A 72089-nucleotide genomic window follows, 5' to 3' on the forward strand; every position below is an offset into this window, starting at 1 on the left:
GAGAGAGATCTAGGGATAGAACGAAGCGAGAGAAAGAAAACAGAGAGAGAAGCAAGATCTGGGAATGTTCAGATGAAGGAGAGAGAGGGCGGTGGGGTTTGGTAGTGAGAAACGAGGGAAGCACCGCCTGGATAGGCGGTGGTGTTGAGTGGCGATGATCAAGGAAGAGAGATTTGAAGAGAGAGGAACTGAAGAGAGAGTGAGGGTCGGCGGCATGTGGAGGAATACGTTTGGGTAGGGGAGTTGGGCCAATGAGGAGTGGAGGAAGATCGGTGAGCTGGGTCGGCGGAATGGGTTATAGAGATTGGCGAGTTGGGTCGGCGAAAGGGCTGGATCAGAGCTAGGGAGGCGAACTGGGTCGACGGAAGGGCTGGATCGGAGCTGGGGAGGCGAGCTAGGTTTATGGTGGATGGGCTTGTGCAGATCGGCGATGGAGGAAAAGAGAGAAACTCAGAGGGAAGATGGAGAAGAAAACGTGAGGAGGGAGACAGTTGGGATGAAATGAAAGAAAAGGAAGAAAAAAATAAGGAAAAAAAATCATTAAAATAATCAGAGTAGTGTGAATGTGCAAATAAAATTTTTTTAGGTATGTTATTAGGTTCAAAATTGTGTGAATGGAGAGACAACAAATACCACTTTCTGATCTTGTTTTTCTTGCTTTTTTGTTCTAATTTTTGTTTTTATAGGAAAGAGACATAAAATATAATGAAAAAGACACATTTACCCCTATTTTTAACGGTGAAAAGAGAGAGGTGGGTAACAGGGGTCTAACGGAGGCCACCTCAGGTGGGTTAAGTGACAAAATTCAAACCACGGGTGGGCACTGTTAAAACGGGCCAAACCACAGGTGGGTTAACTGCAGTTTCCCCTATATTTAATTAAACAATTAGTCCTCAACCTTTCCTCTGCTCATGGCCACTCCACGTGTAGGGTTTAGATCCAACTACATAGACATTCCCCCATGCCTTGGTTGGTGGAATGTACAATACAATACGTATCATGTATTGTACGATATTGAAAACTATGTTGTAATTTAAAAACTTATATATATATATATATATATATTTAATTACACAATTAGTCCTCAACCTTTACCCATGTTTCAAAATGGTCCATATCCTTTAATATGTTTCAATTTAGTCCTTATACTTTAAGTTTAAGTCAAAAAAATTAAATTTTAGGGATTTGATGGAAATAAAGGAGGGATGAAATTGGTTATTTCATATACTTTGTTTAGTTACTTTATGTCTTTTTAGACTTTGAAGATAGAGAAAATCAAAGTAATTGTTAATGATAGGGATCATTTTGATAAAAACTCAAAAGAATAGGAAATAAAATGAAACACTTTCGAATATAAAAAATAAAAATAAAGTTTGAGAACTAAACGGTGCAATTAAAAGTAAAAATAAAAAACTGACTGAAGGACTCTTCAAGCGAATATAGCCATCAATGTACCAAATTACAAATCACTTTCGTGCATGGTTGTTAAAATCCAGATTTGGATCTTACGATCCTGCGATTTTATGATTTCACTTGTCCAAAACGATCCAGATCTTTCAAGGATCTTTGTGATTGTTTAGGATTGGTAGGATCGTATGATTCTGACGATTCCAAATGATCTTGATTTCTTGTAATATTCTTTAACTTAACAAAAAGCTCAATTGGATCCAAATAAAAAATAACATCCCAATATACCAAGTTTTACTATTCTAACATAGAGAGATAAAGTGTCAGTTAGACTTAAATAAAAAATAACATCCCAATAAAGTGTCACTTTTTGAGATTTTTGGCTTCTTTAAATTATACTTACAAATGGATGTAGTAATATATGTTAATTACATCAAATAGATGCAAATTTTTAGTTTTTTATGAATGAATGTATTATATAATTTATGTGATTATTTAACATACCAATGTGTATTTTTTGTTTTAATTTTTCTCAAATAATGTAGGATCTTATGAATCACGATCCGATTCTACGATCCATGATCCCACCTACCTTTCACAATCCTATATAAGATCCCAATTTTAACGACCTTGCTTCCATGGCATATATCAAAGGCACTTTCTCAAAAGATGTCTTGTTATTTTTTCTACGTTATTGTTGTTTAACAATTCACCTTAGTATATTGTGTTAGAATTCAACTCTTTGACCCAAAAAAAAAAAAAAAAAAAAAAAAAAAAAAGAAAAACGAGAAGCTAGATACACAATCCATCGATCTTAGGATAATTTTTTTTTTTTTGTTTTTTTTGTTTTTTTTTTTTGTTTTTTTTTTTTTTTTTTGTTGGGTAGTGTTAACAAGTGCCCTCTGGACATTTATAAATAAAATGTTTTAAAAAAGTTTTGATACAATTTTCATGAAAAGTATAAAAATGAGTAAAAAAAATAAATTTTTTTTTTCATTAAAAAGTTTCTAAAAATATTTTTTAAACTAATACCTTTAGACACTAGTTAACTTCACAATCCACCCCCCCCCCTCCTTTTTTTTGGGTTTCCGGATAACAATAATATAAATGAGATTATATATCACTGCGCCAATCTGAATTTTGCAGCACCTATGAAGTGGGGAGGATATGGTTAGCCATACATGCAAGCATTACTCCTCTTTTATCTTTTTCTGCATCCCCTTATTTATTTTATTCTTTTCTTCTACCTCCTCCAAATCTTGAATAACTAACCCAATTTTTTGGTTGGATAACGAGGAAAACCAAACTAATATTACCTTTTTTTTTTAAGTTGTTCTAAAAAAAATTGAGTTGGGTTGACTTGTCTATGAGTGAGCCCCATTAAAATCAAACTCTTCGCAGCCATTGCGGGTCACACAATGGTTTCCGCCTGAGGAATAGTTAAGCTTAGGAAGGCTTTTCTAGTTCAGCCGTTGAGCGAAAAGCATCCCTCACCCAACAAATTTCATGGAGTGTAAATTGGAATATAATATAGCATATGTAAAATTTGATTATGAAATTTTTTTACTATTTTCATTTGTGTTTTACTCTATGAATTCTCACATGCAACTCTTTATGAATCTGAATCTGAATCAATGAATCTATGACTTTTCGAAGGGCCCCCCCTTAAAATTTATGTCTTGAATGAGATTGTCATCAGTCATGCTCTTAAAAAAAAAGTTGCCGTCTAATATCCTAAAAGATATCATTAGTCATATACAATTAATTTAAGGGGCATGCATGTATGATACCTGCGGTGGAATACTTTGGGGTTTGAGCAACCACACTAATGGTTACTTAGATATAAAAAGGTAGACGGGAGTTTAAATTTGATGTATTTTAGTTTTCTCAATTAAATTCAACAATGATAGTATAATTAAAAGTGGACATTAACATGTGACACTCAAATTTTAAGTTTCTCAATTAAATTCAACAATAATAATACTATATTTAGGGGTGGACACTAATATCTGACACTTGAACTTTAAGTTTCTCAATTAAATTTAACAATGATCCTATATTTAGGAGTGGACATTAACATATGACACTCGAATTTTAGGTTTCTCAATTAAATTCAACAATGATACTATATTTAGGGGTGAACATTATATTAATATGTGACATTAACATGTAACACTTGAATTTTAGATTTCTCAACGAAATTCAACAATGATACTATATTTAGGAGTGGACATTAACATGTGACGCTCAATATAACCACTCAAGTCAACTTGGCCCGACCTGTAACTTCACAATCGGTTTTGCTGACTACGCCAGTTCGCATGGATTCCATAGAATCAAACTTAGTCCTCACCATGTGGATATATCGGGAGGTTAGGGGGGTGGGGTGGGTGGGGAGTTAAAATGACTATCCAATAACCATGCATCATCTATTATTAATTCTTCACAAGAAAATTCCTAGTCATCGAAAAATCTAAATCTAGCTATGGGAGGCAGCAATCTTCACTTAAGATAATTGCCTCTTTTCTGCCCTTGTCATTAGCCTCTACTCCTTATCATCAACATGCCACACCCACAAATTCGATTAAGGCTATGTTCAGGTTGACATAAAATGTTTTCCAAGTGTAAAATATTTTTAAGCGAAAATATATTTTTAGAAAGGAAAAACTTTCAGGTGTTTAGTTGCATTCTTAAAAAATGCTTTGAAATATATTTTCAAATGTTTGGTTGTGTTCCTAAAAATGCCCTAAAAAACACATTTTCTACTAGTTTCATTTTTCCAGCCGCCAAAGAAAATCTTAGAAGTCAATAGACACACCAAAGGAAACAAAAGATCAAAACAAAATCATTCATCAAATATGGTAAAATTGAGAGAGAGAGAGAGAGAGAGAGAGAGAGAGAGAGACGGATGTGACAATCTAGAGGTGGCAACAATGAGTTTCAGGCAAAGACGATGAGATTGGGTCATGGGTGGTTCGATTTTGGTACCTGCTAGCTTGATTTGGACAAATTGAGCTTTAGGGCTTCGTAGCTAGGTCCAAGGGAAAAAGAAAGAAAAAGGGAGAACGAGGGCAGCGTTAATCAATGGACGCTCAATGGTCAGGATGAGGTTAAGGGTAGCATTCGATAGTGAAGATGACGATGAGAGTGGCATCTACATGAACAAGAGCTCTCTGTTTATGTAGCTTAAGGGTGTAAAATGAATGTTGGGAAAACAAAATTGTAAAATATTTTACAGTCCACCAGATCTTATTTTATGGTCAACTAAATATTGATTTCAGTTTGACCATATTTTCTTGTCCACCCATACACCTTTAAGGGTGTAAAACATTTTACGTAAAAGAATGAGTGGTTAGTAGAGTCCAAAGAGTTAGTGAGTAGAAAATTTTAAATTATATTTAAAAAAGAGGACCACAGTACTTAGAGTAGAGAATTTGCATAAAACACTATGCATACCTTTGTGGAACAATTTTAACATCAAAGTTTCTTCTCCACATCTAAAGAATTTGCTCAAGGACATTTGTAGAACGGATCTCATACCCCAACAAAGATAAGCACCAGTTCAGTAAAGACTTTAAAGAAATGCATGAAAAGAGCACAAAATAATTAAAGGAAACCATCATGAAAGCTAATCAGAATATATGACAAGAAGAGTACATCTTAATGAATGAATACACAATTTACCACAACTAAGCACCAGCAATATGAAGCACTCTCCCTCCAAGATGATATGTGATGCATGAAGTTGAATTAAATCTCTATAAAATTATAAACTCACAATACTCATTCCCCAAAACTAATGGTAGACCCTTTCACCATCAAGCTTATATCATAAATTCATTGAGATTCATGTAACACAACAAACAAACTATGGGATAGAAGTGATCATGAAAGTGACACCAAGCACTAAATAGAAATTTAAAAATAATGAGCACTCTTAGTACTTGTAGGGTTTGGAAAAACATGACAGTGTATAATTTTAGAGAAATTTTGTTTTACCTAAGGATTCATAGTTTCATTCCCATTATTTTTGTACCATGGAGAGTCCCCATCAAGCATTGCCACCCTGAATATATTAAAGGCATCATATTAATATCATATAACAATGCATTGCAAAAAGTTGTGTTTTGCTAAATAACATTTGTTTGCTACCTGAGAAGGATTTGAATCACGCATCTGTGGGCTAAGTTGGCCGAACATTTCTCTCATATGCATTAACACTTCGGCCATTCGCTGCTGGTGTTTTGCTTTTGCTTGGGAGAGTTGTTCTTGATGCCTTGCTTCTGATTGAGAGAGTTGTTCTTGATACTTTGCTTCTAATTGGGCTAGTGATTGTGCGAGTTGCTCTTCATGCCTCACCTCAGATTGAGCTAGTTGCTCCCTAAGGGAAGTCTCTAACTCCGAAATCCTTTGGGTCGTTTCGCTTGACGATGGTGGAGTCAATGTAAACTGTGAAAGGTTTGTGGCACTTCTTCCTAATGGGGTTTGTCCAAAACCCACCCCACGTACACGTCCAAAGCGCTCTGGACCCATCACTCGAGCATACGCACCATCTTTGGACCAGAGGATTCCACTACCAAGCTCTCCTTGTAGTCGCATGCCGTCTTCATTCAAAAGTTCTCTCATCCTAGCATGTTTTCCCACAAGAATCAAATAACATATTACACACCATAAACAACACAAACACAAAAATACACTAAAATTCTATTCAAATTGTGCTTACAATGTTTTCCTCTGCTTGGGGAGTAACAGTAGCCCCATCTTTGGTAGAGTATACTTTCTCATACACATCTGCGTGCTCGACTGGCACCCCTTTAGATTTCGCCTACATCATGAACATAATCCATACAATAAACACAATTGCTCTCATAATTGTCATGTTGTTTATTATTTGCATTGACTAAGGTGTTCATGAATTCTAAGTTTATAACTACCATCAGCAAGAAAGTTAAAAATTATTTTCAACATTCAGTGTGATTTAGAAGCATAAAATTAGCTTATGCGATACATGAAGAAAGTAAATTAGGTAGTAATTATATATCAAAGTAAATTAGGTAGTAATTATACATCAAAGTAAATTATAGGAAAATGCTAACGAATACTCTTAGGGCAATGATTAATAATCCATTTATAGAAAGTTTTTATGAAAAATGAAAAAAAAAAAAACCAATTAATGTTTTGACAACTTTTTCCATTTCCTATAAAAATAGTGTCAAAATTTTCCTAAAATAGATTGTTACCTATTGCCCTAAGAATAATTATGAGTATTTTTACACGTCATAAGTTCAATGAAATTACATGTCATCATGTTTCACATGGTATCTCAACTCTCAAGTACACTTGGACTCATGTTTCACATAGTTATATTCCAAAACACACACCAAAATAAATAAATAATTAAAAGATAGTTTATTGAGAAGATCAATTTAAAAGCTTCCTTCTCAAACAAAAAAATAAAAAAAAAATTCAAAAGCTGGCAAAATTATCATTGAGATCCAAGTGGCATGTCAACGCCAGATTTGGACCTTCTTTTTTCTGTTTTTTGTTTTTTGCTGAATTTATAGATTTTGACCAATTATGATACTGCTTTTATTTTTTTTGCTTCGAATTATGATACCACTTTGCTTGAGATGTATAGGAGCTGAGGTGATTTTGAGAATGAACGAAAACTAGTTGTAATTAATAAGAAAGTCAATATGGGATTTGGAATTTTGGATTATTGGAATTCTCATTCTTGAGGCTTCTCAAAATGGAAATTCCGATGAAAGTTTTAGGCTTTTGAGAGTATTAAAGGAAGTTAATATTGAAGAAGAAAGATGCTTTTTTTTTTTTTTTAAAGAAAAAAAAGAAAGACGCTGCTTAACTTTACAACGACATCGGATAAAGAGATTTGTTACGTTAAAGCCATGTTTTTTTCTTTTTTCTTTTTCTTTTTTGGCTAATTAAAGCCATGTGATGAGATAAGGCAATTAAGTTCAGTAAAGATATTGGTCCCTGCCCCAGCGTCTTTGCGACAATGTCTTTTCACATTTGCTTTACAATATGAAATAAAAACGACGAGTTAGAACTTAGAACATAGCAACAAAGCGCATCTTGAATTGTCAATGGTTTTTGTTTTAGCAAATTCTTGAGAGTTGAGAGTTGAGACACACACAATGAAACTTTGCCACCATTTAACGCATTCCCATGCCAATGAAACTTTGCCACAAGCCTTAGATGCACCCATCCTATATTGGATTGAGATCGGGTGCAATACAAAGGAAATAGATGAATTGCACCCGCTGGTAACTCAGACCCCAAAAGAAAATGAGTTAGGTGGTATACAGTTGTTTATAATTTTTGTCAACAAATAAGTCAGTAACGGTGGAGTACAAGCCTAATCTTATAATATTGCCTAATCTTACAACAATATTATATAGATTGAAGATAGGTTTTCAATATCATAGTTGATTATAAATATAAAAAAAAGACTTTCTCATTTGATTGTAGTCATATTTTCTTATTTCAAAGATTGTAAGAATATAATAAACAAGTTGCAATTTAAATTCTCAATATTAGAAATTGATTCATCTAGTCCGGTCCCAACTTATAAGAGTTTATAAACTAAAGCCTCAAATCCTTGAATATATAAGATGCCATTATAGTTGAACTAAGCTGATCAAAATGACCCATTTAGGCCATTGTAATGGATTAACAGCAATTTACTTTACACAAACTAAAGGCTAAAGGTGTGAGCACAAGCACATAGGATAGGAAGGCTTTCATAAGGAGTCGACATGCATTACTATCATAGTCCATCGATTTGAACCTAACTATTTGCCACGTTCTTCCGTGATTATTCATTTTGTGATGCTTAGGGCCTCTTTAGTTAGATGAAAAAAAAATTAAAAAACACTATTTTTTTTTTTTTAATTTTCAGTTTTTATTAGGTCCTACTACTAAAAAAATTGATTTAGTTTTAACATTTGTATTCATTTTTCATTTTCAGTATTTTAAAAGTTAAATTTGAAAACAAAAGTTTGAAAACGCATTATGTACATGTCGATGGAGTCCTTTCTTCCCTCACAAAAGGATGTGGGTCTCATTTGGGACCCATAAGTGGAGCCCACACCTCTTAATAGAGGATTGGCAAACTGCGTATTAGTGTATTGTTTGCATCGTATCATAAAAATGTATATATAAAATAATGCATAGACATGTATATGTAGCAAATTATTTATGTACTGTCTGATACATATCTTTATTATATAATAATAACTATGATTGCAAAAAGCAATTATTGTATATGATAACTAAAATTCTTGGATCCAAAAAATCCAAATAACTTCAATGGCAGGAGAAGCAAGAGCAATTAATTTGATCGTATAATAACAACTTGTAGCATTACTAAAAACATTAGTATGACATAGAAAAAAAAAAACAAACAAACAAACAAAAAATATAATTTTAAAAAAGTATTCTCCAAACATGCGATGCAGTAGCAATATAAACTACTCGGCTTTAGCAACAACCACAGGAATGGCAACAAGTGCAGTAGCCTTCTGCAATGTAAGTCCAAATTTGTCTTTTATGTCAATATCTTCTGGTGCCATTCGGTCAGGAAGCTTCCAATTAAAGTGGTGAATGAGAGAAGCTAGGAACAAGCTCAGCATTCTTACAGCAAGATCTAAACCTGGGCAAATCCGCCTCCCAGAACCAAATGGCATAAAAGAGAGGTTTGTGCCTCTGAAATCCACTTTAGAGTCGATGAACCTTTCTGGTTTAAATTGTGTTGGCTTGTCCCAGTACATGGGATCTCGTGCTAACGCCCATGCATTTACAATCACTTGGGTGTGTTTAGGAATGGTGTATCCACAAACTTCCACATCAATACGGGAACGAGGAAGAAGAAGAGGTGCTATTGGATGAAGCCGCATTGTTTCTTTAAGCACAGCTTGAAGATAAGGAAGTTGTGGGATGTCTTTTTCTTGTATGCTTTCTCCTATTCCAATTGTTTCAGTAAGTTCTTGTTTTGCCTTGGCCATTATGTCAGGATTGCGAAGAAGCTCAGTCATTGCCCATTCAATTGTAGCGCTAGTTGTATCAGTTCCTCCAATGAAAAAGTCCTGAAAATTTATGAAGATGTATTAGCCAAAGATTCAATATAATAGAGGTCTTATATGAAATTATGGAGTTCTTTTATATATATATATATATATATTCGATAATTAGGAGTGAGAAGATTTAAATTACAGATAAATCTGTTAATGTATCAACCAGTAAAGTTACATGATTTTGACAAGTTTTGATATTACTTAAGCTAATTAGGTTTGCAAAACCATAGTCTTATTTTTACATCTAATATATCAGTTCTTCTAAAACCGCAACATTTTACTCAAATTTTGCTATATCTTGATATGTGCGATACTGATTAGTAAATCATCATTTTTTTATATGAATTAACTATTTTTTCTCCTCGACTTACACCCACACGAACACATTATTTTTGTATATTTCCAATACTTACAAAGTTTGAAGACAATAAAAAATCTATAATTAGATCATCAATTAAATATTTAACCTTCAAGTTTTTTTAGTTAAAAATTATAAATCAAATATGAGTTTATGGATCAAATAGTAAATAAAGTCGGATTGTCGTGAAATTTGATATGTGTGTTAACAATATAGATAAAATATAATCTAATGATGAGATTTTCAAATTATTTACTCTATAAAAAGTTATTAGGTGGTGTAATATTTCTTAAAAGTATACCAAGTATAACTTAAACTCATCTTATTATATATGAGCTGGGTTCAAGTTATACTTAGTGTAATTCAAAACAATATTACACCATCTAATAATTTATTATTAATTTTATATTTTGAAAATTTGATTGTTAAATTACAAATTTTATATGTTCTTAATATGCATGCTAATTGGATGTAATTGACCAAGCCACCCATAAACTTATCTTTTATGATTTATTTTAAAATACAAAAATTTGAATTTAAACAATTAGTTGATGACATAGTTATTGATCTCTGATTATCTTTAAATTTAATAAGTATAGAGAATATACGAAGATAATGTAATCCGACGATAAGTTTATTAAAATTCACATCTAATTAAAAAATATTAAATGATATAGTATCACTTAAAGTTATTTTAAGTATAATTTGAACCCAACCTATATATATATATATATATATATATATAAAAAGAGAGAGAGAGAGAGAGAGAGAACCGTCAAGAAAACTTTGATATTCAGACGGTTAAATTCCTCATGGCCCTGTTCTTTGCTGAGGTCAAGGAGGACATCTAAAAAGTCATCACACCTCGGTGATCCAGATGCTCTAAATTCCAAACGTTGATCAATCATGCTGTCAATCAAACCATGCAGTCGATCGTAAGGAACCTTCGTACTCCGCCTTATACCTTGTAGATCAAATGGCCTTAGCAAAGGAAAAAATCTGAAAGATTAGGCTTCCCTCCAAGCTCCATTATACTCCAAATGAGCTCCTTTAGTTCTTGAATAGCATTCGATTTTGGATCAAATATGTCGACCGAAAATATTGTATTCGATAGTGAATTCAATGTGGTTCCAAACACCAACGTCCCAATACTTATGGCCTCCCCAGCTTCACTAGCTTCAACCACACGCCTAACCATACCGTCCACACTGCAACTGTCCACTGCTTGATGTCGCGAGCCTTGCAGTGCATCGAGTCTGTGCGTTGTGAAAATCTGACTTTTGAATATTTTTCTTAGGTTTCTCCATTTTTCATTGCCTGGTAACCATACCACTGACAAGTCGTAGTTAGTCTGTGCAGTCGCAAAATCTGGGCTTGGTCTCCCTAGAAAAGCTTGATCATTCTTTTGGAGGATTTCCCTTGCCATTTCTGCAGATGAAGCAACCACAGTTACGTTGAAACCGAGTCTCACAGTCATGAGGGGACCGTACGTCTCAGCCAACTTGGTTATGGACTCGTGGGGTCTGTCACCTAGTGTAAGGAGGCTTCCGATGATGGGTAGGCCAGTTGGTCCCGGAGGAAGCTGAACCCTCTTCTTGAAAAGCCAATCTTTGATGTGAAGAAGGGCTTGCGTGAATATCAAGAGGAATAGAGAGTAAAGAAGAAAACTAAGTGGCTCCATTAGTGAACTTTGAGCTATGGTGAGTTTGTACTTGATAGGTTCTCACAATTGTTTCCTATTTTATAACCATAAGAGGAAGCCAGGCTGGCTAGCTTCTACCAGTAGGCCAACTACGCAGGCCAAAAATTCTCCTAGATAGGGTCGTCAGCTATATTTATTTATTTGAAAAAATAAAAGTAATTTTGTCTTTTTCAAAAAATTTGGAACCATAATCTTTTCCTTTTTAAAAAAGGGTGGAAATTTAGAACCATGATCTTTTTTTTTTTCTTTTTTTCTTTTTTAAGTCAAAAGATGCTCATTAGGTATCATTTTTCATTTTTGAATATCGTTGCAATGGGATCGAAAAGGACACTGAAAAAGAAAATGCTGCCAAGACAAACTTTAGGTAGTCGTAAGTCATACATAACACATGCTAGTTGAGAGAGGGATCGAAAAGGACACTGAAAAAGAAAAAGCTGCCAAGACAAACTTTAGGTAGTCGTAAGTCATAACACATGCTAGTTGAGAGAGACGTAAGTCATAACACATGCTAGTTGAGAGAGATGCCAGTCATAAGTCAGAATTAACACATGCTAGTTAACGTGGCTCTGACTCGACGGCGCCACCTTAAGGCCAAGTGGTCCAGGACCACTCTAACCTAAAATTTTTATTTTTATTTTTATTTATATAATAATTTAAAAAAATTTATTTGTCTGTCCTTAAAAAAAATTTGAGAACATTCTCAGTTTTTTTTATGCCAATAAAATTAAATTTTGCTCCATAATTTGTTCTACATTCAGTGAATAAATGATTGCTTGGTTATGTAAATTGATAGAGATGTAGCTTGTAGCATTGATAATGAGACTATTATGTACCAATTTCAAAATATGAAAACTCGTAGAAAGTAATTGTAAACTTTATATATTTGTGTGTTTTTTTATTGTTGTTATTGTCAATATATGAATTTCTCTTTTTATTATTTTTTTAGGGATTATTTCTCTTTTTATTAGATTAATTTATACTTCTTAGAGAACACCTTGAGAAAAATTCAAGAAACCGCCACTCGGCTCTAAAGGGAAATAAACAATTTAACACATTTAAATATTCATCATCAGTTAGAGTAGCTGAAGGAATCAATGAGCAATATGGGACTAAATGTACGTTTGGGTAGCTTATTTTTTGCCAGCTTATTTTACTATTTAGCTTATTTTTACTACTATTTATGAGCTATATTACACTTTTTGGTACTATTCATGGGTCCCATTATACTTGTGGAGTGACCACTGCACCAAAGGTGTACGGTGGTATAAATCTATATTCTATATATAAATCTAAAAGCTGAAGCGTAGTATTTATTGTTACTACGCTCCAGTTAAGCCACATCAGCTTCTATGTTATTATCTTTTTTATTTTCAATTTTCCTATATTTTTTTTGACATTACTCATTCACTCTTTTTTTTTTTTTTTTTAATATTTATACTTTCTCAAACTTTTTTCCTTCCCTTACCTTTACATCTCACTTAAACGCAAGCATTACAAAAAAAAAAAAAATGGACAATGTATAGGATGCCTCATGTGATTGGTGGTGTCAAGTGTATGGGCGTGAAAGAAAGAAGATAAAATACAATCATAGCAACCACCAAACCAAAGGCTTTGCTGAAACTTGCATTCTACGGGTCTAATCAATACGCTTTTGCTAAAACTTGCATACTAAATGGAACTCAAGAAGATTTTCAAGTATGGAAGATTGAGAACTGATATGATGACTAGCAAATTATCAATCTCTTACTCACTTTAATTTCCATGAATCAAAGTTCATGCTGACAGCAATATGCACAAAATGTTGTCGGACCCAGTGCAGCGAGCTTGATCATTAGGAAAAAAAAAAAAGGCACAATAGTTTCGTAAGTTTCAAGTGAGGCCCAAACTCCCCCACAACCAACCAGACTCTCTCGGACCCAAGTCAAGAAAAGAAAAACAACAGGGAAAAAACTAAGAGAATGTTTGGTTTTGCCTTTTAAAATCCGTTTTGCTGAATGGGATGGGAAGTGGGAACCGCACCGAAAGGCTTTTGAATGATTCGTTTGTCAAGACACAACTAAAAAACTAATGGGGTCGGGTGATGCTTATCCTGAAATTACAATGCTAACTCCAAAAGTGAGAAGAATGACTTTGTGATGTTTTCAACTTCAACTTAATATTTTCTAAAGGGGACAATGTCAAACTTATATATAAAACCAATTGAGCTTGGAATCCTTGCTAGAGCTTCTACCATCTCTCTCTCTCTCTTGCATACGCATTCGCCCATTAACCCAAGGATGAGAGGTATGCTAACTCCAGACTAAGGGAGTGTTTGGACATCGCTTATTTTACTGAAAGTTAAAAACTAAAAACATTGTAGCAAATTAATTTTTAAATGTGTGAATAGTGTCGTGAGACCCATTTTTAATGAAAGTTATGTTTAAAAAAAAGCATCAAAAAATGTTTTTTGTTTTGTTTAAACAAAAAAAAAAAAAGTTTTGTTTAATAAATAGTGCACGGGACTCACTGGAAAAGCACCACGGCCACAAAATGTGCTTCTCAAAAAAAAAAAAAAAAAAAAAAAAAAAGCAAACGTTATAATCTGAATCCAAACAGGTACTAATAGACCACGCAATCCCATTGAAGTCAATTTCATCATATTTTCAATCACTTTAATGCCCTACTTGATTATAAGCTTACGTTACTAAGCTATCTCTCTCTCCTCCTGATGTCGCGAAAGCCTAAAGAAAAGCACACGATGCTCTCTTGATGTAACAGAAACTAAACTGTTAGTTCCTAGGTAGTAAACCTCGAGTTCACGAGGGGTTCCTTGAATCCACAAGGTGATAGGTCTGGAATCCACCAGAGAATACAATAGACACAAGTCTGAATTTTTATTCATAATAAACTATGAAAAACGTTTACAGAATTATGACCATTTTTAAGGGCTCCGTAAAACTTGACAGACAAGAAAATATAATCTAAAATAACTCCTAATTGATACCTAACCATAATAGGAATCAACTTTGACCTAAAAAAGCATTAAATGCACTAAAAATAAGGAAATAAATCACCTAAACCTAAAATAACGTTTTTTACATAAAAATACCAAAAATAATAAATTACAATAATTAAATAGTAAATTGTGTCCTACATCAGACCCCTCCACTTGAAATAAACTCGTCCTCGAGTTCATTTTTGAAATCTGAAATCTCCCATGCCAAGAGAACAAATACTTTGAATACTTCATCTTCTTTGTCTTCTCGCCAAACTTGAAAGTCATTAATTGGGCAACTTGAACTTCTTCTCCCTTGATCTTCATGTAATTGACAATATTCACCAAATATGAGTCAATGATCAAATCAAATCTTTAAAAAAAAACCTCAAAAAACTACCACCTTAACAAAGTCAGCAACCCAAGCATCAATCAGCATCATCCACTACTGTCCTCAAAACAACTTAAATTGAAGAAGTTGGTAAAGGTTGTAGATCGGTGAGAAAGACAGGAGTTAGAATTTTTTTTCGTTGTGTTAGGAGGTGATGTGGGACACAATTTACTATTTAATTATTATAATTTATTATTTTTGGTATTTTTATATAAAAAACGTTATTTTAAGTTTAAGTGATTTATTTCCTTGTTTTTAGTGCATTTAATGCTTTTTTAGGTCAAAGTTGATTCCTATTATGGTTAGGTATCAATTAGGAGTTATTTTAGATTATATTTTCTTGTCTGTCAAGTTTTACGGAGTCCTTAAAAATGCTCCTAATTCTATAAACGTTTTTCATAGTTTATTATAAATAAAAATTCAGACTTGTGTCTATTGTATTCTCCGATGGATTCCAGACCTATCACCTTGTGGATTCAAGGAACCCCTCGTGGACTCGAGGTTTACTACCTAGGAACTAACAGTTTAGTTTCTGTTCCATCAAGAGAGCATCGTGTGTGCTCTTCTTTAGGCTTCCGTGACATCAGTTGGTATCAGAGCTTTGACTTACCCTGGTCTGATGGCTAACCGACGAGACGGTAACCACCACCACAACAACGACGAATAGCTTAGCGAGTATTACGTGACGTACAACAAGCACTCACAAATATCTATGCTAGGATGGCGCCATTGAAGAATGGAAACAATAGGGATAACTGCAGCGGAGACATAACTCACAAGCAACCTATTGGTAAGCAAATTTCATATAGACCTTATAAGAGAATTGCAAGTTTTAATGGTTATTTTTTAAAAGAAGATTTTCTTGATTGGTTACTTGATCTAGAGGATTTATTTGACTATGAGAATATTTGCTATGAGAGAAAAGTTGGACTTGCTTTGTATAAACTTAGTAAGTACGCCTTATGTTGGTGGGAACAAGTACAATCTGATAAATCCGACAAGGTAAAGACAAAATTCGATCATGGCGAAGGATGAAAAAGATGCTTGCTATCAAATTTTATCCTTTAGATTGTGAAGAAATCTTGTCGTATACAATACAAGATTATTATTGGCCAAGAAGTTCATACTTGAATTATTTTGAAGAGCCAAATATTCCACCATTAAAGAAGAATTACATGTTGAAGAAAATATCAAGATTTTTGAGGAAATTAATGAAGGCCTTGTTATAGAAGAAGAATCTGAAATCAAGATTGTGGAGAAGATTAATGAAGACCCCATTATAGAGAAAGATCTTGAGGTTGAGATAGTAGAGACCATTAAAGAAGAAATTCTAGAGGAAGTTGTCAACGATTTCGATGAAATCAAGTTAGATGATTGCAACATTCAAACTCCTATTATTTTATTGGGAGACACTGAAACAAAGTTTATTGATTTTATTGGGGTGGAAAGATTTGATTTGATCATTGACTCTNGTTTTTTTTTTTTTTTTTCCCTAAGAAGGTGGTAGGTATCTATGATTGATTTTATCAATGGTATGTCTATTTGAGGGTAAACTTTTTTGGTCGGTTTAGTTTGTTGTAATCTCGCGGAGTAATGCTGGATTGTTGTGAATTGAGGCCCGCGGAACCTGATGAAAAGGTTGCTACTCAAGTACTCAGAATTAACAAAGCATTTGATTGGATAATGAGGAATGACATTTCTACTAAGACTATCATTTTCAGGGTAAAAAAAAAAAAAGAAGCTACTGTAAACCAACAGAAAGGTTAATGTGTATATATATATATATATATTTTTAGGCGTATATTTATGTGTTTATGTTCATTATTTGGTTTCTTATGTTCTATTTTTATTTCTTTTGGACAGGATTTAAAATTGAAAATTTTAAGAGAATTAGTGATAATAATCAAATTGCTTTTCGTGAGCAGGTAAAAAATTTATCTTGTGGCTGCAACTGTGCATGTTTTTTTTTTTTTTAATTTGCAAAGCTAAAATGCGTAAATAATCCATGTTTGTGTAGTTTATAAAGGTATTGTTTTGATATTTTCTAATTAGTTTTTTGTCTATTGGTTTTAGGAAATTTATAAGGGCCCTGAGAATCCCTTGAATCCAGAAATTGTACCAAATGGTACCCATGCCATCCTCATTGTAGGGTATGGTACTAAGGAGGGAGAGGGTTATTGGTTGATTAAAAACTCGTGAAGCTTAAATAGGGGAATTAATGGCTATGAAAAAATACTACAATCTAGCTGTGTCTTGAACAAGGCAAAAGAGAAAGTATACCCTCTTGTTCACATCCTCGTGGTAGGGTATGGTACAGAGGAAAGAGAGGATTATTGGTTGATTAAAAACCCATGGAGCTTAAATTGGAAATTAATGGCTATGGAAGAATACTTTGATTTGATCAAAAGGGAAAGTATACCCTCTTATTCAAAGGGTATCATATATATATATATATATATCATTAATATGATGAATATCACAACTTTAATATTTAACTTCTTCTAATAGTCTTTAGTATTAAACAAAGGATATTATTTAAATTTCCTTCTCATTTTTTCTCCCTTTCAAAAGAATATATCCTTGTGAGCCTTAGTTGTTTTGTGTATGTTTTCTCAGCTTATACGATATGATAGTCTTTGGTTATTTGTCTCCTCCTCTCTTAATGATTTATTAACTATTGTTTGTGTTAGAAGAACTAGATGGAAATTGTAAAGTTTCCAAAAATTCTTCTTTTTTCTCCTTTTCAATAAAATACATTCTATTGATATTTATGTTTTCTTAGTTTTTGATATATTGTTTTTAGTTATTTGCCTCCTAGTGTTTGTGTTGGAGAACTAGATTGAAAAAATGACAAGTTTCCAAATAAAAATAATGAAAAATGGCAAGAAGCTTTAGATTTGAACCTAAGTTCTACTGAAGGAGAAGCCCAAATCGATATACATATACATATATACACACTAAAAACTGAAATAAGATCTAATAAAATTTTAATTAGAATCTAATTTTGCACCACATAATCTAGCCAAACTTTTGATCAAGCTGGACCCTGAAACACAAAAGAAGTTAGTGTAGATTAAATTCTTGTAAAGCTGGTCATTACCACCTTCCAAGAAGCTTCAAGGTCGGTTATTGGGAAATGCTCCACATAAGCAATCAAACATTAGGCTTGTATGGTAATTTACCTACTTTGGGAAGTAAATCATGAGCAAACAAAGTATTTCACAAATTGAAAATGTAATGGATAGTTACTCCATCAGTAATTATATAATCAATCAATTCAGATGTAATCTCCTAAGAGATAATTACATATTTGAATCCCATTAATCAATACTCGTTTCGTGTCTTTGAATACCCAAACTACCCATGGCTTAGGCCAAATCAATATAACATGTTAGAATCACATGTGATTCCATACCATGTGTATTTATAGGGTATTCTCTAATTAACAAAGGTATTCTTATAAGTGTTATGAGTTATGAGTGCTTGTAAGTATTTATAGGGCATCTCAACATGTTTAATTTGTTGAAAGAGAATTCCCCAATAAGCAATGGCATATGCTTCCTCCTCTATGCCCGTTCAACATATTCCCCAATGCTTCCTCCAGATTATCAAACACAAAGAAAACATCGCCATCGCCAAATTCAATATGAAGGGATCCGTATGGGCCAAGGGGTATAAATCAGGGAAAAGATCCTCTCCCATTGGATTTTCCTCCTATTTTTAGCTAGATGTGAGGCATGTGACATTTATGTGATTTTTAAATGTCATGTGTCTCACATTTAAATAAAAAATTGAGGAAATTTGAGGATTCAATAGAAGGAAATTTTTTTCATAAAAAAAATATAAGGGAATCTTATCCCCCATAAGACTTTTTTTTTTTTTTTTATAAGAATAATTTTATTAAAGGACTACTTCATATACAACAGGCGCAAAGTAGATGAAAGAATTACAATAAATTATATACAAATTATATACAGAAAAGACAAGGACCCAATAAACATTGGAATGGAATTGCTAGTTGTAAAACCCCTTGCACAAGACCAGTCAAACAAAGAGCCAACAAAGGTGGTTAGTTACTGATTCCTTGTGCTCTTGACATCCTCAAAAGTACGTCTATTGGGCTCCAATGATACCCATCAAGCATAACAGAGCCAAGTTCCAAACGTTCTAAGAGTAATTACCCACACAATTCCTCCAACCAAACAAGGATCAATCACTCTTTGCGATAATATACCCACTACATCGGCTCATGTAACACATATCTACTACAATATAACCTCTCTTCATAAGATTTTCACAAGTGAGAATCTTCCCAATGCTACCATCCAAATGAAAAATGAAACCTTTTTTTTTTGGGGGGGGTGGGTGGTGCCTTCACTCTCCACGTGCCTTTCCAGGGAAGGACAGAAGTAGAACCCCTTAGCATTATACAAGGAATGAATATCAAACTCCTCACTCTTTTCAACCTCCACTTCACTTTGTCACCATCCCCTGTAATGGGAATATGAGATTCCAGAAGATGGAGAAAAGAAGTTACCAAGTCCAACTCCAAGTCATTGAAGTCCTGCAAGAATCTAAAATGCCAACTCTGCCTCTCCCCCATAGACGACCTCACCAATAAGGATGCCATTGAAGCATCCCTATCTATGAAATTATCATACAAGACTAGAAAAACCACTCTCAACGACTGGTCACCACACCAACAATCATGCCAAATGCCAAAAGCGAATCCGGTAACCAATACCAACCTCAAAGTGTATAACTGACATCCCATCCTAATGCTCTTCCATAAACCACATCCATGGATACCTGGAACCGGTTTCGTACTCTAACACCCCACTCCTCTCTGAATTTTGATATGACTACACGCCTCCATAAATGTGTTTCCTCAAATCCCAAACCACCACAACAACTTCCCCAAGAGAGCCTGATTGAATGTTGCAAGCTTCCTAATGCCCAGACCTCCATTAGCAATAGGAGTGCATACCCTATCCCACCCACCCCAACCAATGATGTTTGAACTCGTCCCCCAATCCTCCCCACAAAAATTTCTCTATGACTTCTCTATCCTATCTGCCAGACTGCCACACTCACTGGAATGGTAAAAAAGGATCAATAATACACTAGGAGACTCTAAAGGGTACTCTTCAATAGGATCAACCAGCCTCCTTTTGAAAAATATAATCTCTTCCAGCCCACTAACCGACATTCAAACTTTTCCAAAACGGGGTTCCAAATTGACATCAACTTATAGGAAGCCCCAAGGAACCTACCTAAATAAGTCATAAGCAAGCTCACTATCTTACACCCCAAAATATCCACAAGGGCATTTATCCCCATAACTCAATAAATTGGATCACAAAAATGTATTGTAAAGAGCTTAACACACATAATGAAACAAGTCTAAGAGACAAACACACAAGCCATACAACCAATCACTATCTAATTCAGTTTAAATAGTCATTCAAGTAGCATGCACGTAATAGAGACATCCAATCCTGAAAATTTTTCCTAAAATTTTTAATACAGTAACCCAGAAGGCAAAGAAGTTTCTAGGATGCGCAACATTTTGAGATGATAATAGATAAATCTGATTAATTCATCAAATAACAATAACATCAGATTAAATCAAACTAAAAAGTCACAAGAAATTGAAAAAAAAAAAAAAAAAAATTCTCATGCCGAGCTCAAAGAAATGACACCAGCAAAATCACTTGTAACCACTAAAATTTAACGAAGAGCTGGAATTATATGATTTTAACTTTCTGCTGACCCAGCACCCTGTGATTTCCTCTGAATTTGGGGTTGAGAGATTCTCAGTCATTTGAAACAAGCATCTAATCAAGGGCATAACTCAAATATCAAAACCTAGTGGCTATTTACATTATTTAAAATGTATAAATGTAACTGCGCATATGAAATTTTACCTAAACATATAAAATATCAAACATATGCTAAGAGAACAGATAGCCTTCCTCAACCATTTACTTAACGTAGTTCAGCTTTTTGCATAATAAAGACCTCTATTCAAGAATATATGTTGGTTGCCAGTTGCAAATTCCACATGTCTAATACATGGGAATGGGATTTGTGAGACATGTGAATTGTTATGTGACATACCAGCTTGGGCTGCCTCCACCTAATTGCACACATGATTTGTGCAAGTCGCAAATTCCTCTTAAAGAACCTGACCATGCTTGAGTCTAATCAAGATTAAAGGGCATTCAATTATGACATTCTCAAACACAAATATAACTTAAAGGGCCCAACTTCAAAAGCCTTATCCCAATTATGTTCAATTATCCATTGTTTGATTCACCAAATTAGGAACCCTCAATACAATTTACCTTTCTAGATAGAAAATCCCTTCAAAAATTCTATTCAATCTTAGGGATGCTCAGTACAATTGTTACGTGGTGAAAGAGAAGCAGATATACAAGGCCAGCAGCCACAGGGCTGAGCAAACAAGACATACTTAGAAAAAAATAAACAGCATAGAAGAAACTCTTATACTACAGGAACAAGATTGCTTATTCTGCAGAACAGCCTAGGCTGCTCAGTTCAATCCTAAATATCAAATACGCAATTATCAACCTATGAAGCAAATAAAAAATGTATATCCCTTAGAAGATAATATAAAAATACACATGTCAGATGAAAAATGTTACCTGAACCCAGTGCAACAAGTACCAATTTGATCATTCAAGTGAGGGTTTCTCTCTCTCTCTCTCTCTCTCTCACTTTCTCTCCCCCCCTTTATTATTGGAATAGGTGATTTTTTTATTATTATTATGAGTCCATCCCTCAAGGGAATCAGAGATAATATAATCAAGAAATGAAACTTTAATTTGTATACATTCATATTCAATACACACACACAGGTTGAGAGTTGCTTGAAATCTGTCAAATACGAGCCCTTCTTTCTACAATATTATATAGGGTTGTTTTCGAGTTGGCAAGGTTCCTTCGGTGGGCATCGGATCATTGATTTATGGAGGGCTCCTTTAATCTTTTTCCTTATTCTAATTTTTTAAAAATGCTTGATCTTTGTAATTTATGTGTTTGATGTACTGTTATCCATGTTCACCCCCAGGTTGGACTTTTGATTAATACAATTCCGTTATTTATCAAAAAATATATATTATATAGGGTTGTTGGAGTAAGACCCCCCTAACCTTTTTTCCTATCAATTTAGTGCATAAACTTTGGTTCCTTATGGCATTAAAAAAAATGCACTAAGACCCCTGAATTTTTGTTTTGTTTACCTTGGTCATAGGTGAGATAAAAAAAAAAATTAACATTGTTACCCTACGTATAACTATACCTTAAAATTAATAGGAGAACAGCACAAGAATCTGCACATATATAACCAGGTAAAATTGCACAGCTATATTTACAACTTTATAAAAAAAATGGTCAGCCAAATAGAAGACCCCAGAGGATTGAAAATTTTCAGATCTTTATAATATTGTGCGTCTTCTAGAATTTATAATTAGATAAGGTGGGAAGATTGTTACACATGGTTGAGAATGTTTCAACTAACTTCAACCTTTAAATGTCCCTACGATAAGAATCAGTATCCATGCCCTCATATCATTCACTTAGTAATTGAATCTAAATTCTTACATTTTCCTTTTTCAAAATTAGATAGATCTGAAACACAGACCGGTCGTGTGGCCCCTTTTGGAGCCCTCAGGTGGATTTTCTAATCAAACCATATTACATGTATGCAAAAAAATTCAATAACTACTTACAAGTTACAACCGACATAATATATGGGAGTTCTGAGCCAAGAAGAAAAAAATTAGAAAATGAACAAAATCAGGCATAATCTCTGACTCTTTAATGATCCAACTATAATATATTACATTTTCACATTTATTATGTCAACCTAGACCATTTGCAAAAGAAGCCTCTTACAAGTAAAAGTAGACATAATCAGCAATGACTTGTATCCTGGTCAAAACTAAGGGCCCCTCACCTATTTGTACTACGTTAGAAAATATTGTGAAGTTGGAGTCAACGGAGAAAGAGATAACTAGCTCAAAGTTTTAGGACATAACATATTAACATGGATAAATACGCATGTGGCACTATGAGATCCCAAGCAGAGACAAACTAACCTGAATGCATACGTATATTGCCATTAACAATCACATTCACAATGATTTTTCATAAGCAATAGAACAACAAAGTTCAATTTTTTGAACAAAATTCAGGAAAACAACAGAAAACACAATCCTGTACATGGTTTTTCTACAATCGTGCACAATATGAACAACTTAAACAAGTTAGATACATGATAAACTGCAACACGGGCTGGTAAAAAAGACAAGGCTAAAGCAGCACCAAGTGTGATGAAATTTGTTAACTCTTTCAATTAACAAAAGTAACGGAAACATTACAAGGCTAGTTATGTAACAATGTTCACTACACATACAGCCAAATGGCAGCAACCAAATGAACAAAAAAGGATAAACAACATGATTGAAACTAAACCTATATCGGGTAATTCATTAGCAGCATTATGAAAAGAAAATTCAAATTATCAAACATACAGACACTATCCCATCAACATATAAATTCAAATAACAATTCTTTTGGAAAATAAAAGTAAAATGTGCAAAACAGAAGGAACAGCAACCTGACCCAGCAATTCTATTTGCATTTGTAGCAGCAAGTTTCGGCAAAATCATCTTTCAAAGCTCGAATTCTTCATCCCTAAGAGCCAATTCAGCAGCCTCTTCGTCCTCCTCGTCAAGAACAAAGTACTCATTCTTCTCCACTGGCCTAAACATGTAGAACATAATCATGTAGAAAATAAGGCTAGCAATCTCCTCAGCTGCATTGCTCACCCACTGATACTTATACGCCGCGATTGTCCTAAGCGCGAACACGACGATTCTCGTGAAATACAAGTACCCAATCACCACCATATAGAACTGCCTGAACAGCTGCAATTTCGCCAGATTCCTCGCGGCCTTCCCGTCGGTCTTCGAGGTCTCTCGAAGAGACCGAATCGACCACACGATTGGGAAAATGATAGCGCAGCAGCATATGATATCGACCAACAGGAACACCTGGTTCCACGTCACCCAATCCTTGATAAACGGCCCGGTCTCGCCGATCACTACGGAGGCGATGTTGGCGAGAACCTGGAGAGGGATCACAATCATCAACACCTTCTTCTCCTTCTCTTGCAAGAAAGGCTTCAAAAACGACCAGCCGGTTCCGATCAAAACGATCACGGTGAACAGAAGCACAACCCTAATGAACTGGAAGATGTAGAACAGCACGTCCCAGCCGTGAGGCGTGCCGGTGACCTTAACGTAATGCTTGTCCTCGGCGGCGCAGATCAGATTCAAGGCCTTCATGAGCAGCAAACCGGCCATGAGGAGATGGATCCGGTGAACGGAGCGCTTGTTGGTGAAGCAGATGTAGATCCAGAAGCCTACGAAGGCGAAGTACGCGAGGGAGAAGACGAAGAAGAGGGAAGGGAGGTGAGTCTGGCCGGCGGAGAGGAAGTCCTTGGAGCCGTCGCGATCGACGTTGTAGACCTCGGTGCGGACGGCCATGGAGACGGCGGATTCCGGCGCGCAGTTGGCGAAGAAGAGGGAGTACTCGTTGGGGGAGGTGACGGGGTAGGAGCGGTTGAAGGAGGAGTTTGGAGGAGGAGAGAGGTCGCGGAAGGTGAAGAGGAGAGAGATGTAGTGGGAGTTGAGGACGCAGAACTGAGGGTTCTGCTGGATCTCGAGGAGGACCTGGAGGAGGGACTCCTCGGAGAGAAGGAAGAAGCCGAGGAGGGAAGGGTCGGTGCCGGAGTGAGGGGAGGAGAAGGAGACGGAGGAGACGGAGATGGTGACGTGGCCGGTGTGGGTGAAGCCGAATTTCTCGAAGAGGATCATGGGGCGGGAGTCGGAGGCGATGGAGAGGGATTTGATCTCGGCGGAGGAAGGGTAGAGGAGGAGGGAAAGGAAGAGGATGGAGAGGAAGAGGAAGGGTGTTTTCGTCATTTTGATTTGGGTTGGTCAGTCAATTTTGGCGTGGCGAGCGCGGGGAGAGGAGGGACTGGAGAATGGAGGAGGAGATTGGAGAATGATGGAAGTAATGGAAACTTTGGAGTAAAATTGAAGAGAGAGGAAACTCGTTGACTTTACGATTTTGCCCTTGGAAAATGATACGGGGTCCGTCGGTTGTTTGAAGAGACAACCAGATCTTGGGACCTGGGATCTTAATCTTCTTAGAGAATTGTTTCACAATGCTAAAAAAAAAAAAAGAAAAAAAAAGAAAAAAGAAACTTATTTATTTACGTATTTAAGTCCCAATATCATCTAAATCAATGAAATTAAAAATGCGTTAATTTGTAAAGTTGTTACAATAATCTTGTTAATTTAAGCTATCACTGTTTATTTTAGATTTAATTTTTCATTGTTTATTCTTATATCTTAATGATGAAGAAAGACAGTTTATTATAAATGATGTTTGTTGTATATAAAGAATGATAAACAATTAAGAAAATATTAATATTTTAATGAAATAGAGTTTATAGTAAGTAATTTATGTATTTTTTAAAAGAGAGAATGTAAAATAATAATAAAAAATTGAACTAAACAGAAGGTTTCTCTTCAAAGTACAAATCTTTCATATTCCTTTTTTTATTAATTGTGTATGGATTTTGAAAATATAACAATTGAATTGCATATTCTTATTGTAGGGTTAAAACTTATGGCCCAAGCCCAAAACAATAAATTTATAAATTATGAGTGAAAGAGCTAGGTTAAGTATTGGAATGACAACAACGAATCACAATTTTTAAACACAAGCCAACATGAATTTACACGTGAAACCTGAAAATCCGAGGAACTATATTATTGTTTATTTGATGAACAAAGGTCTTAGGGTTACAGTCAAGTTCTCTCTCTCTCTCTCTCTTTTTCCTTTTTTTTTTCTCTTTCTCTCGTTAGGAGCCTCCTTCCTTTATATAGTCATCCTTCTCCTCATCTCCATCGTCTACTTGTTCCTCATCCATGAGTTTGCTTGAGCACATGTCACGTCAAGCATCTTCTTTTAGCTCTGTGTGAGTGGCGGTAGGTTAGGATGCATTGTTCAGGGGTCTTCTCCACATAAATGCAGCCAAAAAAGTTGTTGCAGTGTATTAAATACGGTAGTAGCAGCTTTCCCCTTAGATATTTCTCTATCCTTATCGTTTCACAGCATACTCAGACCTTATCTTGATCAGGTGGAATCCTCAAAAAGTCATTTTGGCCTTTCACACACTCAATTGATTTATAATATTTGCATCAGAGGATTACAACCTCTTCGGACAGGAGATATACTCTTCGGATCATAATAATTCTTCCTTCTGAGGGTCCCACTTCCAGATGGGCCCTGTCTTTTCCATCTTCTTCTTATCGGTCGCAAAACAACTCTCCTATGGGCTTTCGGCCCATTATGTTGGGCCGGGCCCTTTTCCCCCCACACTTATTATATCCTCCATTCTTGCAAAATTTTAGGAAGATCAAAGATTAATTAATATGTCATCAATCATGTTTAAATTTCAAGTTTTTGTGATTTAAAATTATACATAAAAACTAAGTTTATTAATTGGAATAGTCAATAAAATTTGACATGCATTTTTTTACCTCAAATTTGACATGTATGTTAAAAACATGAATAACATACAATCCAAATAGGGGTGTTCACCAAACCGTACCAAAACTGCCGGCCAAAAAGGCATAACCACACCGCACCGCATAATGCAATGTAGTTTGTGGTTTTATAATAAGAAAACTGCACCGCACCACTGCACACTCTTTATATATTAATATATTTATTTTTTTAATATTAAATAAATTATTAATAGTTTAATAACCTTGATTTAAAAAATAATAATAATAATTTAATAACCCTAACAAGTAGCAAGCGTTGATTAGGAAAGCTAGCTCAAAAAAAAAAAAAAAAACCATTAATATTAAATAAATTATTAATAGTTTAATAACCTTGATTTAAAAAAAAATAGTTTAATAACCCTAACAAGTAGCAAGTGTTGATTAGGAAAGCTAGCTCAAAAAAAAAAAAAAAAACCTTGTTCAATAGTTTAAAAATTGGCCCAAAACAAAGAGAAAAATCAATTTTGAGCTAGTTAGGAAAAATCCAAAATTTATAAAATATTCTAGTTTCAAACCGCATCTTATACACTGCACTACATGTGACTACAAAAATGAGATACAATGCGGTTATGGTTTTGGCTAAACCCTAAACCACACCGCACTGCACATATGATCGTAAAAAATGAAATGCAGTGCAGTTATAATTTTGTCTGAACCACGCGATACTAAAAATTATCCAAAATCACACTGCACCGCGCGCGGCAAACACCTAAACTAAACCATTAAATTATTAAAATTCACGCCTAAATTAAAAGACGGAAATTGACAGGTGTCCTTATACGACATTGTTTGCTTGAACGAAAGGACAAAAGGTAAGGCTTTAAGGGTTTTACTGGTAAAGAATAGTGAAGGCCCAGTCCACTTATGAGTTGGATTAGGCTTCTGGTTGCCAATATAAATGGATTCAGCCTAAACAAATGTAATTAATCAAGAGTTTCAAATGCCTTCATCACAAAGTCCATATATTTGGTCATCAAGACATGCAACATCTTTGAATCTCAAATTGCCTGCTTTGGTAACTGTGACCCATTCATCTTGTCCTCTTCTGCTCAAAGCTGCTCCTTCTCCCACTCTTGCAAAAGCCAAGCAATTCATGGGGCTGAAAATTGCAAAGACAAGGAAATATAGCTCATGATCATGGGAGGGGTCTTTGAAAAGAATGAATTTGTGTGCAAGGCGAAACCACTCTTCTGGAGCATCTCCTCGAATTGTGTCTAGTGGTGGAAGAGCAATTGGCTCTCCTCTCACAAGGGGCACAAGGTGGGCTCTATAATCAGGACCCAAGGCTACAACCCAATTATGTTGAGACCCCCAACAGCGTTTTCCGCAGAGTGCTTTGGATAGTGGCAATTGATAACGATTTTTGTTGAGGAGACTAAAGAACCGTCGCCTGTGAGTGTGTGGTGTCTCGGAAAGCATCAGCCAAGGAAGCTGATGAGGCCTTGTAATAGTAGTGGCAAAACAAGCAGAACGCCATGTTCGGGAAATCCCTGTAGCTGCCATAAAATCTTCAAAGCTATGAAGTTGATTTACAATTTGACTCACGAAATCTATGTGGAGTTGGGACCAGTCATTGGAGTCTAACCCAAAATTCAAGCTTACAATAGAAGAACGATTAACTAGATATCTTTCCATATACTCAGGAAAAGAGACAATAAAGATCATAAAAGGTATCATCATGAACCTGAATATGGAACGCTCAGCCAAGGAATTGTCTCGTATCTTACTTGTAAAGGGGAAATTCATATAGCACAAGATATTTATCGCTTGAGCACTGATGGAAGATATAGAATACTTATAAGTGGGAGTGGTGGAGTTATGAATACGATTAAGAAGAGAACTTGCCTCATTTCTTTGTATTATCTCAAACAATAAGTAAGGATTCAGAATTGAGGTCATCATAGTGCGACGCTCAGCCAAGGAAATGTCTGAGATCAGGACAGTGCAAGACAAACGAAATTACAAAAAGAAATGTGGGCAACCTTAAAGAAATCCCATGGCGTTGACTGAGAGTGATGGAGCAAACACTATAACGATGAAAATAACGAATAACTAGAACTTTTTCCATACCACATTTGATAATAGGTACATATGCCACGTAGTCAAGTACCAAAAGAACAACGGTGAGGGCAAAACAGAACCGCGCAACCCGATTGAGAATGGTGGTCCTAATACCGTAATGATCATAACAGTCCAGTATGGGACTCACTATCCGACTCACTATCACTGACCTCATCATTTTGCCAAATAGCAAAGAAACAATGTTGAGGCCAACCCAGAAGCAGAACCGCTCACGGCGATTGAGAGTGTCGATCCTAATCAAGCTAATCATGGAGTTGAACGTGTTACTCTCTGAAAATTGAAAACCTCAAAACAAGCTAATCAATAATCACAACGGCAAACTTAGCTCCAAGCGATAATATATGAGATCGACAAGAAATTTAGACCAATCTAGATCTAGGTCTGCTATGTGTGAAAGCTAACAAATACAAGAGCGGTCAGAATGAATGAGATCATGTTTTGGAAAGTAAAAGTAGGGCCTTCATCTGGAAAAGTAATTTGAATATTCAATCCAAGAAAAAGACAACCGAAGAAACTGCTCAATGTTACGATGTTAGGCGCGAAGTTCACAATATTTCATTTATTACTTTATAAGTTAATTAGTTTAGTCTTTGTGGGCCAATATTTGAATCATCCAGCCGATCACCGATTAGCTTCATAGTTAAGTTTTCCCAGTCAAAATTCACCTAAGGCTGTGTTTGTTTCGTGTAAAATGTTTTCCGGAAAATATGTATTTTCTGAAAATGCTATTTTCCGAAAAAGGAAAATATTTTGAAGTGTTTGGGTGAATTATGAAAATTATTGTGGAAAATATTTTCATGTGTTTGGATGTGTTAGGAAAATGCTATTTTCCGGAAAAATTTTCACATTTTCCGGCAACAACAACAACACCAAGAACAACAACAAAAAAAAAATTCTGGCAATAACAACAACAAATTCCGGCTCTGGCGACAACAACAACACCAACGACAACAATAACAAAAAATTTCGGCAATCACAACAACAAATTCCGGCTCCGGCGACAACAACAACACCAACAACAACAAAAAAATTCCGGCGATCGAAGGCGACAACAACAACAATCAAACTTTAAACAAACAAAAGTCTGGGTCTGGGTCGAACACTTTGGGTTTTGGGTTCGTGGGTCGCCGGCAGAGGCAAGCTCGAGCGGAGGCAAGATCGCGGGCAGAGGCGAGCTCGAGCGGAGGCGAGATCGAGCGAAGGCGACGCGGTGCTTGGTGTGGATCGGAGCTCGGATCGAAGGCGATCGCCGGCGATCGAAGGCGAGATCGAGCGAAGGCGACGAGCTCGAGCGAAGGCGACGCGGTGCCTGGTGTGGATCGGAGCTCGGATCGAAGGCGATCGAAGGCGAGATCGAGCGAAGGCAACGCGGTGCTTGGACCGGATCGGACGTCTGAACTTGCTGCTGTGCTTGGAGCTTGGAGCTTGGACCGGATCGGAGTACTGCTGTGTGAGAGAGAGCTGGGAGATGTGTTGCTGTGTAAGAGAGAGCTTGGAGAGTTGAGAGAGTTTTTTTCTGGAAATTGATTGAAGGTAAAATGGAAGGTGAAATGCATTTCCACCGGTTGAGGGCTTATTTTCGGTCAAAGGGTAAATTGATTTCCGTTGACCCAATTTTCCTAGGCAGCCAAACACATCAATTTTACGGAAATTGATTTCCGGAAGTAGTTTGAAGTTGAAACAAACACAGCCTAAGTCAATTGTTTTTGTGCCCGTGTCAACAATATCCTTAATATCTTTTGGTGCCCATTTGAGAACCCAATATTTTGGCACCAACTTACTTGGACGTACCATTTCAGAATTATCACTAAATTAGTAATAAATAAATAAAATGTTATTCCTCATTGGATTTTTTTAATAGAGTTATTAGTTATTACTCATTGCTATTATTAAGCCAAATAATAAAAAAAAATCATAATAAAGTAATTAAATTGATTATTCAAAAAATGGCAAAGTACTATTTTAGTCTCTAAACTTTATTTAAAATTTTTTTTTATGCCTAAATTTTAAGAAGTTTATTTTTCATCTATAAACTATTGAAAAGTTCATATTTCATCTCTAAACTATTGAAAATGTTTTATTTATGTTCTTAAACTTTATTAAAAGCTTGTTTTTCATCCCTAAACTATTGAAAAATGTTCTTTTTTTATCCCTATTTTTGTCTCTAAACTATTTGAAAAAGCTCTTTACAAAGTTTAGGAATGAAAAAAAAAAAAATTAAGTTTAGGGACAAAAACAATTTTTTGTTAAAATTTGGGAATCAAAATAGTATTTTATCCAAGTATTGTTGGAACATATTTATAAATTATGAAATTTTGAGGAAGCTTTCTTTCTTTCAAGAAAGATTTCTTTCGAGGAAGCTTTCTTTATAAACCAAGATTTATTGCCTTGTCTAGAGCAATAATCTTGGTTTCAAGTTTGTGATTTTTGAAGGTGATTCCAAGGTTGTTATTGATTTTAGAATTTGCTCATCTTCTGATCCTCCACGGGAAATCTCTTCCATTATCTCAGACATCTGCAACCTTTTTCCTTATTTTTCTGTTGCAAAATTCTCTTTTTGTTATCGATCATGTAATGAGTTTGCTCATCATTTAGCCCATTGGATATGTATTTCTCCAAATTGGGGACCCCAACCCATCTTTTCTATCCCTTGTTGGGTCTTTTGTAAGGAAGTTAGTGGATCAATTCCTTCATTGTTGTCTTTGCCTTTTTTGGAGTTGTTGATGCCCACTTTGACAAGGAGGCCAAATAATAGGAAGAAGCCCAACAATATGGGAAGAAAGAGTTAGTAAATTGAGAAGAAAACCATTAAACCCAAATGGGAGGAAAAATGGACTATAGGCCTAAAAAAATAGCAAAAGGACTTCAAAGAAAGCAAGCAGGCCCAAAGGAGCCCGAAGAAAAAAGTGGTAAACCCATGAGCATTATGAGAAATGGAAAACAAGCAAGAATGGGCTGAAGGAGCCCAAAGGAAGGAACTAAGTAACTAAGGGGTTGGTGAAAAAGCCCATAAACCCCGAAAGTAAAAGATGTGGTAATTTGGGCCGAGAAAGCCTAAAAGACTTGGTAAAAGCCCATAGGAATGAAAAATTGGAATGGGCCGGGGATGCCCAAGGGAATGAAACAGGTCGAGGATGCCCAAAAGAAAGAAATGGGCCAAGGAAGCCCAAAACAGCATGAGTACTAGCCCAACGATAATGCTAGGCTACTGGAATTGAGCAAAAACAAAGCGTACAGCAGGCCCAAAAAAGGCCCAGCAAGCATAAGTCAAATAATAGCATGGCAGGAACAATGGGATGGCATGGCAGAAGTGTCAACCGACCCGCAAAAGAGGATAAGGAATGGATTGGAGAAGGAAAAGCCAACGATCAAGCAAGACCCAGCCCAGGAAAGAAGTAAGACATAAATAATGAAAACTCAGAGACTCATCCATGCCATAAAAGGTCAAGAACGAGTAGCAGAGTGTGCAAACAAGCCTTCAGGTCATGGCAAACGCATGAACATCAGACAAGCCAGGGACACACATGGAAGTGGAACACGTACAAGGTTGAGGCACCACCAACTTGTACTCAGCCAATGCAGGAGTGATGAGCCATGAGTTAGAGGTAAGAGAGGATATGGTCTAGTGGTGGGGAGAAGAGGAAAGTCTATTCTAGGGTTCCCGCTCAAGCTCTTTTGGGGGAAATATCTTGCTGGGATGACATACCATCCAAAAGAAGGAAAGATGAGTTGGGATCACTAGGTACATGCCATGAGGGATAGTGAGAGAGAATGTCCACCCTTATCTAGATGGAAATACCACGATGAGCAAGCAAACAAAATAAGACTCTTTTGTTTGGGAATGGGATGTAGCACGGCCAACACAGGTAAGTGGTGATAGCTAGACAACTGACAGACCAGTGGGTGGTCTAGGAAAGACACCCATGTCAGGACAAAAGTGGTTAAAGGGTAAAATAGTAAAAACTTGTCACGACAGGCAGTATAAAAAGAGCCTTAGCCGTGCACAGTAGGGAGATATAACAACATAACCACAGAACATGAGGTAACAAGAGAGAACTAAGAGAAAAGAAAGCAACAAAATGAGTGAAAGTTAGAACAGAAAAACTTAGAAAGAAAAAAAGAAAAAGAAAAAAGGAATTAGAGAGAAAAAACAGAGATTAAACAAGTGTGGTAGTGGGCATGCACCAATAGACTATTCTCTTCTCCCCCTCTAAAAGCTTACTTTCTAGTGAGAATTAAGAAATTTGAGGATAAGCCATTCATGTCCATTCTCTCAAATTGGGTAATTTCCATGGCAGGATTTTCCTGTGAGATTGCTCACATTGAAGGGTGGTTCCTTTCCTGGACTTAACTCCACAAAGAAGTCAAGCACGACAGACTGACCGTTCTTCCTTTATTTTATTGATCAAGCATTAGTGTTATTTCCTTTTCTTTATTGTTATCACCTTATTTATGTTGCATTTATATTATTGCATTGTTTCTTCCTTTATTAAGATCATGATTTAGCATTTTCCATTTTCTGGCTAACAGTAAGCATATTCTCCTTATTATTGTTATATTACACCTGCCTGCCATAACTCTTTTGTAACAGTTTCCTCTGCTGTGAGCACGTGTCCAAGGAAGAGAACAATTTAATAATATAAATGCAAAACTAGAAATGTATCTGGTGGGCTCTAGCTTGTGCACCAGCTGGCTTAGGGTGTGTTGCAATCAAGCCAGTCCTAACTCTCCTACCAAAAACCATTGGGCCATAACATGGTAGGAGGCAGCCCAGCCTGCAGTTGCGAAAAAGGCCCACCACAGGAGTCTGAGTCTCCCCTTCTTTTTTCTTAATATATCATCTTACTTAAATAAATAAAAAATAGAAACAAAAACCTTAAAGAAAGACCATAACAGCGAGTGATGATCCTAAGACCATCACTAATTGACCTCAAGATCATGGAATTCAATGTGTTTTGAATGAGACAGACAAGCAACTGAGACCAATCTAGCTAGAGCCAAGTCTACTGTGTGTGGAAGGCTAACAGATACATTTTGGGAAAGCATGTAGGGTTTTCATTGGTAAAAGTAATTAGACAATTGAACCTAAGAGCATTCACATTGGGTCTTGCGAATGCCATATGTTGGTATGTTTAGCATCAAAGCTCCAAAAACCCCCCCATTACTCGAACTTGTAAACCCAAAAAAATTTACAATTGTGTTACAATACCATCCCAAATATATAATGGTATTGTAGCACAATTGTATAATTCTTAATTAATTTATCCTTTCTCCTCCCATCCTCTGTCTCTCTTCGTGTCTCATTTCTTTCTCTAATTCTCTCTCTCCATCAGTCCTCTCTCCCTCACTCCCACTTTGTCTCTCCAGTCCTCTCTCCCTCACTCCCGCTTTGTCTCTCCATCTCCCACTCATTGTTTCTCTTGGTGTGCAGTGGTGGCCTGTTTGTGAAGGATCTGGGGTTGGCAAGGTCACAGTGGTGGTGTTTTTTTTTCTGCAAGGTCACGACATGGTGAGATCGGTGGGTCGTGGCAGAGGTGGATGAGGCAAGGTAGAGGAGGGTTGTGGCAGATGTGGGTTTCTTTTGTGTAAATTTTGACTTGATTTTTTTTTTTTTTTTTTGTGGGTCATCTTTTGGATTTGAATTTTGCTATTGGTTTGATTTGATTTTGGAATGGAATTTTTTGTGGGTTCATGGTGGTGGAGTTGGGGGTTGCTATGGTGGTGGTGGAAGGGGGGTGGGGTTTTTATTATGGGTCATATGTGGGTTCATGGTGGTGAACGTGGGGGGTTGCTGTGGTGATGGTGGTCGCATGGCCATGGGTTTCGATGGCTGAGGTTTCTGGGTTTTGTTTACTCTATGGGTTTCTGGGTTTTCTTAATCTATAGGTTTCTAGGTTTCGAAGACCATGAGTTTGTAGCTGGGGATTCAAGAAAACGACATTGTGGATGGGTATACTTAGAGGAAGCTTCTATATGTGCTTGAAGATGACTTTGGTTTTCAATTGATAAAAATCGATTTGGGTACTGAGTTTTGGAGATAAAAATTAGTTTGGGTTTTGGGTTTTTGTTTTTATTTGGGTTTTGGATTATGTTATTTTATTGTGTAAATATATTATTTTAATGTGTTGTATGGTAAAATAAAAGTTGGGATGTTGGGTGTATTGTAAAATGGAATCGTATAACCAATAAAGTAACTTTGAGATGGTAAAATGGGATATTGTTTACAAACCAAATGCGAATGCTCTAAGAAATGAAAAACACACTTAAAAAAAAGACAAGAAAGGAGAAGCAGAAAAGGTGTTTTTTTTTTTTTTTTTTTTTTTTTTACAATTCAATTTCAACCCAAGAAAGATAAAGACATTGAAAAAACAAACAAAACTAGAAAAAAGTGCCGAAAGTTCATGCATTTCATTCCAGCCAATCACCAATTAGGAATCAGCTTCATAATTTTTTTATTTTTTATTTTTTGATGAAAGGAATTAGCTTCATAGTTATTATTGGCATCCGAAATTGCAAATAATATTTTATTTTACCATTTAAAAAACTATTTTATCTATTATACTATCCCACTTTACAATATACGTATTATCTCATTTTCTATTTTACTATACAACTCATTCAAATAATACATACGACCCAATAAAATAATATAATTCAATCTCTTACTTGCTATAGTAAAAGAGAGAGAGAGAAAAGAAGAAAGAGACATTAAAAATGTAATTAAAAAAATAGGAACTTGCTATAGTAACGTCTTACTTGTAAGATGTTATTGTACTGTAGTTAAATTGTAATAATTTTTACAACTAGCATGTTGGATGATGCCCATTTTTATGATTTGATGCTAAGATATAGCATATTTGAAACTCTAAATACTAAAGCTCTTAAGGCTGCTTTATTGGAACAAAATGCTAGAATTCATTTTGTTTTAAATGTATCATAACATAATTTTTTTTCCCTGAAAACTTGCATTTGATATCATTTAGTTTCCCACATGGTGTGTGGATACTTTGCAAATGTATTTGAAATAATTTTTATGTTTTTTAAAACCTATTTATAATACTCATTTTGTTATATAATATTTATGTTTTACCACAATATTGTTTAATGCTTTGAAACTTAATTTTCTTAATTTATATATTATGTAACAAAAAATTTATAGAATTGGTTTCCAAATATTGAGTGAAATTGCTACACTAATCTAAATTTTTGAGGTTGGAATAGTCAAGATTTTTAGACATTTCTAGGAGACTAACATATTATACTATAGGTAGACTTTATTTTTTAAATTGATTAAATGATTTTTAAATTTGAAATTTATAAATTTAAATTCAAAGCATAAAATACTTTCAAATCCTAAAATTACAAAAATTCGAGCAATCTCCCAAACACTTCCTCGACTACTCCGTTTTCATAACCAAATACCCACCCACAAATCTCAAACACCCATTTCATTATCTCAACGAAAGGAAATCATTTGTTAGTACTGGCATATAAAGACTGTAATAAAATAAAGAAAAAATGGTTAAAAACATTTCCATTCATAAAAAAATTTAATTGGCTTTAGCTGGACTTCCAAATAAAACAAAATAACACAAAAAACACTCAAAAATCATCATTGACTTTCACTTTTATCGTCATGGCTCACATCAATATTGCACTATATAGCAATAAAAAGCTACAAAGAAACTTGAAAATTATGAGTTCTAAAACATAATATATAGAAAGCAACTAATCTAATCAATAATCAATTAGAATGTTTCTTTTTATTTCTTTTTAGTTCTAAAACAAAATACAATTATGACTTTCTCACACCAAAGACCTAGAGATCCAAAGCCAATTACATCCTTTACAGAGCCCACAACATCTAACCTTAATATCAAACCAGTAAGTTGTGTCGTTACTCATTAAAAAAAGGCAGATTCTCTTCCTTGGTTATAACCAACTCGTATGGGTTAAGATTAGATAGGACAACAAAGTTAGAGTTAGGTAGGTGTCATTGAAAGGTTGAAGATATATGACATCATTCTTGATTAGGATGTATTCGAGATGAGATGGTATGAAGGGTTGTGGGCATAGGAGGTTTTTTAGCTTGAAACATTGAATCAAATAAAACAAAGATTCTTACAAAGGATCCTTATTCTTTAATAGGAAAAGTTTTGAAGCATTGAACCAAACAAACCAAAAGTCTCTATTCATGTTAAGAATATAAGGAACATGCAAACCAATGGTTAAATTTTTAAAATTCAAACTTAATAAATAAATATTGTGGGGGCCTTTTTGCGTTAATGGGCCAGGGCCCGTTCTGCTATGCTTAGGCCTGTGAAGTAGTGGGTTAGAGAGTTGGGACTGGCCTATTATCCCAATGGGAATATGTCACAGGCTAGATTGTGCGCAAGCAAAGCGTTCCTAGTACGCAAACAGGGCGGGAAGTGCTACGGCAGACTGGGTATCTCAATGAACATAGTAGATAATGCCACTGTAAAACAACTGATACAACATATATGATAAAAGACGCCACGACAAAACAACTGATACAACAAATATGATAAAAGATGCCGCAACAGAACAACTGATATGGCAAATATGATAAAAGATGTCATGACAGAACAACTGATACAGCAAATATAATAAAAGATGTCATGGTAGAACATCTAATACCGCAAATATAATAAAAGATATCACAACAGATATAATAAAAGGTACCATAGCAAATACAATAAAAGGTACCACAGCAGGATAGCTAACAGCAAAAGGTGCTACAGCAAAACAAATATCAATACAAATGATAAGTAAGTTAAGAGGAGCTATAGTAGGATGGTGGCAACAATTCTAAGCAAATAGGATTGCGTGAGTTCACCAACTCAGTCTTAGGTCAAGTCTTTCAACAAGAAACTGTCCAAGAAAGAATTCAAACCCTAATACGGACAACCTTGTCACAGGCTTCTGCCATCAAAGTTGTATGTTCCAGAGCTAGGACCTAGATGGTTATGCGTTGTTACTTATAGGGTTTCAAAGAGTGGGTGTCATAGGGAGGAAAAATGCGGTCTATTAATACATGCCCTTATTTCTATCATATTTTCTCTCTTCCCTTTTACCACTTTCTTTCTTTCCATTTTTTAGTTTCTTACTGTTATATCACTGTGGGTTTTTCCCTTCGTCCTCTCTCTTTCTTTTTTCTCCTTCCCCTTCGTCTATGGTTATCTCTTCCTTTTATGGTGAATTGGTTCAATGAGATTTCTCATTTTTGCCTCTAAGGCTTCACCAACCACTTTTGGTGTCTTGTAGGCATTCCTTCAGGACTACCCACAAACCCATTGGTTGCTTGGCCACTACTTCTACTCAGAGTGTGCTTGTTGCGCCACTCCCCTTTCTAGGACAAAACCTTCATTTGTTTTGTTTGTCCACTCACCTTTCCTGCCTTACCCGAATGGATAAAGGTTCGAGTCCTTCTTTCTACCTACCTCTATAGCATGCGTCAGGTGGTCCCAACCCTTTGCTTACCTCTTTCGAGCGTAATGTCATCCCAACAGGGCATTTTTCCCAAAAGAAGCATTAGCGAGAACCCCAAAATATACCATTTTCCCCCCACCACCAAACCACACCCTCTGAGTCCCTTGACTGTGGGCCTACCCCTCCAATACTAGCTGGGTACAAGTGGGTGGTGCTCTGGCCCTTATGTGTTCGTTCCACTACCTTTTACGTTTGTCTTTTTTTGCTTCCACATCATTTTTGTCGTTCCTACCATGTCTCATTTTGCTGTGTGTCTCTTATATTTGTGCTTATCCTCCATGGCATGAAGGGCATGGGCTTTAAGGATTACATTGTTTCTTCTTATTTCCTCATGAGCTTGGGCATTGTCTTGGCATAAGTTCCTGCTTATTTTGTTCATTGGGCTCTTACCCTTATTGCTTCTTTTCTTGCTATGCCCATGGGCTTGCTGGCTGTCACTAGGCCTATTGGGTTCTTCTTCCTTCTTTTCTTAGGCTTCCATGGCCCATTTACTTTGCTCTTACCTTTTGTTGTGCTCATGGGCCTCCTAGCCATTATTCCTGTCATGCTGGCCCATTGGGATTTTTACTTCTTTCCTCGGGCTTCCGTGGCCCATTTACTTTACTTTTACCTTTTTATTGTGCTCGTGGGTTTGCTAGCCATTATTCCTATCATGTTGGTCCATTGGGCTTTTTTCTTCTTTTCTTGGGCTTTCGTGGCTCATTTACTTGACTTTTACCTTTTACTGTGCCCATGGGCTTGCTAGCCATTATTCTTGTCATGCTAGCCCATTGGGCTTTCACCTCTTTTCTTGGGCTTCTATGGCCCATTTCCTTTACTTTTACCTCTTATTGTGCAAGTGGGCTTGCTAACCATTATTCCTACCATGCTAGCTCATTGAGCTTTTTACCTCTTTTCTTGGGCTTCCATAGCCCATTTTCTTTCACCGTTCGTCTTTCACTTCCTTCCTCTTTCATCTTTCTTCGTCGTTGGGCTTCTTCTATAGTTGGGCCCTTTGTCAAAAAATGGGTATCAACAAACTTGTTTCTCTCCAAACTTGTTTCCTTGTGAATGCTCTAATTCTTGCGAGTACCTACCATTTGAAGGACGAAAATTTAGGCTATAAAGGGTTTTAGTGGTAAACGATACTACGATAGTGCAGGCCCAGTCCACCTATGTGTGGATTAGGCTTCCAATTGCCAATATAAATGGGTTCAGCCTAAACAAATGTAACTAATCAAGAGTTAAAAAATGAGTTTCTTAATTACTTTAATGATATGGGTTCAACCTCCCCAATTGTTGGCCAATTTCCTATACTTAGGAAGAACTTACGAGATGCATTAGTTCTCAATCTTTAAGAACTTTCCATACCATTTTTAAAAGGACAAAGTTTACTATATACTTTGAAAATCTAATCGTTGAATTGCATATTTTTTATGCTTTTAATACACATATCAAATTTTGTGTCAATTGGATATTATTTACTATATAATCTATAAACTTATATTTTATGCATAATTTTAAACTAAAAAAACTTACAATTTATTGATGACATAGCTATTGATATTCAATTTTCTAAAAAAATTGTAACCATGGAGTATATAAGAAGTAGATATAATCCAATGGTGCATTTATCAAAATTCACCTCTAACAAAAAGATATTGAGTAATTAAGTTACAATTAATTTTGTAATTAAACTTTGTGCATCTTAAAATCCATCTTCTATGTATGCATGTAAAAGCCTCTAAACGAGTGGTATAGATCCAAAAAATATTGTTAATTGATGTATGCTAACATGTCTGCATTCGATGATAACACGATAAACGTACTACTCTAAAATTAGAAATTATAAAATAAAAACATGCTCAAAAAATATTGATGTAGCTCAATCTAAATATTTTATTTTATTTTAGTTAAGCACTTATTCATCCATCAGTCAAAATGGTGATTTGCCCTTTTGTCATAAAACAATGTTTTTGCATGTAGTGTGATGTAAAACGATAATTGCAAAAGAGGATCTATAATTTTCATTGTGAAATAGCATCTATAATACCTCAAAAGTTAAGTAGATGTATTTAAAAACTACCCAATTGGCTTGTGGCCTTTTTCCATTTTCCCTTTACTTATATAAAATGGGTTATACAAAGGCTCAAGTGATAACCAAATTGTAATGATATATTCTACATTGTCTTATGTTTGTGGTTTGAACCACATCATTTCCCTTACTATCTACATATCTCCAAAAATAGGGATGACAATGGAGTGGGATGGGGTAGGATTGTTGACACCCATTTTTGATAATAAGGGCTCAATAGTAGAAGGGCCCAATAGCAAGCAAAAATGAAGAAGAAAAGGATGGAAAAGCAAAATAAAAGCAAATGGGCCATGAGAGCCAAGGAAAGAGGTAAAACCCTAATGGGCCAACATGGCAGGAAGTGACAACTAGCAGGCCTATAGGCATAATAAGAGGTAAAAGTAAAGCAAGTGGGCCATGGGAACTCAAGGAAAGAGGTAGAAGCCTAATGGGCCAACATGGCAGGAAGTGACAGTCAGCAAGCCCATTGGCACAATAAGAGGTAAAAGTAAAGCAAGTGGGTCATGAGAGCCCAAAGAAGAGGTAAAAGCTCAATAGGCCAATATAGCAGGAAATGACAGCCAGTAGGCCCATAAACACATAAGAGGTAAAGTAAATGAGTTATAAGAGTCCAAAGGAAGAAGTAAAACCCACTAGGCTAGCAGGTCCATGAACATAGTAAGAGGTGGAAAAAAAGGGGAATAACGTGCAAGTCAGTGGATTATAGAGGCCCGAGGAAATAAGAAATAAGAAAAGCAAAAATCCAACAAATTGGTTTGGCAAGAACTTATGCCAAGTAAACACACAAGCCTATGAAGGGATGAAAAAAAATAAGGCAAACCCAAAAGCCCATGCTCTCTTCCATAGAGGATAAACACGGGTAGAAGAGACACGCAGCAGAACAAAACAAAACTAATTTGCTATGGTAGAAATGGCATGGGAACATAAGGAAAAAAAAAAAAAAAACAAAGGATAGTGGAGCAAGCACACAATGGCCGAAGCACCACCAATCCGTACCTAGCCAATACAAGAGAGGTGGGCCCATGATCAAGGGATTCAGAGGGTGTGGTTCGGTGGTAAAGGGAAAAGAGTCTATCTTTGGTTTCTAGCTAAGACTTCTTTTGGGAATATACTTTATTGGGATGGTATCTTACCCAAAAGAGGTGGTAAACGATTGGGACCACCTGATGCATGCCATAGAGGTAGGTGAGGAAGTAGCCAAATCCTTATCCATTTGAACTACCCAGAGGTAAAGGCTTATAGCAAGATCAAACAATGAGAGATTTTGTCATGAAATGAGTAGTGGAAGAAAGAGAATGCATTGAGTTTACCCAGTAGTGATAGCGGCCGGGCAACCAATGAGTTGGTGAGTAGTCCTGAAAGGATGTCAACAACAAATGGTGAAACCTTATGAGTAAAAGGGAGAAATCCCATAGAATCAGTCCACTATAAAGAGGGGCAGTAGCCATACATGAAAGGGACAAGGACCCAATGGGAAGAAAGTAGTGAAAACTGAAAGAGAAGTAACAGAGAAAAAAAGGCAAAGAAAGGAAGTGGTAAAAAAAAAAAAAAAAAGAGAAAACACGACAGAAATATGAGCATGCAGTAATAGACTATCTTTTCCCTCCTTCTTTAGCGAACCGACTCTTTGGAATCCTAAAAGTAGTAAAAAATAGTCATTTAGGCCAATTCCCCAAAATGCACAACTTTGATGGCAAAAGTTTGTGACAAGGTTCTTCAAGTTGAGGTTTGGGCTCCTTCTTAGTTCACTTTCTGCGGAAAGATTCGACACTCGACTTTGATTGCTACATATAATTTTACTTGTTAGAGCTTATATTTGTTGTATTAGTTGTTTTGTCGTGGCATCCTTTACCATATTTACTGCATTAGTTGTCTGTCGTGACATATTTGCTGTATTAGTTGTTCTGCCGTCGCATCCTTTATCATATTTGTTGTATTAGTTATTTTGTCATTTCTCTACCATATTTGCAATATTAGTTGTTTTGTTGTAGCAGCTTTTATTATGTTTGCTATGTTAGTTGGTCTACCGTGGCATCCTTTATCATATTTGCTGTATTGGTTGTTCTATTGTGCCAGCTATTTTGCCATTTCACTCCTTCCTACTGTAGCTAGCCCACTAACCACAGTCCAACTCTCTGCTTTGTGTGTTTCGTCGTCTACATCCCTGGAGTGCTTGGCTTGCACACAAATTGGCCTATAGCATGGTCCTTCTAAGGTATTAGGCCAGCCTCGACTTCCTAACCCATGACTCAACGGGCCTAAACATGGCAGAACAGACCTTAGCCTATTAACACAAATAGGCATCCATAAGGATCATGGGTGCCCCATCCCCTCCATGTCTACTCTTTAAGGCAAGGAAACTCGTGCAAAGCGAGTTAGATGTGTTTTACAAATCCTAATGAGATTGTTAAGATAAAGATCAAACATAAAAGAAAAAGGCCTACCATGAGACTACTAAGAGAGTAAAGAACTTTGCAAATGGTAATAAATTACAATTAGGATACTTGTAGAAAAAAAAATTTATAAGCATTAATAAATTATATACACACACACACATTTGGGACGGTGTGGGGTGGGGTGGGGTAAGAAGGAATAGGGCGTGTAAAACCTGTCCTCGTCCCATCCCCTTTTTGAGGTGAAACAAGTTCACACAAAACATGTCAATACTTGGTGGAGTGTGCTATACTCATCATCACCTATTCCCTATTAAGGGTGGAGGAAATTCATGTCAAAGGGTAGGCTTGTCAATTAGTTGATTTGGGTCTGGTTTTTGCCCACCTTGTACTCGACTTGATCAGATTGGGTGAAGAAGAACTAGACTTGTCATCGACTTGTAAGGAAATTAGATTAGACGGATCATATAATTGTTGGGTGGTGCTCAGATTCAAGCAAAATTAAGAATTCCAAAAACAATGAATATTTAACGAATTAATGGAGAAAAATAGCGAAATTTTGGTGATATCTTGGTGGGAAGAAGTGGAAACGGCGAAGATCTAGTAAAATCTCATCAAATTTTGATTGGGTTGCCGCTTGAATTGGGTTGCTCAAGTTTTAAAAGAGAGAACTCGTGACTCGACCTCTCGGAGTCGGGTTTTGAAGATGGAGACCCACTGTCAACAGCCACAACCTTTGAGTTGGATCAAGTCCGGTTCGGCCTGATCAGATCCTTTGGACGGTTCGGAACAGGGTGTTTTTGTCATCCCATTAAATAAAATAAAAAACAAAGGGGAAAAGAAAAATACTCATTGAGTGGGGTTTGAATTGGATTATGATTTATGAGATTCTCAATGCAAACCCCGCCTCCCCCATGTAGTTTCATTGTTCTTTAACTACTAACTTCTAAGCTCTTCTCAAAAAAAAAAAAAAAAATACTTAAACACCCTTAATAAAAATTGAGCCCACTAAAATAAAATTCAACCTCTCCAAAATTTTGGTCCATAGAATGTTGAACAAAAAAATTGCAAGAAATGCAATGTTCACAATATTTTCGTAATATTTTTGTAACAAATCCTAAATAACAAATTGTTACTGGTAAACAAAAAAATAATTTAAGTGGTAAGTTCAAGTTAGAACTAGTAAAAACTTACCACCTAGGTTTTATTGTGAAAGTATTATAAAAATGTTGTGAACATAGTGTTTTTTTGTTTTGCTGCTTTTTTTGGATCAGTCAATTGGCGTGGTGAGGGGTAGGGGGGGCGACAAAAGGAGGAGGAGGAGGAGGAGGAGATTTGAGAATGATGGAAGTAATGAAAAATTGGAGTAAAATTGAAGAGACAGGAGACTCATTGACTTTATGATTTTGCCCTTGGAAAATGATACAGGGCCCGTCGACTGTTTGTAGAGTCAGATCTTGGAGTCTAGATCTTAGAGCATTTTTGTATCACAATGAATAATAAATAAAAGAAAAACACTCATTTTACATATTTAAATATTTATGTCCCAAAATCATTCAAATCAGTCATGACAGGAACAGGTAAATTTACAAAGTTGTTATAATAACCGTGTAAGTTTAAGCGGTCATTATTCATGTTATATTTAGCTTTTTATTCTTTATTGTTTTTTTTTTTAAATGTATCCCAAAGTAAAAGTAATGATTGTAGAAGGTGCGTAGAGGTTTTTATGCTTTTCTATGGACAAAGTGGTGCCTGGGTTTAAATAAAAATAATGATTGTAGAAGGGTGCGTAGAGGTTTATGATTTTCTATGGACAAAGTGGTGCCTGGTTTTGTTACAGGGCTTGACGGCCTTATATGGAGTTCTTGGTTTGACTATATTTTCTCGCAAGATATTCACACAATATAAATTTGATTTTTCATGCCTATTTCAATTAAGCATTCTTTCTCTTCTGATTTTAACTTATCTCTTTATCGACGTTGATTCTTTGTTGTTTTTTAGGGATATGTTTTTGATTCCTGCAAAAAAAAAAAAGATATTAATCTTTTTATTCTTGATCAATTTTGAGTGTTATTTGGATGTAGTTAAGCATCGGAGGAGTAGAACTCATTTTAGTTCATGTGATTCTTAATGAATTTAGTGCAAGACAATGAGTTGAAAGGTCTAAGTTTACATGTGCCGAAGATGAAATTTATGCAATCTTCCTTAGAAGGTGGAGCATTTAAATAGTGACGCTATAATACTTTAAAGATTGTAATTTTCATTCCTGTTTCCTAGCCAGAAAAAAATTTTGCTTTTTAAATTAATAATAACGTATAGCTATAGGGCATGCACATGCTTATATTTGGCAAGTTAATATGTTAGTTAATTTACAAAATGTTATGTGTATGATGAAGATTTGAAAGCTTGGAATCAATTTTCAACCATTGTGGGTTCGGTTTGTTAAATAACTGCATATTGCAAAGGTCATATTCATATTAGTTTTTGACTTAAAAAAATAACATAGTGTTGCCAAATTTGAATTTGACACTAACTATATATACTCACTAGAAAACTTCATTAATTTTGAGTTTTAATTGGATTTGATCAAACATTGAAATGTGGAGTACGATAATACTTTTTTTTTTTAATGATGATTTCTTTAATTTCTTAAACATTGTAAATATATGTCTCATTACCCTTCTACAATTCATGACAAAACACTTCACAACAAATGATACCTAACTTTGGGATAAAAAACATGGTTAGGGACTAAGGTTTAGTTTGAATTTAGTTTTTCTAGCAAACTTCGTAGATTAACTTTGATGTTAAGGTCAAACGTTGTAGATTTGTAGGTTTTATAAAGACTGTGATTGACTATGAGTATTTGAGATATTTATTTTTGTTTTAGAACCTGTTTAGATTGAGGAGGAGGGAGGGAGAGTAGAGAGTAAATTTGACTCAAAATTAGCTTATTTTCAGTCAACCTTACTTTACTTTTCTCAACTCACCTTCCTTTTCCTCTCCATCCAAACAGGCCTTAAGAAGAAAGAGAAAGACACATTTTATATCAACTTATCAATATATATATATATATATATAATTCTCTAAAACCATTGTACATTTTTTTTTAAGAGAGTTTCAACATCTAGCGTCCGTTCATCATCAAACCAAAACACCAATCGGTTTTTGGTGTAAATAGAGATTGGACTTCAAATCTTTGATTTAACCATCAGAGACTTCACCAATTGAGTTAACTGAAACCCACCACAACCATCATACGGCAAGTTACTACTAATAATAATAATAATAAAGAGGTTCAGTTGATCGGATCATGCTCAAATTGGCATCAAAAGACAAAGCATGTTAATTCTAAAATTAAATAAACACTGTGACTTAAGTACAACATTTCCAATGAAATCCAATTATAACAGTAATGAGAACCTTTTTCTTTTGACTAATTTCATAACCATTAAACTCTATAAAAATTGGTATTTATATGCTCAGGGATTCTCTCTCTTTGATATATTTGTCCTCACACAACTTAGCGATCAAACCTGTGGTCTGATGCCCTCACTATGGATGGACCGGATGTGCTACAGCAGGCACCATCCAAAAGCTTGTTGGCAATTAACATGGTTCATTAATTTATATGTTATATAGACTATAAACAAGTAGTCGGGGTGGTTGAGGAAGTAGGCAAATAGCTAAAGGAACAGAAACTTCAAAGCATTTAAGTAATGGGAGATTACAAAATTTGCATTGATGCAATCTATGCTATTATGGATACGGTATCGTAAGAAATTGCAGTCCTGGCGGCGGATGCAAAGGAGTTAGCAAGGTTTTTCATTTACCTTGAGACACGGGACGATGATTACACGCGACTTCTTTAGCTTGTCTTCCTTCTGCTGTTATTTCTTCTTGGAGGAAAGAGTTTTGTTCTTTTGATTCAGCTAAATAATATTCTGATTTATCGCTTTATATGTGTCCCAAAACGGAATTAAGAAAAAAAACCAAGTAGTCAACTAATTTTCTCAGGTCGTTTGAGGACAACCTTGTCTCATTACTGTTCTCACTGAAAGTTTATTTACTTCAAATCCCAATTCAAAATTTCCAGAGATTTTAATGGTTCAATGTTACATCCCAATTCTAAAACACAGGCACTGCTCTTTAAACATTTTTTCAGAAAAATTACCTAACCAAAAAAAAAAAAAAAAAAGAAGAAAATCTAATAAAAGAACAGATAACCCATAAACAAGTAATGAATCTTACGAATAGATAGTCTGACAAGGGGCGTTGCCTGAGAACACAGTGTGGGGTTGGTGGGATGAACAACAAATCAAATGTAAAGACAGGTCAGTACACTTAGTAGTTCAATTTGGAATGCGATTGTACAAGAACAACAAAGGATGAAAGGTGCAAAATGGTTTGGTTTCCTGACAATATTCCTGGCATACATTCTAACGAGACCAACGAATCCGTCTCTTGACGACCATCTCATCGTTACTAACGAGGATATGATCTTATGAGACAAACGAATACCCACGTTACTGACGGAAACAACTTTGCCATTTAATATGGCCAATTATATCCAGAGCGGTTACAGAACCAACTGTATGAGCCGTTGGAGTACATTGAAGCCACATAACAAAGCATAACACATTACCAAGGGGACATTAAGGCCACCATAACTACCGCAACGGCTAGGAGCTACAAAAACATATATAAGGCCCTCACAATACCATCACAAGGTATGAAAAAAAACACTCAGACGATTTTATTACAATTCTGCAATTTCGTTTTAGCTAACAAATAGATTTCTTTATACTGACTTTGGCATCGGAGAGATTGTGGTAGGCACCACACCGGTGACCACCTTCGAGAACACATTCACACAAGCTGGGGATTGGTTCCATCTGCCTTATCTAACTGACGAACTTACGCTTCATCACATTCGTCAGTATGTTGCCTGTTAATGATAGACTATGCATTCTATACAAAGTTGGTAACTAGGGATAAATGGGAGATTTGTGTTGTCTATAGAAGCCAAATTAAGCGCAGAAAATAGAAACCATCTTTTTTTTTAGCGTTTTCACTAGGACATTAAAGCAACAATTTTTGAAATTGTGTTCTTTCAGTGGGGAATTAAGGGAAGAAGGTTTCAAATGAATCTAGGTAAGATTTCTTCGGCTGCTACAATCTACTATATATGGCTGCAAAGAAAGACAAGGATTCAAAATGGCAATGTCATCTCAAAAAATGGACTTCCACAATAAAAACCCATATTTACACAAAATTCAAAGGGAAAATGCCTAATCATAGTTGCCAAAATGTGATTTTTTTTTTTTTTTTTTTTAATTGTATTGTGTATCGTAAGATACACAAACACTATATAAAGTTTATATGTATACATATTTATTATAAAATTGGAACATAAGCAACTAGTGACTACTTTAATTTTTAGTTATGCTATAATATTTGATAAAATTAACCAAATAAATCAACTGAAAAAATATTTATAACATCCACATTCAAATTTATCAAATGGAAAAGTGTTAATACATAATATCTAAGTCAAAGTAAATTTTTTTCCTCATCTCATCATATTCATCATTGCCTAATCAAATTCATCTCTGTAGTCTAAAAAGAAGAGAGAGAGAGAGAGAGAGAGGGCTTTATGAGGGAGGGAGGGAGGAGGGGGGGGGGAGTTGAAGAGCTAAGGAAAAGAGAATTTGAAAGTGGACAAATGTGAGTATTTTTCAAGCCATTAGAGATGATGTTAGGAGGGTAGGTTTTTGATAAAATGAAGAAGAAAGTGCATTTGTTTTAGTTCAGAGTTGCATTTTGAAGCTAAAGAAGCAAATCAATCCAACAGCTTGTTGGCAACTAGCATGCTATACTAATTTACTCGGTTTTACAGATCTATCTGGACAATTTACTTACCAATATCATGTAAACTGCAGTTTCAGATGTTGTATTTCAAATTTAGAACACAAGAAAAATAGATTCACTATAACTTAAATTCACAGCATCACAACCATACATATTATAGAAATATTGTTTCTCGCTTAAAAACCAGAATGCCAAATTGTATTTGGCCACCAAAAAAGTCAGGGACTCTTCAATTAAGATACAATGATAGCTAGGAAAAAAAAGGGGGTTTACAAAGTAGTACATAACCAAATAAGCTAATAAACTACTAAAGAAAAAAAGAAGCTAATCCAAACGAATAGGAGGGGTAACCAGAATTAGTCGAGAATAAGAAGGAGGGCTGACCTTACCGAATGGAAGGGATTGCATGAACCCATTTGCCATGTTAAACCCTCCCAGATCACGGCCTCCATATGCCCCTCCTAGGTACATTGGCCAGTCCCAATGGTCATCTGTGAAATAGATCCTATTAGTTACTGCAGGGGTCGTGCTGGTAGGAATGCTCCAGGAGTTGCCATCACCGACAAAAAAAAGCATGACCTTCTAAGTCCCTCACTTCCTCAAAGGCCAATGCACTGAAGTTGAACATGTAGACCAAAAAAGATGTAGTCACATGCCTCCTCTGCGAAGGAATAAGATATCCATAACGAAAAACCATGTAAAGCTTTCCCAATGACTCCACCAAATAAAGTTTTCGGGGTTCCCGTACATCTGGTTGATGGAAAGCAATAACTTGTACATCTGGTTGATGGAAAGCAATAACTTGTACATCTGGTTGATGGGAAGCAATAACATGTACCTCAGGTAACAGAGGAGCATCAAGTTCAAAGCGCACCAGTGTGCCTTCATCACAAAGTCCATATACTTGGTCATTAAGACATGCAACATCTTTGAATTTCAAATTGTCTGGACTGGTAACAATGACCCATTCATCTTGTCCTCTTCTGTTCAAAGCTGCTCCTTCTCCCACTCTAGCAAAAGCCAAGCAATTCATGGGGCTGAAAATTGCAAAGACAAGGAAAGACAGCTCATGATCATGGGAGGGGTCTTTGAAAAGAATGAATTTGTGTGCAAGGCGAAACCACTCTTCTTGAGCATCTCCTCGAATTGTGTCTAGTGGTGGAAGAGCAATTGGCTCTCCTCTCACAAGGGGCACAAGGTGGGCTCTATAATCAGGACCCAAGGCTACAACCCAATTATGTTGAAACCCCCAACAGCGTTTTCCGCAGAGTGCTTTGGATAGTGGTAATTGATAACGATTTTTGTTGAGGAGACTAAAGAACCGTCGCCTGTGAGTGTGTGGTGTCTCGGAAAGCATCAGCCAAGGAAGCTGACGAGGCCTTGTAATGGTAGTGGCAAAACAAGCAGAACGCCATGTTCGGGAAATCCCTGTAGCCGCCATAAAATCTTCAAAGCTATCAAGTCGATTTACAATTTCACAAACGAAATCTATGTGGAGTTGGGACCGGTCATTGGAGTCAAACCCAAAATTCAAGGTTACAATAGAAGAACGATTAACTAGATATCTTTCCATATACTCAGGAAAAAGGATAATAAAGTGCACAAAAGGCATCATCATGCACCCGAATATGGAACGCTCAGCCAAGGATTTGTCTCGTATCTTACTTCTAAAGGGGAAATTCATATAGCACAAGATATTCATCGCTTGAGCACTGATGGAAGATATAGAATACTTATAAGTGGGAGTGGTGGAGTTATGAATACGATTAAGAAGAGAACTTACCTCATTTCTTTGTATTATCTCAAACAATAAGTAAGTATTCAGAATTGAGGTCATCATAGTGCGACGCTCAGCCAAGGAAATGTCTGAGATCAGGACAGTCAAGATAAACGAAGTTACAAAAAGAAATGTGGGCAACCTTAAAGAAATCCCATGGCGTTGACTGAGAGTGATGGAGCAAACACTATAACGATGAAAATAACGAATAACTAGAGCTTTTTCCATACCAGATTTGATAATAGGTAGATATGCCACCTAGTCAAGTACCAAAAGAACAACGGTGAGGGCAAAATAGAACCGCGCATCCCGATTGAGAATGGTGGTCCTAATACCGTAATGATCATAACAGTCCAGTATGGGACTCACTATCACTGGCATCATCATTTTGCCAAATAGCAAATGAAAAATGGGGAGGCCAACCCAGTACCGCTCACGGCGATTGAGAGTGGGGATCCTAATCAAGCTAATCATGGAGTTGAACGTGTTACTCTGTGAAAATTGAAAACCTCAAAACAAGCTAATCAATAATCACAACCGCAAACTTAGCTCCAAGCGATAATATATGAGATCGACAAGAAATTTAGACCAATCTAGATCTAGGTCTGCTATGTGTGAAAGCTAACAAATACAAGAGCGGTCAGAATGAATGAGATCATGTTTTGGAAAGTAAAAGTAGGGCCTTCATCTGGAAAAGTAATTTGAATATTCAATCCAAGAAAAAGACAACTGAAGAAACTGCTCAATGTTACGATGTTAGGCGCGAAGTTCACGATATTTCATTTATTACTTTATAAGTTAATTAGTTTAGTCTTTGTGGGCCAATATTTGAATCATCCAGCCGATCACCAATTAGCTTCATAGTTAAGTTTTCCCAGTCAAAATTCACCCAAGTCAATTGCTTTTGTCCCCATGTCAACAATATCCTTAAATATCTTTTGGTGCCCATTTGAGAACCCAATATTTTGGCACCAACTTATTTGGACGTACCATTTCAGAATTATCACTAAATTAGTAATAAATAAATAAAATGTTATTTCTCATTGGATTTTTTAATAGAGTTATTAGTTATTACTCATTGCTATTATTAAGCCAAATAATATATAAAAAAAAATCATAATAAAGTAATTAAATTGATTATTCAAAAAATGGCAAAGTACTATTTTAGTCTTTAAACTTTATTTAAATTTATTTTTTATGCCTAAATTTTAAGAAGTTTATTTTTCATATATAAACTATTGAAAAGTTCATATTTCATCTCTAAGCTATTGAAAATGTTTTATTTATGTCATTAAACTTTATTAAAAGCTTGTTTTTAATCCCTAAACTATTGAAAAATGTTCTTTTTTATCCCTATTTTTGTCTCTAAACTATTGAAAAAGCTCTTTACAAAGTTTAGGAATGAAAAAAAAAATTTAAGTTTAGGGACAAAAAACAATTTTTTGTTAAAATTTAGGAATCAAAATAGTATTTTATCCAAGTATTGTTGGAACATATTTATAAATCATGAAATTTCGAGGAAGCTTTCTTTCTTTCAAGAAAGATTTCTTTCGAGGAAGTTTTCTTTATAAACCAAGATTTATTGCCTTGTCTGGAGCAATAATCTTGGTTTCAAGTTTGTGATTTTTGAAGGTGATTCCAAGGTTGTTATTGATTCTAGAATTTGCTCATCTTCCGATTCTCCACGGGAAATCTCTTCCATTATCTCAGACATCCGCAACCTTTTTCCTTATTTTTCTGTTGCAAAATTCTCTTTTTGTTATCGATCATGTAATGAGTTTGCTCATCATTTAGCCCATTGGATATGTATTTCTCCAAATTGGGGACCCCAACCCATCTTTTCTATTCCTTCTTGGGTCTTTTGTAAGGAAGTTAATGGATCAATTCCTTCATTGTTGTCTTTGCCTTTTTTGGAGTTGTTGATGCCCACTTTGGCAAGGAGGCCCAATAATAGGAAGAAGCCCAACAAAATGGGAAGAAAAAGTTAGTAAATTAAGAAGAAAACCATTAAGCCCAAATGGGAGGAATAATGGACTATAGGCCTAAAAAATAGCAAAAGGACCTCAAAGAAAGCAAGCAGGCCCAAAGGAGTCCAAAGAAAGAAGTGGTAAACCTATGAGCATTATGAGAAATGGAAAGCAAGCAAGAATGGGCTGAAGGAGCCCAAAGGAAGGAACTAAGTAACTGAGGGGTTGGTGAAAAAGCCCATAAACCCCGAAAGTAAAGGGTGTGGTAATTTGGGCCGAGAAAGCACAAAAGACTTGGTAAAAGCCCATAGGAATGAAGAATTGGAATGGGCTGGGGATGCCCAAGGGAATGAAACGGGTTGAGGATGCCCAAAAGAAAGAAATGGGCCAAGGAAGCCCAAAACAGCATGAGTACTAGCCCAACAATAATGCTAGGCTATTGGAATTGAGCAAAAAGAAAGCGTACAGTAGGCCCAAAAGAGGCCCAGCAAGCATAAGTCAAATAATAGCATGGCAGGAACAATGGGATGGCATGGCATAAGTGTCAACCGACCCGCAAAAGAGGATAAGGAATGGATTGGAGAAGGAAAAGCCAACGATCAAGCAAGACCCAGCCCAGGAAAGAAGTAAGACATAAATAATGAAAGCTCAGAGACTCATCCATGCCACAAGAGGTCAAGAACGAGTAGCAGAGCGTGCAAACAAGCCCTCAGGTCATGGCAGATGCATGAACATCAGACAAGCCATGGACACACATGGAAGTGGAGCACGTACAAGGTTGAGGCACCACCAACTTGTACTCAGCCAATGCAGGAGTGGTGAGCCATGAGTCAGAGGTAAGAAAGGATATGGTTTGGCGGTGGGGAGAAGGGGAAAATCCTATTCTAGAGTTCCCGCTCAAGCTCTTTTGGAGGAAATATCTTGCTGGGATGACATACCACCCAAAAGAGGGAAAGATGAGTTGAGATCACTAGGTACATGCCATGAGGGATAGTGAGAGAGAATGTCCACCCTTATCCAGATGGGAATGCCACAATGAGCAAGCAAACAAAATAAGACTCTTTTGTCTGGGAATGGGATGTAGCACGGCCAACACAGGTAAGTGGTGATGGTTAGACAACTGACAGACCAGTGGGTGGTCTAGGAAGGACACCCACGTCAGGACAAAAGCAGTTAAGGGGTAAAATAGTAAAAACTTGTCACGACAGGCAGTATAAAAAGAGCCTTAGCCGTGCACAGTGGAGAGATATAACAACATAACCACAAAATATGAGGTAACAAGAGAGAACTGAGAGAAAAGAAAGCAACAAAAGGAGTGAAAGTTAGAACAGAAAAACTTAGAAAGAAAAAAAGAAAAGGAAAAAAGGAATTAAAGAGAAAAAATAGAGAGTAAACAAGAGTGTGGTAGTGGGCATGCACCAATAGACTATTCTCTTCTCCCCCTCTAAAAGCTTACTTTCTAGTGAGAATTAATGAATTTGAGGATAAGTCATTCATGTCCATTCTCTCAAATTGGGTAATTTCCATGGCAGGATTTTCCTGTGAGATTGCCCACGTTGAAGGATGGTTCCCTTTCTGGACTCAACTCCACAAAGAAGTCAAGCACGACAGACTGGCCATTCTTCCTTTATTTTATTGATCAAGCATTAGTGTTATTTCCTTTTCTTTATTGTTATCACCTTATTTATGTTGCATTTATATTATTGCATTGTTTCTTCCTTTATTAAGACCATGATTTAGCATTTTCCGTTTTCTGGCTAACAGTAAGCATATTCTCATTATTATTGTTATATTACACCTGCCTGCCATAACTCTTCTGTAACAGTTTCCTCTGTTGTGAGCACGTGTCCAAGGAAGGGAACAATTTAATAATATAAATGCAAAACTAGAAATGTATCTGATGGGCTCTAGCTTGTGCACCAGCTGGCTTGGGGTGTGTTGCAGTCAAGCCAGTCCTGACTCTCCAACCCAAAACCATTGGGCCATAACATGGTAGGAGGCAGCCCAGCCTGCAGTTGCGAAAAAGGCCCACCACAGGAGTCTGAGTCTCCCCTTCTTTTTTCTCAATATATCATCTTACTTAAATTTTAAAAAAAAAAAATAGAAACAAAAACCTTAAAGAAAGACCATAACAGCAAGTGATGATCCTAAGACCAACACTAATTGACCTCAAGATCATGGAATTCAATGTGTTTTGAATGAGACAGACAAGAAACTGAGACCAATCTAGCTAGAGCCAAGTCTACTGTGTGTGGAAGGTTAACAGATACATTTTGGGAAAGCATGTAGGGTTTTCATCAGTAAAAGTAATTAGACAATTAAACCTAAGAGCATTCACATTGGGTCTTGCAAATGCCATATGTTGGTATGTTTAGCATCAAAGCTCCAAAAACCCCCATTACCCGGACTTGTAAACCCAAAAAAATTTACAATTGTGTTACAATACCATCCCAAATATATGATGGTATTGTAGCACAATTGTATAATTCTTAATTAATTTATCCTCTCTCCTTCCATCCTCTGTCTCTCTTCGTGTCTCATTTCTTTCTCTAATTCTCTCTCTCCATCAGTCCTCTCTCCCTCACTCCTACTTTGTCTCTCCATCTCCCACTCATTGTTTCTCTTGGTGTGCAGTGGTGGCCTGTTTGTGAAGGATCTCGGGTTGGCAAGGTCACGGTGGTGGTGTTTTTTTCTGCAAGGTCACGACATGGTGAGATCGGTGGGTCGTGGCAGAGGTGGATGAGGCAAGGTAGAGGAGGGTTGCGGCAGAGGTGGGTGCAGCATGGCATATGTGGGTTTCTTTTGTGTAAATTTTGACTTGATTTTTTTTTTTTTTTGTGGGTCATCTTTTGGATTCGGATTTTGCTATTGGTTTGATTTGATTTTGGGATGGAATTTTTTGTGGGTTCGTGGTGGTGGAGTTGGGGGTTGCTATGGTGGTGGTGGAAGGGGGTGGGGTTTTTATTATGGGTCATATATGGGTTCATGGTGGTGAACGTGGGGGGTTGCTGTGGTGATGGTGGTGGCATGGCCATGGGTTTCGATGGCTGAGGTTTCTGGGTTTTGTTTTCTCTATAGGTTTCTGGGTTTTGTTAATCTATAGGTTTCTAGGTTTCGAAGACCATGAGTTTGTAGCTGGGGATTCAAGAAAACGACATTGTGGATGGGTATACTTAGAGGTAGCTTCTATATGTGCTTGAAGATGACTTTGGTTTTCAATTGATAAAAATCAATTTGGGTACTGAGTTTTGGAGATAAAAATTAGTTTGGGTTTTTGTTTTTATTTGGGTTTTGGATTATGTTATTTTATTGTGTAAATATATTATTTTAATGTGTTGTATGGTAAAATAAAAGTTGGGATGTTAGGTGTATTGTAAAATGGAATCGTATAACCAATAAAGTAACTTTGAGATGGTAAAATGGGATATTGTTTACAAACCAGATGTGAATGCTCTAAGAAATGAAAAACACACTTAAGAAACAGACAAGAAAGGAGAAGCAAAAAAGGTGTTTTTTTTTTACAATTCAATTTCAACCCAAGAAAGATAAAGACACTGAAAAAACAGACAAAACTAGAAAAAAGTGTCGAAAGTTCATGCATTTCATTCCAGCCAATCACCAATTAGGAATCAGCTTCATAATTTTTTTATTTTTTATTTTTTGATGAAAGGAATTAGCTTCATAGTTATTATTGGCATCCGAAATTGCAAATAATATTCTATTTTACCATTTAAAAAACTACTTTATCTATTATACTATCCCACTTTACAATATACGTATTATCCCATTTTCTATTTTACTATACAACTCATTCAAATAATACATACGACCCAATAAAATAATATAATCCAATCTCTTACTTGCTATAGTAAAAGAGAGAGAGAAAAGAAGAAAGAGACATTAAAAAAGTAATTAAAAAAATAGGAACTTGCTATAGTAACGTCTTACTTGTAAGATGTTACTGTACTGTAGTTAAATTGTAATAATTTTTACAACTAGCATGTTGGATAATGCCCATTTTTATGATTTGATGCTAAAATATAGCATATTTGGAGTTTTACAACTCCAAATACTAAAGCTCTTAAGGCTGCTTTATTGGAACAAAATCTAGAATTCATTTTGTTTAAAACGTATCATAACATAATTTTTTTCCCTGAAAACTTGCCTTTGATATCATTTAGTTTCCCACATGGTGTGCAGATACTTTGCAAATGTATTTGAAATAATTTTTATGTTTTTTAAAACCTATTTATAATACTCATTTTGTTATATAATATTTATGTTTTACCACAATATTGTCTAATGCTTTGAAACTTAATTTTCTTAATTTATATATTATGTAACAAAAAATTTATAGCATTGGTTTCCGAATATTGAGTGAAATTGCTTCACTAATCTAAATTTTTGAGGTTGGAATAGTCAAGATTTTTAGACATTTCTAGGAGACTAACATATTATACTATATGTAGACTTTATTTTTTAAATTGATTAAATGATTTTTAAATTTGAAATTTATAAATTTAAATTCAAAGCATAAAATACTTTCATATCCTAAAATTACAAAAATTCAAGCAATCTCCCAAACACTTCCTCAATTACTCCGTTTTCATAACCAAATACCAACACACAAATCTCAAACACCCATTTCATTATCTCAACGAAAGGAAATCATTTGTTAGTACTGGCATATAAAGACTGTAATAAAATAAAGAAAAAATGGTTAAAAACATTTCCATTTATAAAAAAATTTAATTGCCTTTAGCTAGACTTCCAAATAAAACAAAAAAAAAAAAAAAAACACAAAAAACACTCAAAAATCATCATTGACTTTCACTTTTATCGTCATGGCTCACATCAATATTGCACTATATAGCAGTAAAAAGCTACAAAGAAACTTGAAAATTATGAGTTCTAAAACATAATATATAGAAAGCAACTAATCTAATCAATAATCAATTAGAATGTTTCTTTTTATTTCTTTTTAGTTCTAAAACAAAATACAATTATGACTTTCTCACACCAAAGACCTAGAGATCCAAAGCCAATTACATCCTTTACAGAGCCCACAACATCTAACCTTAATATCAAACCAGTAAGTTGTGTCGTTACTCATTAAAAAAAGGCAGATTCTCTTCCTTGGTTATAATCAACTCGTATGGGTTAAGATTAGATAGGACAACGAAGTTAGAGTTAGGTAGGTGTCATTGAAAGGTTGAAGATATATGACATCATTCTTGATTAGGATGTATTCGAGATGAGATGGTATGAAGGGTTGTGGGCATAGGAGGTTTTTTAGCTTGAAACATTGAATCAAATAAAACAAAGATTCTTACAAAGGATCCTTATTCTTTAATAGGAAAAGTTTTGAAGCATTGAACCAAACAAACCAAAAGTCTCTATTCATGTTAAGAATATAAGGATCATGCAAACCAATGGTTAAATTTTTAAAATTCAAACTTAATATATAAATATTGTGGGGGCCTTTTTGCGTTAATGGGCCAGGGCCCGTTCTGCTATGCTTAGGCCTGTGAAGTAGTGGGTTAGAGAGTTGGGACTGGCTTATTATCCCAATGGGAATATGTCATAGGCTAGATTGTGCGCAAGTAAAGCGTTCCTAGTACGCAAACAGGGCGGGAAGTGCTACGGCAGACTGGGTATCTCAATTAACATAGTAGATAATGCCACTGTAAAACAACTGATACAACATATATGATAAAAGACGCCACGACAGAACAACTGATACAGCAAATATGATAAAAGATGGCGCGACAGAACAACTGATATGGCAAATATGATAAAAGATGTCATGACAGAACAACTGATACAGTAAATATAATAAAAGATGTCATGGTAGAACATCTGATACCGCAAATATAATAAAAGATATCACAACAGATATAATAAAAGGTACCATAGCAAATACAATAAAAGGTACCACAGCAGGATAGCTACCAGCAAAAGGTGCTACAGCAAAACAAATATCAATACAGGTGATAAGTAAGTTAAGAGGAGCTATAGTAGGATGGTGGTAGTAGTTCTAAGCAAATAGGATTGCGTGAGTTCACCAACTCAGTCTTAGGTCAAGTCTTTCAACAAGAAATTGTCCAAGAAAGAATTCAAACCCTAATACGGACAACCTTGTCACAGGCTTCTGCCATCAAAGTTGTATGTTCTAGAGCTAGGACCTAGATGGTTATGCGTTGTTACTTATAGGGTTTCAAAGAGTGGGTGTCATAGGGAGGAAAAATGCGGTCTATTGATACATGCCCTTATTTCTGTCGTATTTTCTCTCTTCCCTTTTACCACTTTCTTTCTTTCCATTTTTTAGTTTCTTACTGTTATATCACTGTGGGTTTTTCCCTTCGTCCTCTCTCTTTCTTTTTTCTCCTTCCCCTTCGTCTATGGTTATCTCTTCCTTTTATGGTGAATTGGTTCAATGAGATTTCTCATTTTTGCCTCTAAGGCTTCACCAACTGCTTTTGGTGTCTTGTAGGCATTCCTTCAGGACTACCCACAAACCCATTGGTTGCTTGGCCACTACTTCTGCTCAGAGTGTGCTTGTTGCGCCACTCCCCTTTCTAGGACAAAACCTTCATTTGTTTTGTTTGTCCACTCACCTTTCCTGCCTTACCCGAATGGATAAAGGTTCGAGTCCTTCTTTCTACCTACCTCTATAGCATGCGTCAGGTGGTCCCAACCCTTTGCTTACCTCTTTCGAGCGTAATGTCATCCCAACAGGGCATTTTTCCCAAAAGAAGCATTGGCGAGAACCCCAAAATATACCATTTTCCTCCCACTACCAAACCACACCCTCTGAGTCCCTTGACTGTGGGCCTACCCCTCCTGTACTAGCTGGGTACAAGTGGGTGGTGCTCTGGCCCTTATGTGTTCGTTCCACTACCTTTTACGTTTGTCTTTTTTTGCTTCCACATCATTTTTGTCGTTCCTACCATGTCTCATTTTGCTGTGTGTCTCTTGTATTTGTGCTTATCCTCCATGGCATGAAGGGCATGGGCTTTAAGGATTACATTGTTTCTTCTTATTTCCTCATGAGCTTGGGCATTGTCTTGGCATAAGTTCCTGCTTATTTTGTTCATTGGGCTCTTGCCCTTATTGCTTCTTTTCTTGCTATGCCCATGGGCTTGCTGGCTGTCACTAGGCCTATTGGGTTCTTCTTCCTTCTTTTCTTAGGCTTCCATGGCCCATTTACTTTGCTCTTACCTTTTGTTGTGCTCATGGGCCTCCTGGCCATTATTCCTGTCATGCTGGCCCATTGGGATTTTTACTTCTTTCCTTGGGCTTCCGTGGCCCATTTACTTTACTTTTACCTTTTTATTGTGCTCGTGGGTTTGCTAGCCATTATTCCTATCATGTTGGTCCATTGGGCTTTTTTCTTCTTTTCTTGGGCTTTCGTGGCTCATTTACTTTACTTTTACCTTTTACTGTGCCCATGGGCTTGCTAGCCATTATTCTTGTCATGCTGGCCCATTGGGCTTTCACCTCTTTTCTTGGGCTTCTATGGCCCATTTCCTTTACTTTTACCTCTTATTGTGCAAGTGGGCTTGCTAACCATTATTCCTACCATGCTAGCTCATTGAGCTTTTTACCTCTTTTCTTGGGCTTTCATAGCCCATTTTCTTTCACTGTTCGTCTTTCACTTCCTTCCTCTTTCATCTTTCTTCGTCGTTGGGCTTCTTCTATAGTTGGGCCCTTTGTCAAAAAAATGGGTATCAACAAACTTGTTTCTCTCCAAACTTGTTTCCTTGTGAATGCTCTAATTCTTGCGAGTCCCTACCATTTGAAGGACGAAAATTTAGGCTATAAAGGGTTTTAGTGGTAAACGATACTACGATAGTGCAGGCCCAGTCCACCTATGTGTGGATTAGGCTTCCAATTGCCAATATAAATGGGTTCAGCCTAAACAAATGTAACTAATCAAGAGTTAAAAAATGAGTTTCTTAATTACTTTAATGATATGGGTTCAACCTCCCCAATTGTTGGCCAATTTCCTATACTTAGGAAGAACTTACGAGATGCATTAGTTCTCAATCTTTAAGAACTTTCCATACCATTTTTAAAAGGACAAAGTTTACTATATATTTTGAAAATCTAATCGTTGAATTGCATATTCTTTATGCTTTTAATACACATATCAAATTTTGTGTCAATTGGATATTATTTACTATATAATCTATAAACTTATATTTTATGCATAATTTTAAACTAAAAAAACTTACAATTTATTGATGACATAGCTATTGATATTCAATTTTCTAAAAAAATTGTAACCATGGAGTATAAAAGAAGTAGATGTAATCCAATGGTACATTTATCAAAATTCACCTCCAACAAAAAGATATTGAGTAAGGTTGTAGCCTTAAGTTACAATCAATTTTGTAATTAAACTTTGTGCATCTTAAAATCCGTCTTCTATGTATGCATGTAAAAGCCTCTAAACGAGTGGTATAGATCCAAAAAATATTGTTAATTGATGTATGCTAACATGTCTACATTCGATGATAACACGATAAACGTACTACTCTAAAATTAGAAATTATAAAATAAAAACATGCTCAAAAAATATTGATGTAGCTCAATCTAAATATTTTATTTTATTTTAGTTAAGCACTTATTCATCCATCAGTCAAAATGGTGATTTGCCCTTTTGTCATAAAACAATGTTTTTGCATGTAGTGTGATGTAAAACGATAATTGCAAAATAGGATCTATAATTTTCATTGTGAAATAGCATCTATAATACCTCAAAAGTTAAGTGGATGTATTTAAAAACTACCCAATTGGCTTGTGGCCTTTTTCCATTTTCCCTTTACTTATATAAAATGGGTTATACAAATGCTCAAGTGATAACCAAATTGTAATGATATATTCTACATTGTCTTATGTTTGTGGTTTGAACCACATCATTTCCCTTACTATCTACATATCTCCAAAAATAGGGATGACAATGGAGTGGGATGGGGTAGGATTGTTAACACCCATTTTTGATAAAAAGGGCTCAATAGCAGAAAGGCCTAATAGCAAGAAAAAATGAAGAGGAAAAGGATGGAAAAGCAAAATAAAAGCAAATGGGCCATGAGAGCCAAGGAAAGAGGTAAAAGCCTAATGGGCCAACATGGCAGGAAGTGGCAGCTAGCAGGCCTATAGGCATAATAAGAGGTAAAAGTAAAGCAAGTGGGCCATGAGAACTTAAGGAAAGAGGTAGAAGCCCAATGAGCCAACATGGTAGGAAGTGACAGTCAGCAAGCCCATGGGCACAATAAGAGGTAAAAGTAAAGCAAGTGGGTTATGAGAGCCCAAGGAAGAGGTAAAAGCCCAATGGGCCAATATGGCAGGAAATGACAGCCAGTAGGCCTATAAACACATAAGAGGTAAAGTAAATGAGTTATAAAAGTCCAAAGGAAGAAGTAAAACCTAATACGCTAGTAGGTCCATGAACACAGTAAGAGGTGGAAAAAAAAGGGAATAACGTGCAAGTCAGTGGATTATAGAGGCCCGAGGAAATAAGAAATAAGAAAAGCAAAAGTCCAACAAATTGGTTTGGCAAGAACTTATGCCAAGTAAACACACAAGCCTATGAAGGGATGAAAAGAAATAAGGCAAACCCAAAAGCCCATGCTCTCTTCCATAGAGGATAAACACGAGCAGAAGAGACACGCAGCAGAACGAAACAAAACTAATTTGCTATGGTAGAAATGGCATGGGAACATAAGGAAAAAAAAAAAAAAACAAAGGATAGTGGAGCAAGCACACAATGGTCGAAGCACCACAAATCCGTACCTAGCCAATACAAGAGAGGTGGGCCTACGATTAAGGGATTCAGAGGGTGTGGTTCGGTGGTAAGGGGAAAAGAGTCTATCTTTGGTTTCTAGCGAAGGCTTCTTTTGGGAATATACTTTATTGGGATGGTATCTTACCCAAAAGAGGTGGTAAATGATTGGGACCACCTGATGCATGCCATAGAGGTAGGTGAGGAAGTAGCCAAATCTTTATCCATTTGAACTACCCAGAGGTAGAGGCTTATAGCAAGATCAAACAATGAGAGATTTTGTCATGAAATGAGAAGTGGAAGAAAGAGAATGCATTGAGTTTACCCAGTAGTGATAGCGGCCGGGCAACCAATGAGTTGGTGAGCAGTCCTAAAAGGATGTCAACAACAAATGGTGAAACCTTATGAGTAAAAGGGAGAAATCTCATGGAATCAGTCCACTATAAAGAGGGGCAGTAGCCATAGATGAAAGGGACAAGGCCCAATGGGAAGAAAGTAGTGAAAATTGAGAGAGAAGTAACAGAGAAAAAAAGGGAAAGAAAGGAAGTGGTAAAAAAAAAAAAAAAAACACGGCAGAAATATGAGCATGCAGTAATAGACTATCTTTTCCCTCCTTCTTTAGCGAACCCACTCTTTGGAATCCCAAAAGTAGTAACAAATAGTCATTTAGGCCAATTCCCCAAAATGCACAACTTTGATGGTAAAAGTTTGTGACAAGGTTGTTCAAGTTGAGGTTTAGGCTCCTTCTTAGTTCACTTTCTGCGGAAAGATTCGACGCTCGACTTTGATTGCTACATATAATTTTACTTGTTAGAGCTTATATTTGTTGTATTAGTTGTTTTGTCGTGGCATCCTTTACCATATTTATTGTATTAGTTGTCTATTGTGACATATTTGCTGTATTAGTTGTTCTGCCGTCGCATCCTTTATCATATTTGTTGTATTAGTTATTTTGTTGTGGCATTCTCTACCATATTTGCTATATTAGTTGTTTTGTTGTAGCAACTTTTATTATGTTTGCTATGTTAGTTGGTCTACCGTGGCATCCTTTATCATATTTGCTGTATTGGTTGTTCTATTGTGCCAGCTATTTTGCCATTTCACTCCTTCCTACTGTAGCTAGCCCACTAACCACAGTCCAACTCTCTGCCTTGTGTGTTTCGTCGTCTACATCCCTGGAGTGCTTGGCTTACACACAAATTGGCCTATAGCATGGTCCTTCTAAGGTATTAGGCCAGCCTTGACTTCCTGACCCATGACTCAACGGGCCTAAACGTAGCAGAATAGGCCCTAGCCTATTAACACAAATAGGCATCCATAAGGATCATGGGTGCCCCATCCCCTCCATGTCTACTCTTTAAGGCAAGGAAACTCGTGCAAAGCGAGTTAGATGTGTTTTACAAATCCTAATGAGATTGTTAAGATAAAGATGAAACATAAAAGAAAAAGGCCAACCATGAGACTACTAAGAGAGTAAAGAACTTTGCAAATGGTAATAAATTACAATTAGGATACTTATAGAAAAAAAAAAAATTATAAGCATTAATAAATTATACACACACACACACATTTGGGATGGGGTGGGGTGGGGTAAAAAGGAATAGGGCGTGCAAAACCCGTCCTCGTCCCATCCCCTTTTTGAGGTGAAACAAGTTCACACAGAACATGTCAAGACTTGGTGGAGTGTGCTACACTCATCATCACCTATTCCCTATTAAGGGTGGAGGAAATTCATGTCGAAGGGTAGGCTTGTCAATTAGTTGATTTGGGTCTGGTTTGTGCCCACCTCGTACTCGACTTGATCAGATTGGGTGAAGAAGAACTAGACTTGCCATCGACTAGTAAGGAAATCAGATTAGACGGATCATATAATTGTTTGGTGGTGCTCAGATTCAGGCAAAATTGAGAATTCCAAAAACAATGAATATTTAACGAATTAATGGAGAAAAATAGCGAAATTTTGGTGAGATCTTGGCGGGAAGAAGTGGAAACGGCGAAGATCTAGTAAAATCTCGTCAAATTTTGATTGGGTTGCCGCTTGAATTGGGTTGCTCAAGTTTTAAAAGAGAGAACTCGTGACTTGACCTCTTGGAGTCAGGTTTTGAAGATGGAGACCCACTGTCAACAGCCACAACCTTTGAGTTGGATCAAGTCCGGTTCGGCCTGATCGGATCCTTTGGATGGTTCGGAACAGGGTGTTTTTGTCATCCCATTAAATAAAATAAAAAATAAAATAAAAAACAAAGGGGAAAAGAAAAATACTCATTGAGTGGGGTTTGAATTGGATTATGATTTATGAGATTCTCAATGCAAACCCCGCCTCCCCCATTTGGTTTCATTGTTCTTTAACTACTAACTTCTAAGCTGCCACCGCCAGAAAGTGAGAGAGATCACTGCTCACCCTTGCATAGCACACACATGTTCTCCCAATTCCTCCAACTCTCACCATCATCCCCGCAAAACCTTTTCTTTAACCCATTATTCCTCCCTTACTACCCTCTTTTTTTCCACAAAATCCCATTCAAGTCCCACCCTTTTCTCCTTCCAAAACCAAAACCCCTCCTCCGCTTCCACCCCTTACTCGCATCTCCACCAAGCAACCCTGCGCCTCTACCCAACGACCAATCATGGCAAACCCATGAAGCCCAACAAGCCATTTCCGAGTTTCTCCAAGGATTCGGGGTCTCCCAGGCCGATTCGGACTCCATTTCTTCAAACTCGCCAAGGTATTTGAAGATGCTTGTTGATGGGGTCAGGGATTTGGACGAGCTCTCGCTGTGGGGTTCCTGCGGAGATGAAGGTAAAGACTTTGCTGTTGCTGGAGATGCTGTTGTTGGGTTCAAGAAGAAGGTCCTTTATATGGCCAAGGAGAAAGGTGATAATGGCAAGGTTGCGTTCTTGGAGAGTGTGGGGTTGAGTCTTTCTGCGGCCATGAATGTTGCGCGGTATTTGTCGTCTGAGTCGCTTCCTGCTCTCGTTCATAAGGTGAGAGACTTCGAGAGAAACGTCCAAAATGGTTGCTTCTTTTGTTTTATGTATTAGAATGTTTGTTGGGTTCTTTTTGGTTTCTTGATTGGTTGTAGATAATGGCTGTGAATCTCTGTTTAGTTGCTGAGTGGGAATGAAAAACGATTGTGATGCGATGGCTTGAGGTTTAAAATGAGTGTGTGTGTGTGTGTGTTTCAAATTATAAAATTTGAAGTAGAAATGGAAAACTATGCCATTGGGTGGTAAACGAGAGGAGAAAGTTTGGGATTGTTCATTTAATTTTATTTTGAACACGAGCCGAAACTCGAGTTCATCATCAAACTAGATTCAATTTCCAAGCTTGGTTCATTTTTTTGTTCACATGTTTTATATATAACTATTTTTTTTCCTATACATGTATACATATTCATGAGGTTGCTAACACATACATTTGGATTGAGGGGGAAGGGAGGGGGAGTGGAAGGGAGTAGAGTAGAGTTGGCTGAAAATAGGCTAATTTTGGGCCAATTCTACTCAACTTCCCCTCCCTCCCCCTCAATCTAAATGAACCATTAGGCTTGAGCTTGGCTCATTTGTGAAATAAACAAATATAAACAAGTTTTTTCCTGAGTGTGCCCAATCTGTTCATAAACAGTCCAGTTCATTTATAGCCCTATATGCTGTGAACACTGGAATATATCTCGAACAATGAAACAACTACTTTTTAGTTATTGGTTTGAAATATTTTTGCTGTCTTTCTTTGATATGGTTAATGGTAAATCTGGTAATTGGCCTGAGATATTATTTCTTTTGAGAAATGAAGTCACTCTTAGGAATTGTTAGCTTGACCATTTTTTGCCACCTTCTGGTTATGATTTGTTAGGTTGGGAGGTTAGGAGTAAGGATTTTTAACGTTATTGTTATGTTGTTATCACAATTTTGTGCTATGAGCTAGAATGTTACACAAGAAGGATTAGTTAACAGGCACTGAATGTTGGCAGCCTGATTCTTTGATCCTAGGCTTACACTTCAAGGGCCTTGAGACAGTTTTAATACTTTATTTGTTACTCAAATGTAATTATTAGGTACTCAAGGTGTAGTGCTCCTGCCTCTCACATGATAGTACGTGTACTAATTAAATTCATTGTGAGACTCACCATTCATGGGAGAGGAGGGAGCATTGCTCTAGGAGTATTGAATACTTGTCCAAAACTCTATAGGATATGACGTGGTCTGTCTAGATTAAGTTATTCACTTATTTGGTACCTTGTGTTATCAATATTCAATAAGTCTCAGTATCAATTAATGGTCCTAAGTTATGCTCTTGACAATAAACTCTTGCAGATTTCTATATACTTATTCTCTGTTTTTGCCAAATTTTGGTGATTTTGATAATAAGATGATGGAGCAGTTTCATGTTATTGGTTTTTTGTCTTATAGATTTTTTTCCTGAAATGAATGTATGCCAGAATTGTTGCTTATTTTGCGTTTCACTTATAGGTTAAGTGTATGAAGGAACTATTATTTTCTGGCAACAATGATGGGGGCCGCATAGGAAAAAATGCTCGCCGTATGATGATGTATTTATCAATTTCAATTGATGAAGAATTGCAACAAACCTTATCCTTTTTCGAAAAGGTCTGGTATGTCTCACCCAAATTTCTGTCATGTATTATGTTGATCTGTTCAGTATGCATATATGTATGTTTGGGTGATTTATGAAATTGTAAGATAATTTTTCAATTTTTTGTTGTAGATTCAAGCTCGGCGTGGAGGTTTAGACATGTTGGGTTCCAACGATGATTCTTTTCGATATCTAATTGAATCATTTCCACGACTTCTTTTGTTATCAGTAGAATCCCACATGAAACCTATGGTGGAATTTCTTGAGAATATTGGAGTACCAAGAGGACGCCTGATAAACTTGATTCTATTATTTCCACCAATTATTTTCTACAATATTGAGCTTATTAAACTAAGAGTTCAGGCTTTCAAGGAGGTACTGTGAAATTCAATCATGCTTTATGTTATTTTAGCATATGCACAAAAATGTATTGTGGAATGCTTTGAAACATAAAGTTAGGTTTTATCCATTGCAGTATGCAATGATAGAGATGTGATGCACATGGGCTATTTTTGTTAGTTTTAGGTCTCTCATTCCCTGTATAGATATATCTTTTTCCTTTGAATAAGTAACAAAATTCACTGTTTGAGAAGCTTATTTAATATGCATTTCTGCTATGGCTACAACACCCTTCTTAATTTAAATATGATAATATTTGTATGATTTTCTATTCAATATTGAAATTGTGTTTCCTTTGTATGTTTCTCTTGTTATGTTGTTATCCTGTCTGTCTATGTTGATGAATTGTCTTTGCAGGTTGCAGTTGTGGATAAAGATATGGGAAAATTGTTGCTAAAATATCCATGGATTCTATCTACTAGCATTCGAGAGAACTACAAGGAGGTCCTTTATTTTTTTAATTTGGAGAAGGTATGATATCCTACTAAGTCATGTTTGCTTGTCCAGCCAAGTTTTACTAAGACCATGGCTTTTTTTTTTTTTTTTAACATGATTTGTTTTTCCTGGTCAAACATTATAGTTTATATTTGTAAGCATTACAGTATTGCTTGTGTGTCTATTTTAAAGAGGGATGTAATCTGTAGTGTCTTGTATTGCAAGTTTGCTTTTGCGTTGCTTATGGAAGTAACCTGGCCGAGTCTGGGGGTTCTTATTCCACTTTAAGGATATTACTTTTATCTTTTTTTCTTTCCTCTCTTTTGGGAAATAGGTGGGTCGGGAGGAGGAGGCATGGATGCTTTATTGTTTGAAAATGTTGATTAATCTCTTTGTATTGGAAATATTAGTGAGTTATTATGTTTTGTGACAGGTTCCTATATTGAGTGTTCACCGTGCAATCAAAAGCTGGCCACATATATTGGGTTGTTCAACCAGCAAGCTAAAGTTGATGGTGGAACATTTTGACAAATTAGGTGTTAGAAACAAAAAGTTGGGTCAGGTTATTGCTAAAAGTCCCCAGCTACTACTTCGGAAACCTCAAGAGCTTCTACAAGTAGGTGTAACTGGTTTTATCCAAATTTCTGGCACATATATATTATAACATTTCATTGCACCTTTAGATTGGTGGCAGCTACTTAATGATTTACTTTAGATGTTCTATTGTTTCTTAAGAGAGCACCAAAGCATTTCTAAGTTTCTTTTTTAGTTAAATATGGAATACTGAACTTCCATGTGTCTCTTTCATATATCATCAGTTTCTTCCCCATTGCATGTTTTGGGTTTGGTTTGTTTATCTATGGGGTCTGTTTGTACATGCATACATACATACATAATTTTTTTATATTTATATTTAATCAGTCTTTGGAAAGTTTCATAGATTTCTTGTTGTACCATGGATATTTAGTTTCAGTCTAAGATAGTAGACTGTGATTCCAATAATATGTAACACATACCCAAAAAGACAAGTTAATGCAATGATTGTCTAAACATTGATCATTCTCCATTTACATGGGGTCAAAATAGCTTAACTTGTCTTGGTAAATAATCAATTGTAATATCTATGTTGGCAAATTTGCCTAATTCCAACACAAGACTAAAAGCTCTTTGTCAGTGGTGCCCTTGAATGTGCTTGGTTGGAGAATTAAAAGTGGTACATTCCCAAATGATCCTAAAAGTACTTAGATGCATTGTTGGCTTGCATTGCTTGCAAGATACCCACCATAATTTGCCTTAATCACGTTGATTGTGCTTATGGAGCCTAAAATAACAAATCCTCAATTGCAGGTCAATCTCAATTGCTTGTACACATCTGTCATAATATAATTTAATCCAACCATCCATCTCAAGCAGCTCACCTGTTGGAGTGAGACCCATCAAACATTCAGTAGGTGATTAGACTTGAAGTGGAATGAAAATCAAAATGGAGGGGATCTAAATTCCAAATGCCAGTGTCTCTATGAAACAGTTGGCAGTCATGAATCAGGATCCAGCTCCAATGAGCCTAAGTCAAGCATGGTAGGGACCTTAAATGCGAAATATACATGTATAAATATGTATTTATTTAAACTGGTTCAGGGGTTAGTTTACTTTAAAGCATGTTGTAAGTGCCTACTAATCATAGATTAGGCACAGAAGAATTTCAACTCATTGAATAGAAGGACATTGAAAGTCCCATCTAAGGGCCCATAACATTTTGTTAAATTTCACTACTTACCAACCTGTGCCATGTTCCCTCTCTGTACTCAAGCTCTTCTAGCGATTCAATTGTGATTAGATAAAGAATTAAGAAAATTAGATTATTTGTCAATATCAACCAAGAAGAATGACATTATGTCTAAATGCAATTGATACACAAAAGTGCAAATCTTTATGTCAATTAGAGTTCCTTGAGTATTTTTCTAATTTTTATGTGCAGGTCATTTCATTTTTGGAAGATCTTGGGATTGATAAAGAAACAATTGGAAGGATAATTTGTCGCTGTCCTGAAATTTTTGCTACCAGCATTGAGAAAACTCTTAAGAGAAAACTTGAATTCCTTACTAGTATTGGTGTTTCTGGAGCTCACATTCCCCGTGTAATCAAAAAATATCCGGAGCTTTTTGTGTCTGATGTTGACCGAACTTTACTTCCTAGGTATGACTCATACTTAAATACATTAGCCCTGGTTCTTAATTTATACTTTTATGAAAAGGATTACAAATTACTGTGCCATGATTTTCTACAAGGGCATGTAATAGTGATCTTTCACATGTGTGGCTGTTAATACAAATGCATGACCATTTTACCTCATTCAACTCTAGGTACCTGATAAGGTAATACTGACGTAAGAGTGTTACACAATACACCATGAGTATGTAGTTCTTATCACTAATAAGACTTGCTACCCACAATTTCTCTCATTTGATATTTTTGTTGTTTTGAGAAGTATGAATTACTTGATGAGTTACGTCAACATCTAGACCATATTTATAATGATTACAATGCATGTATATGGGTTATTTAAAATGATAACAGTTGTTTCAAAAGTTGCCACACGCATAAATCTTGTTATTGTGGGTGCTTTTGTATGCAGGATGACATACTTAATGACATTAGGGCTATCAGCAAAGGATATTGCATTTATGGTCCGTAAATTCTCTCCTCTGTTAGGATACAGCATTGATGAGGTTTTGAGACCAAAGGCAGAATTCCTTATCAACACAATGGAGAAGCCAATAACTGATGTGGTGGACTATCCAAGGTATTTTAGCTACTCGTTGGAGAAGAAGATAAAGCCAAGATTTTGGGTGCTAAAGGGAAGGAATGTTGAATGTAGCTTGAAGGATATGCTGGGCAAAAATGATGACGATTTTGCTGCTGATTATATGGGCGTTGGAAGCATGCTTGTTACTTCTCCCATTGCCAAGCAATGAAAGATTAGGTGCTTGTTTCATGGTAGTTACTTTGTAAATATTATACCACAGATTTAAATAGAATCAAGTGCCATTACATATCTTTTAAGATCAAATGTTCAATGCTAAACATAGATTGTAAAGATTATGCATCATTGTCATTCTTATAGTCACGTATGGTTTCCTCAAACCAGCAAACACCCTTACCATATCTATTTTTCCAAAATCACCTTAGCCACCAGAATATTTGGTAATTGCCTCTTACAGACGGTCTCTTTCCGCTATAGAGCATTGTTGAATTATTTGTAGTTGTGGGATGTCATCCGAGGTGGTCCATATATTTTATTGCTTTTGCCTGATGCCTAGTTTGTAATTGTATGCGTCTACGGCCTTGAAGCTGAATTGACATTTTCTCATGCACTATGTGCTTGGGGTTTAAAGGAGAGAAATTATTCAAGTTATAAGGTTAGCAACATGTTGTAATTATCTCTTAAAATATATTTATATATATGTAATTGCATATTCATGTAATTGTATGTCAATATATTCGTACGGTCATNACTTTTATTTTTTTTGCTGGGTAATAAGGGCCGATCTAACTGTTAAGAGTTGACGTAGCTTGTTTATGGGACCTTGTCACATTCTTGATTAAACACGCAAAAAATGCTATAAAACTGTCCAATGTGATGTAAGTTATCATTAAACGTGGTAAAGTTTACTATCATTTGTCACGTGTTGCTATCTACCCAAAATGACCAAAACATCTCAATTTTTAAACAATAATAAAGAGAAATAGATTAGCATACTTCGTGGTCATATTTGACACACAAATGCCAACAACATAGAATAATTATAATAATAACTTTCATTAAATGGTGAAGTTATTTCTCAACGTGACACATCACACAAGTTATAGTTGGAAATTAAAACTCACATCATGTGAGTTTTAGCATTGAATTTTAACAAAATTGCCGGCATTGACTTTTGTGTTACCTTGTTATTACTGCTTACGTAAATTGACCAAAAATAGAATATATATATATATATATATAAAAGAAACTGGCTAGTTAGTACTCAATTTGATTATTAAGTCCACTAGAGAACTCCTGACATGGTCCTTCTTAAATTCTCAACTAATAAAATACTCTTATTTGAGCAAATGTGATATCATTTGGTAATTTTTATTTTTTATTCCTTGTGCTGATTAGAAAGTTTACTCACACATTTGCATAAATGACATTATCTCATAAGTTGGGAGGATCATATTAGCAGTCCTCCTGATGGACCTAATAATTTCTTATGATGGAGAGTAGTGTCAAATTCTAGAGCTATCTTATTGGACCTTGTTAGTTGATTTGAGAATCGATTCTCCCTAATGGATGAGATGAAGGGAAGATGGAAGAGATTTGAAGCATTTGGATTTATGTACAAGTTTGCCACCATGTGTTTATTTAAAAATAGAAAATGAGTGTTGAAAACCTCTTTTTGGTGCCCTTAAAAATACCTACTTGCAGTCTTGCATAGTAATTTCAAGACATGATTTTTAAGGCAAGTGATGTATTCACTTTTCATTCTCTTTTCTGTATTCAAATTCTAAAATTGAATATAAAAAAAAATTATTTTTATATGTGAGGGTGTTTGGTAAGTTACTTTGA

The 72089-nt window shown here is 35.9% G+C and overlaps 4 protein-coding genes across 4 annotated transcripts; 1 reads left to right on the plus strand and 3 right to left on the minus strand.

Moving 5' to 3' along the window:
- Positions 1-8794: 8794 nt before the first annotated feature.
- LOC112009044 (geraniol 8-hydroxylase-like) lies at positions 8795-11557 on the minus strand. Its single transcript, XM_065774211.1, has 2 exons — positions 10632-11557; positions 8795-9512 (listed from the first exon to the last, which is right to left on the minus strand). Exons 1-2 carry the CDS (start codon positions 10764-10766, stop codon positions 8898-8900), a joined length of 750 nt encoding a protein of 249 aa, XP_065630283.1. The 5' UTR covers positions 10767-11557; the 3' UTR covers positions 8795-8897.
- On the minus strand, positions 10841-11539 carry LOC136067865 (geraniol 8-hydroxylase-like). The gene has a single exon (XM_065774227.1). It carries the CDS (start codon positions 11537-11539, stop codon positions 10841-10843), a length of 699 nt encoding a protein of 232 aa, XP_065630299.1.
- An 11723-nt stretch (positions 11558-23280) lies between the features above and the next one.
- Positions 23281-25109, minus strand: LOC112006048 (protein CANDIDATE G-PROTEIN COUPLED RECEPTOR 7). The gene has a single exon (XM_024038353.2). It carries the CDS (start codon positions 24936-24938, stop codon positions 23625-23627), a length of 1314 nt encoding a protein of 437 aa, XP_023894121.1. The 5' UTR covers positions 24939-25109; the 3' UTR covers positions 23281-23624.
- Positions 25110-63675: 38566 nt separating this feature from the next.
- Positions 63676-70793, plus strand: LOC112006202 (transcription termination factor MTERF2, chloroplastic). Its single transcript, XM_024038508.2, has 7 exons — positions 63676-65040; positions 66523-66660; positions 66779-67021; positions 67403-67516; positions 67914-68096; positions 69459-69676; positions 70116-70793. The coding sequence occupies exons 1-7, from the start codon at positions 64474-64476 to the stop codon at positions 70453-70455; spliced, it is 1803 nt and encodes a 600-aa protein (XP_023894276.2). The 5' UTR covers positions 63676-64473; the 3' UTR covers positions 70456-70793.
- The last annotated feature ends 1296 nt before the right edge of the window (positions 70794-72089 follow it).

The sequence above is a fragment of the Quercus suber genome, unplaced genomic scaffold (genome assembly GCF_002906115.3).
Source record: "Quercus suber isolate HL8 unplaced genomic scaffold, Cork oak 2.0 scaffold_88, whole genome shotgun sequence".
Taxonomy (NCBI): domain Eukaryota; kingdom Viridiplantae; phylum Streptophyta; class Magnoliopsida; order Fagales; family Fagaceae; genus Quercus; species Quercus suber.

Excerpts from the sequence above, each read along its gene's own strand:
- LOC112009044 (XM_065774211.1), bottom strand. The coding sequence starts at position 10,766 with ATGATTGATCAACGTTTGGAATTTAGAGCATCTGGATCACCGAGGTGT. Across the intron at positions 9,513-10,631 it reads ATATCAAAGTTTTCTTGACG|GACTTTTTCATTGGAGGAAC; the intron begins GTTCTCTCTCTC and ends ATAAATTTTCAG.
- LOC136067865 (XM_065774227.1), bottom strand. The coding sequence starts at position 11,539 with ATGGAGCCACTTAGTTTTCTTCTTTACTCTCTATTCCTCTTGATATTC.
- LOC112006048 (XM_024038353.2), bottom strand. The coding sequence starts at position 24,938 with ATGACGAAAACACCCTTCCTCTTCCTCTCCATCCTCTTCCTTTCCCTC.
- LOC112006202 (XM_024038508.2), top strand. The coding sequence starts at position 64,474 with ATGTTCTCCCAATTCCTCCAACTCTCACCATCATCCCCGCAAAACCTT. Across the intron at positions 66,661-66,778 it reads CCTTATCCTTTTTCGAAAAG|ATTCAAGCTCGGCGTGGAGG; the intron begins GTCTGGTATGTC and ends TTTTTGTTGTAG. Across the intron at positions 68,097-69,458 it reads AACCTCAAGAGCTTCTACAA|GTCATTTCATTTTTGGAAGA; the intron begins GTAGGTGTAACT and ends TTTTATGTGCAG.